This window comes from Tachyglossus aculeatus, chromosome 1 (genome assembly GCF_015852505.1).
Source record: "Tachyglossus aculeatus isolate mTacAcu1 chromosome 1, mTacAcu1.pri, whole genome shotgun sequence".
NCBI lineage: Eukaryota > Metazoa > Chordata > Mammalia > Monotremata > Tachyglossidae > Tachyglossus > Tachyglossus aculeatus.
Window position 1 is genome coordinate 121,110,240 of NC_052066.1, and position 65,900 is coordinate 121,176,139.

The window sequence follows — 65,900 nt, forward strand, 5'->3', positions numbered from 1 at the left end:
TGCACACTATAAACTGCTCAATAAATATCACTGATAATGAAATAGAGTAGAAGTGGGGGAAATCCCAGGTATGAAAATGGACAAATGTGAAGGAATTCTTTTCTGAAGGTGAAAGGGCTCAATCTGAAATAAGATGATAAAAAAGCACATCTCCTCCAAGTGGCCTTTCTCGAGGAAGCCTTCATTTCCTCTACTCCCACTTCCTCCTGAGATGCTCTCGCACTTTCACCGTTTATTCACCTCCTGAGTCCCATAGCACTTATGTACATATCCCTAATTTATTTTAATGTCTGTTTCACGCTCTAGATTGTGAGCTCCTTGTGGACAGGGAACATGTCTTGCCAAATCTGTTATACTGTACTTTCCCAAGGACTTAATTTAGTGCTCTGCACCAAGTAAGCTCTCAATAAATATGATCCATCAATTGATTGGATGACAAGATCCTAAAGGATTTTGAACTACAACCTGTTTATTTGGCAAAATCCTCCAAGATGACCGGATAAGTTGCCACAGTATCTTGGCACCTCATCTAATGTCTAAGTGGCTTAAATTTAGTTAATCTCCAGCCTAAAGACAAGGGAATGGAGCCAGGGAAGAGGAAAGCGGGATATTCCAGTGAGCCTAGCTCCCACCAACCCCCCCCCCCCGCAGTGACCTCTGTGTCCCTGAGACAGAGAGGAGACCTCTGCCTCCACTTCCCTCTCACTGTTCCTTTATCTTGTCTGTCTCACTGCCGACCTCTCGCCCACATCCTGCCTCTGACCTGGAATGTCCTCCCTCCTCCTATACAACAGATAATTGCCCCCCTTCAAAGCCTTTATGAAGGCACATCTCCTCCCTTCTTCTCCCACTCCCTTCTGCATCTCCCTGACTTGCTCTCTGTATTCATCCCCACAGGCTTCAGCCCCACATAACTTAAGTACATATCTGTAATTTACTTATGTATATGAATGTCTGTCTCCCACTCTAAATTGTAAGCCTGTGTGGGCAGGGAATGTGTCTGTTATATTGTACTCTCCCAAGTGCTTAGTATAGTGCTCTGCACACAGTCAGTGCTCAATAAATACAATTGACTGACTGAGTTACTGACAAAGGGATGATGATGCTTGTGCAGGAGTGGTGACAACAGCAGCAGTGGCTCTCTGAGTCCTGTCAGGAGATAACTATGTGCCAGGCACTGTACTAAGCGCTGGGGTGGATACAAGTAAATCATGTTGGACCTAGTCCCTTTCCCATATGGGGCTCGCAGTCTCAATCCCAATTTTACAGATGTGGTAACTGAGGCACAGAGAAATAAAGTGATTTGCCCAAAGCCACACAGCAGGCAAACAGTGGAGCTGGGAGTAGAACCCATGACCTTCTGATTCCCAGGCCTGTGCCATGCTGCTTCTCAACTTTCACAACTTCCCACCTGTTGTGTGAGGAGTCCTTTGGTGTGTTTGTTCCTTGAGAGCAGGAAACATGCTTTTTAACTCTATTATACTCTTCCAGAACTTAGTACAGTACTCTGTCCACTGCAGGTGGCAATAAGTACTAATTTTTTAATAGTATTTGTTCAGTGCTATGTGCCACACACTGTAATAAGTGCTGGGGTAGATACAAAAAGCATATCAGGTTAGACACAGTCCATATCCCACATGGGCTCACCATCTTAATCCCCATTTTACAGATAAGGTAACTAAGAAGTTAAGTGACTTGCCCAAGGTCACACAGCAGACAAGTGATGGGGACAGGAGTAGAACACAGGTCCCCTCACTCCCAGGCCTGTGCTCTTTCCACTAGGCCATACTGCTACTATTGATAAGTGTTTCCCTTTCTTTGGATACTACCACCATCAAATCAATCAATAGTATTTAATGAGTGCTTACAGTGCGTCAACCACTGTACTAGCCTCTTGGGAGAGAACAATACAGTAGAGTTAGTTGTTAGACAGGTTCATGGCTTAGTGGAAAGAGCCCAGGCTCGGGAGTCAGAGGTCATGGGTTCTAATTCTGGCTCCACCACTTGTCTGCTGTGTGACTTTGGGCTAGTCACTTCACTTCTCTGTGCCTCAGTTACCTCATTTATAAAATGGGGATTAAGACTGTGAGCCCCGCGTGGGACAACCTGATTACCCTGTATCTATCCCAGTGCTTAGAATAGTGCTTGGCACATAGTAAGCGCTTAACAAATACCATATTATTATTCCCTGCCCAAATATCAATAGATAGCTCCCTTGTCCAGTTACTGTGAAATCTGAGGAACAGTAATTCCAGGTGTGCCCACTTAGAACAGTGCTCAGCACTTAGAACAGTGCTTTGCACATAGTAAGTGCTTAACAAATGGCATCATTAGTATATATTCTTCATGATTTTGTAAACTTCAGTCATGTCTCATCAGGTCTGGGTTTTAAGATCCTTTTTTTCATGGTATTTGTTAAGTACCTACTATGTACTAGGCATTATGCTAAGCACTGGGTAGATACAAGCTAATCAAGTTGTACACGGTCCCATGAACCACATGAAGCTCTCCATTTTACAGATGAGTCACTGAAGCACAGAGAAGTTAAGTGACTTGCCCAAGGTCACACAGCAGACAAGTGGTGGAGGCAGAATTAGAACCAAGGTCTTCTGTCTCCCATCTACCTTCTATCTTCTCTTATATTTGATGGCTTCACTTTCTAATTTGCATAATGTTTTGTCTAGGGATTTCATTTGGTGGTGCACACTAGGGACTTTAATTAGCAGGTAGAGTTTGGCAGTTAGAAGTGCACTTTTTGGATCACTCTGAAATTCAACCTACTGCTAACCATGTTCTGAAAAGAAAGAATCGTTTGGCAAATGATATAAAATATGTGCTTATAAAATATGTCAACTTACGTTTACCTGGAGTCAGAACTCTGACTATATGATCATTTTTGTAACTGCTTCCTAGGTCCTATGTGCTTACTTAATCAATGACGTTTTTATTGGTGTGGTGTTAGCCCTGCAGAATAAATAAGAACAAAAAAAGTTGAACTTGTTTCTGTTCTTTCACATTTAACAGGTGATTAATCTGCTACATTCTGATTGGAAAACATATAGAAATATTGCTGATGGGGTGGGCAAATGAATCCTGAAGGATTTTCAGATTATTGGTGGTTTGTGACATCAGTCACTGGTTTAGTAAACCACTTTTGGTCAGAGTCAGCATTCTCCAATCTCTGTTGATCTGGAGTATACATGGCACCACCATTACTACCACTCTATCACCTTCTACTTCTCTCCATCTCTTAATTGTGGGTTCCCACTAGAGCTATTCTGAGTCCCCTATTTTTTTCACCCTACCCCTACTTTCTCAATCAGTAGCATTTATTGAGACCTACTATTGTTAAAGTTGTTGTTGTTGTCAATGGTACTTGTTAAAGCACTCACTATCTACCCGGCACTGTTCTAAGGGCTGGGTTAGATAAGGGTAATCAGGTTGGACACAATCCCTGTACCTCATAGGATTTACAGTCTTATTCCCCCTTTTACAGCTGAGGTAACTGAGTCCCAAAGAAGTTAAGTGACTTGCCCAAGGTCACACAGCAGACAAGTGGCGGAGCTGGTATTCTAACTTATATCCTTCTGACTCCCAGGGCTGTGCTCTATCCACTAGGCCACACTGCTTCTCCTACTCCTACTGTGTGCAGAACTTCATACTAGGTGCTTAGAAGAGTGCAAAATCCCAGCCCTAAAGGATCTTACAGACTTATTTAAAACAGACACTTAAATTACAGATAAGGGGAGTATATGTAGTTTTTGAGATATCCATATCTCTGTGAGTCATTTCCCTCATCTGCAAAGTGGAGACTCAATACCTGTTCTCTTCTACTTAGACAAATGAGTCCCATATGGGACTTGATGATCTTTTATCTACCTCAGAGCTTAGTACTGTCTTTAACATGTAGTGAGCGCTTAACACATATAACAATCATTAGCCTAGTGTTATGGGTAAAAGTAGAAAGAGATGGTTCTTCATCTGGAAGAGGTAGTAAAATGAATCAGACAACTACAAATTGTTTAGGCCAAACGTAACTTTTGTGGGTATTATCAATTTTTGAAAATAGTTTGGAAAGCTGTTCTAACAATGAGTGTATATAGCCTTGAAACTCACCCAAAAAGATCATAGGCTACATTTTTGTGCGAACTAGCCTATTAAGCTTCCTGGCTACCAGTATGCATAAATAGTTGAAGAGTTCTGTTGTAAATTATTATTGGATTGTTACCAGTGGCTGCTGGCAAATGACTATTTACAAAGTTGAATCAGTACTTTCTGTTGTTCATGTGGCTGCCATGTCAAAGCTCAATATTCCAGGTAAAAATTCCAAAAAGTACTAAGTTTTTTTAGAACTAGAATTGTTTTTTTACCAATCAATCAATTTATCATATTTACTGAGACCACTGTACTAAGCACTTGGGAAAGTACAGTATAACAATATAACAGACACATTCCCTTCCTACAGTGAGCTTACAGTATATAAGAGGAGACAGACATTAATATAAATAAACTTCAGATACGTATATAAGTGCTGTGGGGCTGAGATGGGGTGAATAAAGGGAGCAAACGAGTGTGACGCAGAAAGGAGCAGGAGAAAAGGAATTGAGGCCCTAGTGGAGAAAGCCTCTTTGAGGAAATATGCCTTCAGGAAGGCTTTTGAAGTGGGGAGAGTAATTGTCTGTAGGATATGAAGTGGGAGGGTGTTTCTGGTCAGAGGCAGAACATGGGTGATAGGTGGCAAGAAAGATGAGATCGAGGTACAGTGAGTAAGTTGGCATTAGAAGAACAAAGAGTGCAGTCTGGGTTGTAGTAAGAATCAGGGAGGAAAGGTAGGAGGGGGCAAGGTGATTGAGTGCTTCAAAGCGTATGGTAAGGACTTTGTGTTTAATGGAGAGGTGGATGGACAATCACTACAGGTTCTTGAGAAGCAGGGAAACATGGACTGAACATTTATAGAAAAATGATCCAAGCAGCAGAGAGATGTATGGAGACTAGAGTTGGGAGAGACAGGAGGCAGGGAGCTCAGCAAGGAGGCTGACACAGTAATTAAGGTGGGATAGGCTAAGTGATTGAATTAATGTAGTAGCAGTTAGAATGGAGAGGAAAGGGCAGATTTTAGGGATGTTGTGAAGGTCGAACATACAAGATTGAGTGACAGATTGAATATGTGGGTTGCATTAGAGAGATGAGGCAAGGATAACACCATGGTTACGGGCTTGTGAAACAGGAACGATGGTGGTGCTGTCTACAGTGATGGGAAGTCAGGGAAAGGACAGGGACAGGGACAGGGACAGGGAAGATAAGGAATCCTGTTTTGGTCATGTTAAGTTTGAGGTGACAGCAGGACATCCAAGTAGAGGTGACTTGAAGACAGGAGAAAATGAGAGACTGCAGAGAGGGAGAGAGATCAGGCTTGGAGATGTAGATTTGGGAATCACCTGCATAGAGGTGGTAGTTAAAGCCATGGGAGCAAATGAATTCTTCAAGGGAGTGGGTGTAGATTGGAGAATAGAAGGGTACCTAGAACTGAACCTTGAGGGATACCCACAGTTTGGGGGTGGGAGGCAGAGGAGGGGCTCACGAACAGACTGAGAATGAGATGCCAGAGAGATAGGAGGAGAAGCAAGAGAGGATCATGCCAGTGAAGCCAAGGTTGGATAATGTTTCCAGGAGAAGTGGGTGGTCAAGAGGCAACTGAGAGGTTGAGGAGGATTAGGATAGAGTAGAAGCCAGTCATTATATTTGGTAAGATTATATGTGACCTTTGAAAAAACAGTTTCTGTGAAGTTGGAGGAGAGGAACTTGAGACAGTGGGTGTAGACAACTTGCTCAAAAAGTTTGGACTGGAATGGTAGGAGGGAGATAACTTCAGGGAGCAGTGGGGTCAAGAGAGGGATTTTTTAGGCTAGGGAAGCCATAGGAATGTCTGAAAGCAGTGGGGAAGGAGCCATTGGAGAGAGAACAGCTGAAGATAGGTCAAGGAGGGAATATAGTCATTTTATTATTTTTACTATTGTCGTAGTTATTCCTACTTAATAATACTTATAAAATTCCTTTCAAGTTCATTGTATTATCATGCTAATTAGAAAGAGCGCATATAATTAAGAGATTTTCCTGAAATAGAGTCCTCAACTGCAAAGCCAGGGCTTCTGAATGATCTAATCTAGTTGTTTATTCATTAAAGAAAAGAAGTTAATATTAACCACCCAGGTTTTTCAGTTACTTATTGCTAATTTTAGAACCACAGTAAGGGTTTTTTCATCCATCACACTCTTTGGACTGAGAATCCCAGACTAGAAGGATTCAGATGAAAAGTTGACATTTAAATTTTTGAAGTTTCACTTTTAAAGGGATATGGAAAACAAGAACAAAATGGATACTTTCCCTAGTATTCTGCTGTTTCTGTTATAAAAGTCTAGTGCTAAATCATTTTTTCTCTAGGAATTTGTCCTGAATGAGGTTTCCACACAGTTATTAAGTGTACTTAGAGGTTTGAAAGATTCAACAAACATAAAAAATTATGCTTTTTCCATCAACATGAGTTTCCATCATGCCACTAATATTATTTTTGAAATACTTTCTCCTGAGTGTGGTTTAACTTAAAAAAAATGATATGCATAAAACAAGCTATTCAATGAAAAAATTATATTTTGGCTATACAACTAGACATCTTGATATTTTTTATATTTTAAATAGAAATCAGATGGAGGGAAAAAATTCTATCTGTTTCCTAACATAAAATGGCGTGGACTCATTTTATCCTTCAGGGAATACAATTTTACATTAGTCTGTCTGTCAAGTATGAGCTAGTTTGTACAGAAGAAAACAACCGTGCCTTCATTCAGGCAAGAGAACGATTTGAGGAGACTTTAAAAATAGCAGATTTGTGTCTGCCAAGTGGAAAGACAAAGCACTTGCTTTGGGGATGGGTGAGGGACATGATTGCTAACCTTCAGTGATCAAGTTTGTTCCCCAAAATCATGATAAAATAATGCATGAAAAAACTTCCTTAAAGTTAAAAACAGCTTTTCCAGATTGCTAAACCGTCTCCAGGGTTTAGAATGCATAGATGTGGGAGAAGGAGGGAGAGAGGAGAAAAATGTAGAGGCAGCTGACAGTTTATGAAATTCAATTAAAAAATTGAGAAACATTTTTTATTGGACTTTCATGTCTCAGAATTTGGCTTGTAAAATCGAAAACCCTAAACTGCCTTTGTACTTCGACCTGTTTCAGTCTTCAGGACTGTAAATGTGGGGATGGGAGAGAGGGAGATGGCAATGGTTTGGCAGGAGTCCAGAAAGGATCAGAAAAGTTCACCCAACTGTGTCTAGTTCCGGTCGTCACAGCTTTGGAGGAACATTAATAGAGCTGGAAAGGGTTTCATAAATGGGGCAACCAAGATCATCAAGGCATGGAGAGTCTTCTGCATGATTTAAAGGCACTTGTATTTGAATGATTTTCTTACACCTGTTTCTCTGCATTGTCTGGGAATGAGGGCAAGGCAAACCATCAATCAATCATATTTACTGAGCACCTACTGTGCAGACCACTGAACTAAGCGCTCTGGAGAGTATCATATAGCAAAGTTGGAAGACACATTCTCTGCCCACAACGAGCTTACAGCCTAAAGGGGTAGACAGACATGAATATAACTTAAATAAATGAGGGCTAGGTACACAAGTGCAGTCAGGAGGTGATCTGAGTTAAATGCAAAAGTTAAAACAAGCATAAGATTAAAGAATATATTAGTGATTTGCGGTTTTTTAAAGGTGCAGCCGGTACAAAAATGTAGAACTGCTTGGACCATGTCACCAACCCCCAGGAGTAAGTTTGGTTTGCCCCTGTTTGAGGATTTTAACAAGATTTACTAAGTAAAGGCCAAAGGAGAGAAATCCTGCAGTACCTTATGAGACCCTAGAGTGGTCATATACTCCAATTTACATCGAACCATTATCCTAAAATAAATGCATACATTGTCTATAACCCTGATTTGTTTGTCACAACCACACTGTGCTTCCCTAAAAGTTCCTATGAGGCACAGAATTAATCCTTACAGATCCCGGTGCTTAGGAAGTGTGTCTAGGGAAAAGCCAATTTTTGAAAGGTTTCAGTTAATGACCAAGGAACGGCTTGACATTGGCAAAACAAACAATGTGATCTAGTGGGTAGAGAATGGGCCCGGGAGTGAGAAGGACCTGGGTTCTATCCCGGTTCTGCCAGCTGTTAGCTGTGTGACCTTGGGCAAGTCACTTTACTTCTCTGTGCCTCAGTTCCCCCATCTGTAAAATAAGGATTAAGACTGAGAACCCTGTATAAGACAGGGACTGTGTCCACCCTGATTACCTTGTATCTATCCCAGCACTTAGAACAGTGTCTGACACATAGTAAGCACTTAACAAATATTATTATTATTATTGTTATTATTGTTGTCTCAGCCCTTGATGGATAAGACATCTCTAGGAGCTGAGAATTTATGGGAAATTTGCAGAGTTTTGGGCCCATTCATATTAGTGGAAAGAGCATGGGCTTGGTAGTCAGAGATCACGGGTTCTAATCACGGCTCCGCCACTTGTCAGCTGTGTGACTTTGGGCAAGTCATTTAACTTCTCTTTACCTCAGTTACCTCATCTGTAAAATGGGCATTAAGACTGTGAGCCCCACGTGGGACAATCTGATGACCTTGTATCCCTCCCAGTGCTTAGAACAGTGCTTTGCACATAGTAAGCGCTTAACAAATACCATTATTATTATTCATTCATTCATTCATATTTATTGAGCACTTACTGTGTACAGAGCACTGTACTAAGCACTTGGGAAGTAAAGTCGGTAAAATATATAGAGATGGTCCCTACCCAACAACGGGCTCACAATCTATTGTCTGCTGCATGAGCTTGACTGCTCTGTGCCTCAGTTACCTGATCTGTAAAATGGGAATTAAATCCTTCTCATGCCTACTTAGATTGTGAGCCCTAAGTGTTACAGGGACGGTGTCCAACCTGATTATCTCATATCTACCTCAATGCTTAGTACAGTTTTGGGCACATAGTAAGCACCTAAGAAGCACCATTATTATTATTATTTTTTTTTTAATATTGGAAGCTCTTATTGAGCTCCTTGAGGGCAGGGTTTGCATCTACTCCGTCTCCCAAAGGCTTAGTACATATTCTGCACAGGATAAACACTTAATAAATACTATTGATAAATTAGAGCAATAAATAACTGTTGTTTTGAACTTCTAATGTTTTACTAAATATTAGGAAAGATAAGGAGTATTATTTTACTTGATTAACCAAATGTTAATGAAGAAGCTGGTTTTAAATTGAATCAAAGAAAGTACTCTTCCCTGTGTTCCAAAAGTGTAAGGACATCAGGGGGGTATTAAGAAGATACTTTTAAAATTTATAGCCAAGCATTTACTGTCAGCATTCTTTTATGCAGATCTCATCCACAAATTAAATACATTTGATGCCCCAGAGCTCAAAAAGAATCAAATTGCTGAGCATTACACTCTGAATTGCACTCTAGACTGTAAGCTCATTGTGGGCAGGGAGTGTGTCTACCGATTCTGTTGCGGTGTACTTTCCAAAGTGCTTAGTACAGTGCTCTGTACACAGTAATCAATCAATCATCTTTTTTGAGCAGTTACTATGTACAGAGCACTGTACTAAGTACTTGGGATAGTACAGTCTAACAGGCTTGATAAACACGTTCCCTCTCCACAATATTAATTGCCAATAAATACCATTGATTGATTGATTGATGCTCGAGCTGCCGAACGCTGCTGGCGAAAGTCTAAACACCATGCCAACCTCGTTCACTTCAAGTTTGTCCTTTTCTGCCTTAACTCAGCCCTCTCTTCTGCCAGACAAAACTATTTCTCCTCCCTTATTGACACCCATGCCCATCACCCCCGCCAGCTCTTCCGTACATTCAACTCCCTTCTCAGGCCCCCGGTTCCTCCCCCTCCTCCTTCCCTCACCCCCAACGATCTGGCCTCCTACTTCATTAACAAAATTAAATCCATCAGGTCCGACCTCCCCAAAGTCACTCCCCCAACTTCTCCAACCCCCCGGCTCTCAACACTCTCTGCTACTCTCCCATCCTTCCCAGCAGTATCCTCAGAGGAGCTCTCCTCCCTCCTCTCAAGTGGTACTCCGGCCACCTGTGCTTCTGACCCCATTCCCTCTCATCTCATGAAATCTCTCGCTCCATCCCTTTTCCCCTCCTTAACTTCCAACTTAATCAATCAATCAATCGTATTTATTGAGCGCTTACTGTGTGCAGAGCACTATACTAAGCACTTGGGAAGTACAAGTTGGCAACATATAGAGATAGTCCCTACCCAACAGCGGGCTCACACTCTAGAAGGGGGAGACAGAGAGCAAAACCAAACATATTAACAAAATAAAATAAATAGAATAGATATATGTACAAGTAAAATAAATAAATAGAGTAATAAATATGTACAAACACATATGCATATATACAGGTGCTGTGGGGAAGGGAAGGAGGTAAGACGGGGGATGGAGAGGGCGACGACGGGGAGAGGAAGGAGGGGGCTCAGACTGGGAAGGCCTCCTGGAGGAGGTGAGCTCTCAGTAGGGCCTTGAAGGGAGGAAGAGAGCTAGCTTGGTGGATGGGCAGAGGGAGGGCATTCCAGGCCCGGGGAATGACATGGGCTGGGGGTCGACGGCGGGACAGGTGAGAACGAGGCACGGTGAGGAGATTAGCGGCAGAGGAGCGGAGGGTGCGGGCTGGGCTGGAGAAGGAGAGAAGGGAGGTGAGGTAGGAGGGGACGAGGTGATGGAGAGCCTTGAAGCCCAGGGTGAGGAGTTTCTGCCTGATGCGCAGATTGATTGGTAGCCACTGGAGATTTTTGAGGAGGGGAGTAACATGCCCCGAGCCTTTCTGGACAAAGACAATCCGGGCAGTAGCATGAAGTATGGATTGAAGTGGGGAGAGACACGAGGATGGGAGATCAGAGAGAAGGCTGATGCAGTAGTCCAGACGGGACAGGATGAGAGCTTGAACGAGCAGGGTAGCGGTATGGATGGAGAGGAAAGGGCGGATCTTAGCAATGTTGCGGAGCTAAGACTGGCAGGTTTTGGTGACGGCTTGGATGTGAGGGGTGAATGAGAGAGCGGAGTTCAGGATGACACCAAGGTTGCAGGCTTGTGAGACGGGAAGGATGGTAGTGCCATCAACAGTGATGGGAAAGTCAGGGAGAGGGCAGGGTTTGGGAGGGAAGACAAGGAGTTCAGTCTTGGAAATGTTGAGTTTTAGGTGGCGGGCAGACATCCAGATGGAGATGTCCTGAAGGCAGGAGGAGATGCGAGCCTGGAGGGATGGGGGGAGAGCAGGGGCAGAGATGTAGATCTGGGTGTCATCAGCATAGAGATGATAGTTGAAGCCGTGGGAGTGAATGAGGTCGCCAAGGAAGAGAGTGTAGATCGAGAACAGAAGGGGACCAAGAACTGAACCTTGGGGAACCGCTCAACTGCTCACTCTCCACTGGTTCCTTCCCCTCTGCCTTCAAACCTGCCCATGTCTCTCCCATCCTAAAAAAAACCTCTCTTGACCCCACCTCACCTTCTAGTTATCGCCCCATATTCCTCCTACCATTCCTTTCCAAACTCCTTGAACGAATTGTCTACACGCGTTGCCTCGAATTCCTCAACACCAACTCTCTCCTCGATCCCCTCCAGTCTGGCTTCCGTCCCCTCCATTCCACGGAAACTGCCCTCTCAAAGGTCACCAATGACCTCCTGCTTGCCAAATCCCACGGCTCCTACTCTATCCTAATCCTCCTCAACCTCTCAGCTGCCTTCGACATTGTGGACCACCCCCTTCTTCTCAACACGCTATCCGACCTTGGCTTCACAGACTCTGTCCTCTCCTGGTTCTCCTCTTATCTCTCCAGTCGTTCCTTCTCAGTCTCTTTGCAGGCTCCTCCTCCCCCTCCCATCCTCTTACTGTGGGGGTTCCCCAAGGTTCAGTGCTTGGTCCCCTTCTGTTCTCGATCTACACTTACTTCCTTGGTGACCTCATTCGCTCCCACAGCTTCAACTATCATCTCTACGCTGATGACACCCAGATCTACATCTCTGCCCCTGCTCTCTCCCCGTCTCTCCAGGCTCGCATCTCCTCCTGGCTTCAGGACATCTCCATCTGGATGCCTGCCCGCCACCTAAAACTCAACATGTCCAAGACTGAACTCCTTGTCTTCCCTCCCAAACCCTGCTCTCTCCCTGACTTTCCCATCTCTGTTGACGGCACTACCATCCTTCCCGTCTCACAAGCCCACAACCTTGGTGTCATCCTCGACTCCGCTCTCTCATTCACCCCTCACATCCAAGCCGTCACCAAAACCTGCCTGTCTCAGCTCCGCAATATTGCCAAGATCCACCCATTCCTCTCCATCTAAACCGCTACCCTGCTCGTTCAAGCTCTCATCCTATCCCGTCTGGACTACTGCACCAGCCTTCTCTCTGATCTCCTATCCTCGTGTCTCTCCCCACTTCAATCCATACTTCATGCTTCTGCCCGGATTGTCTTTGTCCAGAAACGCTCTGGGCATGTTACTCCCCTCCTCAAAAACCTCCAGTGGCTACCAATCAATCTGCGCATCAGGCAGAAACTCCTCACCCTGGGCTTCAAGGCTCTCCATCACCTTGCCCCCTCCTACCTCACCTCCCTTCTCCCTTCTCCAGCCCAGCCCGCACCCTCCGCTCCTCCGCCACTAATCTCCTCACTGTACCTCGTTCTCGTCTGTTCCGCCATCGACCCCCATCCCACGTCCTCCCCCGGGCCTGGAATGCCCTCCCTCTGCCCATCCGCCAAGCTAGCTCTCTTCCTCGCTTCAAGGCCCTACTGAGAGCTCACCTCCTCCAGGAGGCCTTCCCAGACTGAGCCCCTTCCTTCCTCTCCCCCTCGTCCCCCTCTCCATCCCCCTCATTTTACCTCCTTCCCTTCCCCACAGCACCTGTATATATGTATATATGTTTGTACATATTTATTACTCTATTTATTTATTTATTTTACTTGTACATATCTATTCTATTTATTTTATTTTTTTAGTATGTTTGGTTTTGTTCTCTGTCTCCCCCTTTTAGACTGTGAGCCCACTGTTGGGTAGGGACTGTCTCTATATGTTGCCAACTTGTACTTCCCAAGAGCTTAGTACAGTGCTCTGCACACAGTAAGCGCTCAATAAATATGATTGATTGATTGATTGATTGATTGATCTCCCAAGGGTTTAATATAGTGCATTGCATTCAGTGGATGTTCAATAAGTGCCATAACTACCGAGATAACTACTACATCCATCTTCCCTCCCGACATCCCTGCCAGATGTGTCGATCTGTCAGTCAATCATTCAATTAATAGCATTTATTGAGCACCTACTGTCTGCAGAGCACTGCATTCTACTGGACAAGCCAAACCAATGAGTCAGATGTGGATAGAGGAAGGGGTAGAAGAGATTAGATGGGAGAATTTTGTGATTTTTGTGTTTGCTTCTTTCTAACCTCTAAGTAAAATGTCCAGATTCTGATGGTAGATTTTGGAGTTTAATAAGAAAAATCCTTTGTTTTAAATTATTCGAGTTCAAAGCTAATTTCCCTTTTTTTTGACACAAGCCTTTCTGCTTCCGTTTCATGCATCCTAAAACAATATTTTTTTCTAGGAGAACCTACAGCAATAGCCTCCAGGCTAGACATATGTGCAGATTAGTACTTTTAAATGAAGCCAAAGTATGAATTTCTTTGGCAGCATCCCTTGCCCCTGGCTGGTTAAATACAGCACATAATATAAAAGGCAATTAAGCAACATACTGCTCCCTTGATCATCAAAACACAAATGTATTTTAATCCTTAATTCTAGTATTTTTCTATTTGGGAATGACTTTATTTTCTGAGCCACTGCGTGACATGATCAACACTGAATTCACTACTCAGGAAGGGTGTGTCCCAAAATCTCTGAACATGATTCTTCTGCAATTTCCCCTGGAATACGTTCAATTTCAGAAGTCAAAATATATCAGTGAAACTCTTGGCGTTAGCACTACCCTGTCTTGAAAAGTCTGAAATTGGAAAAGAAGGGGAGAAGAGAAAAAGAAAAAAAGTAAACTATCGGGAAACAAGGGTGATGTGGCTGCAGTTTGAATCTAAGTCAAAGTTACTGATTTGACTTCTCTTGGTTCACTTTTGGGGGGGAAATGTGTGTATTCTTTTGAGGGGGAAATGTGTGTATTCTTTTGAGTGATAGATATAGAGATCTGTTTATTTTCGTTCATATCCAATGACCAGACCTGTGAACACATTTATGACCATTCCCTAATGGAATTTCCTTCTCCCTCTCCCTTTCCTTGTTTTTTTTTTTTTAATTATCCCAGACTATTTCCGAACTGGCTGCTTTATCCCAGATGGATTGGAGTGGCGGGAGGAGGGACGATTCCAGAGGTCCCCGAAAAAGGGGGATGGTTCCATTCATTCATTCAGTCGTAATTATTGAGCGCTTACTGTGTGCAGAGCACTGTACTAAGTGCTTGGAAAGCACAATTAGGCAACAAATAGAGACAAATCCCTACCCAACAACGGTCTCACAGTCTAGAAGGGGGAAGACAGACAACAAAACAAGTACACAGGCATCAATAGCGTGATATAAATAAATAGAATTATATATATATACATCAATAATAAAATAAGTAGCGTAATAAATATGTACATATATACACACACACATGCTGTGGGGCAGGGTGGAATCTCCACCCAAACCCCTCCTGGAGTCTGGGGCGGCTGTGGGGGTCTCAAGGAAGGGATAAAGGAGAGGAAAAAAGAAAGGGAAAGGAGAAGGGCGGGGAGGGGGAGAGAAGGAAGGGGTCAGATGGGGATAGCTCGTTGTGGGCAGGGATTGTCTATCACAGCGTGACTCAGTGGAAAGAGCATGGGCTTTGGAGTCAGAGGTCATGGGTTTGAATCCTGGTTCTGCCACATGTCTGCTGTGTGACCTTGGGCAAGTCACCTAACTTCTCTGAGCCTCAGTTACCTTATCCGTAAAATGGGGATTAAGACTCTGAGCCCCACCTGGGACAATCTGATCACCTTGTATCCCCCCCACAGCGCTTAGAACAGTGCTTTGCACATAGTAAGCACTTAACAAATGCCATCATTATTATTATTATTATTATTATTATTATTGCTGTATTGTAATGATGGTATTTAAGTACTTGCTCTGTGCCAAGCACTGTTCTAAGCACCGGGGAGGGGGGATACAAGGTAATCAGGTTGTCCCACGTGGGGCTCACAGTCTTCATCCCCATTTTACAGATAAGGGAACTGAGGCCCAAAGAAGTTAAGTCAATTGACCCAAGTCACACAGCTGACAAGCGGTGGAGCCGGAATTATTCATTCAATCGTATTTATTGAGCGCTTACTGGGTGCAGAGCACTGTACTAAGAGCTTGGGAAGTACAAGTCGGCAACAGACTATAACCCGCCTGTGTTAACAGAACTAAGTATATGAATATAGTGTGTACATTCTGTGTATATATTCTTGCATCCAGAACAATAAAAGCATCCTCATTGGTTTTGAATTTGAACTAATAAAAGTAGCCGGGAAATGCTAATTCAGCTAAGGCGTCTCTGTATCTGCCTCTGGCATGCTGCAGGTGTCTAACAGGTATTTTGTATTGTTGAACTATAAACCCACTGTGTAAAGGCACTGAAAGATCAGGTGGATGTAATACATACTCTGAGTCAAGACCTGTATCCTCAGTGAGCTCTTAATAATGGGGATCACACCTGGCTGAGTGCCAGGAATTGATATTGGAAGAATAAATAACATAAAACATGTGAAGCGTTTTGACCAGCCTGGGAGAAGGTAATTTTCAGCTATTCGCCCACCAATAAACCAAGGTTTTCTGCCCAAACAGATGACGTGCTTGGGCTACAGGTTTCAGCCTCTGCTGACAGTCAGGGGGTTCGGCGGAATTTGGTTTTGGAATCAGATGGGCCACTGCGTGAACTGCCTTAGCAGCGAAATGCGAGCCAAGATTTTGCCAACCTCCATGGAAAAAGTCAGAAATTTGGGGGGGGGAGGGGGGTCAGTCCATCACACTTGCTATCCGGTCCATCGCTGGGAAAACTGGAAGTTCTCGGCTTGGGTTCACTGCTTGAACGTACCGTCCGAGCTGATAAACCTCCAATTTCAGCCACGGAAAAGCATCCTTTTAGCTTTTCTAATGAAGGTGTATATTACCATATCTGAAAAGCGTCATCTCTAGTTGCCGAATAGCAGTCGACTTGGGAAAAGAGAATTGCAAATCTGAATATTTCCATTTTCAGAAGAAGTCGCCTTTCTTGTTTAGCTTAAGTGATCGCAGAGTTGGTGAGCTGTCATTATTGAAAATGCAGCATGTATATATATATATATATATATATATATATATATATATATATATATATATATATTATTCCATCTAGTTTATTAATGATATGTATAGATCAATAATTCTGTTTATTTACATTGATGCAATTGATGCCTGTTCACTTTGTTTTGCTTTGTTGTCTGTCTCCCCCTTCTAGACTGTGAGCCCATTGTTGGGTAGGGATCGTCTCTATATGTTGCCAACTAGTACTTCCCAAGTGCTTAGTACAGTACTCTGCACACAGTAAGCGCTCAATAAATACAACTGAATGAATGAATGAATGTTGCCGATTTGTACTGTTCAAGCGCTTAGTCCAGTGCTCCGCACACAGTAAGCGCTCAATAAATACAATTGAATAAATGAATGACCTCTGATTCCCATGCCCGGGCTCTTCATTCATTCATTCAATCGTATCTATTGAGCGCTTACTGTGTGCAGAGCACTGGACTAAGCGCTTGGGAAGTACAAGTTGGCAACATATAGAGACAGTCCCTACCCACCAGCGGGCTCTTGCCACTGAACCACGCCTTTTCTCCTTCCCGGGCGCTTAGTGCGGCCCTTTGCATGCGGGAGGTGCTCAATAAATAGGATTGAATGAATGAATGAATAGGGGGCGGTTGAGGGGAGAGGGTCAAAGGAATGGGGGAGAATAATTATAATAATAATAATAATGATGGCATTTGTTCAGTCATTCATTTAATCGTACTTATTGAGCGCTTACTGTGTGCAGAGCACTGTACTAAGCAGTTGGGAAGTCCAAGTCGGCAACATAGAGAGACGGTCCCTACCCAACAACGGGCTCCCAATCTAGCGGTTACTATGTGCAAAGCACTAAGGGGAGGGGAGGGGGAAGGAGAGGAGGGGCGAGCCGAAGGAGGACAGGCCAGAGGAGCAGGAGGCAGGGAGGCAGGGAGGAGAAAGAGGGAGGGAGAAAGAGGGAGGGAGGGAGGAAGGGAGAAAGGGGGAGGGAGAAAGAAGGAGGGAGAAGAAGAGAGGAAGGGAGAAAGGGGGAGGGAGGGAGGGAGAAAGGGGGAGGGAGAAAGAGGGAGAAGGAGAGAGGAAGGGAGAAAGGGGAAGGGAGAAAGAAGGAAGGAGGAGGGAGGAAGGGAGAAAGGGGAAGGGAGAAAGAAGGAAGGAGGAGGGAGGAAGGGAGAAAGGGGGAGGGAGAAAGAGGGAGAAGGAGGGAGAAGGAGAGAGGAAGGGAGAAAGGGGGAGGGAGAAAGAAGGAAGGAGAAGGAGGGAGGAAGGGAGAAAGGGGGAGGGGGAAAGAGGGAGAAAGAAGGAGGGAGAAGGGGAGAGGAAGGGAGAAAGGGGGAGGGGGAAAGAGGGAGAAAGAAGGAGGGAGAAGGGGAGAGGAAGGGAGAAAGGGGGAGGGAGAAAGAAGGAGGGAGAAGGAGGGAGGAAGGGAGAAAGGAGGAAGGGAGAAAGGAGGAGGGAGAAAGAAGGAGGGAGAAGGAGGGAGGAAGGGAGAAAGGGGGAGGGAGAAAGAAGGAGGGAGAAGGAGAGAGGAAGGGAGAAAGGGGGAGGGAGAAAGAAGGAGGGAGGAAGGAGGGAGAAGGAGGGAGGAAGGGAGAAAGGGGGAGGGAGAAGGAGAAAGGAAGGGAGGAAAGGGGGAGGGAGAAAGAGGGAGAAAGAAGGAGGGAGAAGGAGAAAGGAAGGGAGAAAGGGGGAGGGAGAAGGAGAAAGGAAGGGAGGAAAGGGGGAGGGAGAAAGAAGGAGGGAGAAGGAGGGAGGAAGGGAGAAAGAAGGAGGGAGAAGGAGAAAGGAAGGGAGAAAGAAGGAGGGAGAAGGAGAAAGGAAGGGAGAAAGGGGGAGGGAGAGGGAGAAAGAAGGGAGAAAGGGGGAGGGAGAGGGAGAAAGGAAGGGAGAAAGGGGGAGGGAGAGGAAGAAAGGAAGGGAGGAAAGGGGGAGGGAGAAAGAAGGAGGGAGAAGGAGGGAGGAAGGGAGAAAGGGGGAGGGAGAAGGAGGGAGGAAGGGAAAAAGGGGGAGGGAGAAAGAGGGAGGGAGCAAGTGGGAGGGAGCTCCTCCTCCCGGCCCCGTTGGTGGGGATGCCGAGGCCCGGGGCGGGCGGGCCGTGGCGGGCCGTGCCCAGCAGGGGGCGCGTCGGGCGGGCGGGGCGGGTATGGGCAGCGGCGGCAGCAAAAGCGGGCGCGGCCGTCGGGGTGCGGGGCAGCGCGGGAACCCGCCCGCGGCGGGGGAGGGGGAGGGCGCCCCCTGGCGGCGGGGCCGGCAGCAGGAGGAGGAGGAGGAGGGCGCCCCCTGGCGGCGGGGTGAGGGAGCGCCCGGCGGGTCGGGGTCCGGGGACAGCGAGGGGGACGAGGAGCTGCTGGACAAGGTGCTGGCCGAGGCGGAGGCGGCGGCGTTGTTAGGCTGGGGGGGGCCCGACCCCCCGAAGCCCGACCCCCGACCTCGGGGGACCCCACGGCCACGGAGGAGGCCGAGCCAAGCCGCCCAGGAGCCGGGGGTGAGTCAGCTCGGCCCGACCCCCGCCCTCCTCTGGCCCTCCTCCTCCCCTCCCCTCCAGCCATCGTCCCTCCCGGGCCTCTCTCACCATCCTCAATCGTATTTATTGAGCGCTTACTGTGCGCAGAGCACTGTACTAAGCGCTTGGGAAGTCCAAGTTGGCAACATAGAGACAGTCCCTACCCAACAGTGGGCTCACAGTCTAGAAGGGGGTGGCAGAGAACAAAACCAAACGTACTAACAAAATGAAATAAATAAAATAGAAAGGTACAAGTAAAATAAATCAATAAATAGAGTAATAAATATCATCATCAATCGTATTTATTGAGTGCTTACTGTGTGCACAGCACTGTACTAAGTGCTGGGGAAGTCCAAGTTGGCAACAGAGAGAGACAGTCCCTACCCAACGGTGGGCTCACAGTCTAAAAGGGGGAGACAGAGAACAAAACCAAACGTACCAACAAAATAAAATCAATAGAATAGATAGGTACAAGTAAAATAAATCAATAAATAGAGTAATAAATATCATCATCAATCGTATTTATTGAGCGCTTACTATGTGCAGAGCACTGTACTGAGCGCTTGGGAAGTACAAGTTGGCAACATATAGAGACAGTCCCTAAATATGTACAAACATATATACATCTAGACAGGCGCTGTGGGGAAGGGAAGGAGGTAAGATGGGGGGATGGAGAGGGGGGCGAGGGGGAGAGGAAGGAAGGGGCTCAGTCTGGGAAGGCCTCCTGGAGGAGGGGAGCTCTCAGTAGGGCCTTGAAGGGAGGAAGAGAGCGAGCTTGGCGGGTGGGCAGAGGGAGGGCATTCCAGGCCCGGGGGATGACGTGGGTCGGGGGTCGTTAGACTGTGAGCCCACTGTTGGGTAGGGACCTTCTCTATATGTTGCCAAATTGTACTTCCCAAGCGCTTAGTACAGTGCTCTGCACACAGTAAGCGCTCAATAAATACGATTGATTGATTGATTGATTGCAGAGCATCCCCCCTCTCCCCTCCGTCCTGCCCCCCTTCTTGGTTCAGCGGAAAGAGCCCGGGCTTGGGAGTCAGAGGTCGTGGGTTCTGATCCCGACTCCGCCGCTTGTCATTCATTCAGTCGTATTCATTCAGGCCCTACTGAGAGCTCACCTCCCCCAGGAGGCCTTCCCAGACTGAGCCCCTTCCTTCCTCTCCCCCTCGTCCCCCTCTCCATCCCATCTTACCCCCTTCCCTTCCCCACAGCACCTGTATATATGTATATATGTTTGTACAGATTTATTACTCTATTTATTTTACTTGTACATATCTATTCTATTTATTTTATTTTGTTAATATGTTTGGTTTCGTTGTCTGTCTCCCCCTTCTAGACTGTGAGCCCACTCTTGGGTAGGGACCATCTCTCTATGTTGCCAACTTGTCCTTCCCAAGCACTCGGCACAGTGCTCTGCACACAGTAAGTGCTAAATAAATACGATTGATTGATTGATTGAGCGCTTACTGGGTGCAGAGCACTGGGCTAAGCACTTGGGAAGGACAAGTTGGCAACATATAGAGACGGTCCCTACCCAACAGCGGGCTCACAGTCTAGAAGGGGCAGACAGGGAACAAAATCAAACATATTAACAAAATAAAATAAATGGAATAAATATGTACAAGTAAAATAAATAGAGTAATAAATATGTACAAACATATATACGTATATACAAGTGCTGTGGGGAGGGGAAGGAGGTAAGGCGAGGGGAGGGGGAGAGGAAGGAGGGGGCTCAGCTGGATGACTTTGGGCAGGTCACTTCACTTCTCTGGGCCTCAGTTACCTTATCTGGAAAATGGGGATTAAGACTGTGAGCCCCACGTGGGACAACCTGAGTAGCTTGTGTCCACCCCAGCGCTTAGAACAATGCTTATAGTAATAATAATGGCATTTGTTAAGCGCTTCCTATGTGCAAAGCACTGTTCTAAGCACTGGGGAGGATAGAAGGTGATCAGGTTGTCCCACGGGGGGCTCACAGTCTTCATCCCCATTTCCAAATGAGGTAACTGAGGCCCAGAGAAGTTAAGTGACTTGTCCAAAGTCACACAGCTGACAATTGGTGGAGTCGGGATTTGAACCTATGACCTCTGACTACCAAGCCCGTGCTCTTTCCACTGAGCCACGCTGCTTCTTGGCACATAGTAACTGCTTAACAAATACCATTATTATTATTATTATTATTATTATTATTATTATTATTATTATTATTATTATTATCTCTGGCTAGTAAGTGATTAACAAATACCATTATTATTAGTAGTAGTAGTAGTATTACCTCTGGCCTGCACGCCTTTCCCCTCTGTCCTTCCCCCTCTATCCTTCCCCCTTCTTCACTCCGCCCTGCCCCCCCTCCACTCCATCCCGTTCGTTTCCACCTTCCTTTTATTCTTTAGTCTTCCTCTTCCTGATCACATCCAAAGACAAACTAGTCCCCTCATTCCTTTAGTCCAGTTGAGGGTAAGGATTGTCTCTCTTTATTGCTGAATTGTACTCCCCGAGCACTTAGTACAGTGCTCTGCACACAGTAAGCGCTCAATAAATACGATTGAATGAATGAATGAATAAACAGGAAAAAAGGGAGGGGGGAATTCAGTGACTAAGAAACATCAGTTTGGCCCTTCTCCAGACATTCGTGCTCTAAAAAAAGCCAGAGCACTCACCTGTCAGTGGCCCCCAGTTTGGACACTGAAAACCCTTTTTTTCTTCTAGAACTAGTTCCAAGTGACTTTCCACCTTTCCTGGGCTTGGAGAGCTAAGCCTGGGTGTGACTATATTTGGGAAGTTATTTTCCTTCCTGCTCGTCTCACATAGATACCATTATTTTTTCAATAGTCTTCTAGGCCTAAACTCTTGGGTTTTCAGTTGGTTACTGTCCCATCTCCTTTCTTCTCCCCGTAAAACACTGGGTGCAAAGTTAAGCTGTTCTGCACCCCTCAACAGCTCTTCTAACCTTTAGCATTTTGGGAGAGGGGTGCTTTTTCTTTGAAATCCTTCTAATTTGCCCTTTCGCTTAAAGGAAATATTTTTCAGAAAGTGTGAAATGGTTGTTGAGAGCCAACTTAATATTTGGTGAACAGATCAGAAAATTGGCAGAGCGCTATAGAACCATAAAAAATAAATCAGTAACTTTTGCTTTATTTGTAAAGCAGTTACTTCTCAGTTTTTGGAAAGATCCTATGCAGTCCATGCGTTTGATTTTCTCATTGGCTTTTCCCAGCCCAGTGGACTTACAATACTGTTATCCTGAAAAGAGGGAATCCAAGATTTGGCAGTTTTGGGTTTTTTTTCCCTTTTTATGTGGAGTTGGAATAAGCAAAAAATGTTCTTATATAATAGCATCTGCCTCTATACTCTTCACATTGGAATATGAAGCCAGATGGACTGCAACCCAACTTAAAGTTGCTGGGGATGAGGGCATTTTCAAAATGGTGCTAAAGATTGGGAGAGTAACCCATGAGAAGAAAAACCTTAAATTCTGGACAGATCTAGAGATTCTGTCCCCCCCCGACCCCCATGTTATGTTTTTCTAACAAATATGAGAGGGATTAATTGGGATGAAAGAGTATAACAATGTGCCTTTAAGAAACATCAGTACTCCTGTTATATAACATTTTCCTAAACACAACATTTGGAGAAAGTTGGAAACTAAGTCTTCTGAAGGAAACACTGTCAATGTTAAGAATCGAGCTGTTAATGCCAATTTTTTAAGGACTTTGAATACTGCAATGAAACTTGGACATAAAAGGAGGGTGGGTTTTTTTGTTTTCCAGGTAAGACTTTTTTCGGTTACTTTAATATTTTAGGTTGAAAATTTGTGAATTTTTTTAGTGCTTGAAGTTACAGGTAGAAGAGTGATTGCTGGTAAGTGGGAAAAAAAAAAGAACAAACTGACTTGCAAACTGGCCCCGTGAAATTATGCTTTTTTGTATGCTTAGACTTTTTTAGCAAATACCTTTAAAATAAGTGTTCTTATTAATACAGCTCCACCATTGTCTGGCCAGAAGACAAGGGGAAGTCACTAATAAAGATGGAGGTTTAATACTTCAGGGCATACATTTAAGCAACACTTTTTAAAAGCACTTAGGTACAGATGTAAGGAGTCCTTAGGGGAAAAGGAGTTTAAGGACTCCAGGACTAAGATGTATTTGTTCAGGGAACAGATGAATCCAAACCCCTTCTCAGTGTCCTGTATATATGTATATATGTTTGTACATATTTATTACTCTATTTTACTTGTACATATCTATTCTATTTATTTTATTTTGTTAATACGTTTGGTTTTGTTCTCTGTCTCCCCCTTCTAGACTGTGAGCCCACTGTTGGGTAGGGACTGTCTCTATATGTTGCCAGCTTGTACTTCCCAAGCGCTTAGTACAGTGCTCTGCACACAGTAAGCGCTCAATAAATACGATTGATTGATTGATTGATTGATTGTCCTGCAGTTTGGAGAATCAGAATCCTTAAACTGGAGGGGACCTTGAAAGGCCATTTGGTCCCATCCCCCAAAACCAAGCAGGTGAACGAGTGCTTAGAACAGTGCTTGGCACATAGTAAGCGCTTAACAAATACCATCATTATTGTTCATTCATTCATTCATTCAATCGTATTTATTGAGCGCTTACTGTGTGCAGAGCACTGTACTAAGCACTTGGGAAGTACAAGTTGGCAACATATAGAGACGGTCCCTACCCAACATCATCATTCAACAGTGGGCTCACAGTCTAGAAGGGGGAGACAGAGAACAAAACAAAACATATTAACAAAATAAAATAAATAGAATAAATATGTACAAGTAAAATAGAGTAATAAATATGTACAAACATATATACATACATACAGGTGCTGTAGGGAGGGGAAGGAGGTAAGGTGGGGGGATGGGGAGGGGGAGATGAAGGAGGGGGCTCAGTCTGGGAAGGCCTCCTGGAGGAGGTGAGCTCTCAGTAGGGCCTTGAAGGGAGGAAGAGAGCTAACTTGGCGGATGTGCGGAGGGAGGGCATTCCAGGCCAGGGGGATGACGTGGGCCGGGGGTCGACGGCAGGACAGGCAAGAATGAGGCACGGGGAGGAGATTAGCGGCAGAGGAGTGGAGGGTGCAGGCTGAGCTGGAGAAGGAGAGAAGGGAGGTGAGGTAGGAGGGGGCCAGGTGATGGACAGCCTTGAAGCCGAGGGTGAGGAGTTTCTACCTGATGTGTAGATTGATTGGTAGCCACTGGAGATTTTTGAGGAGGGGAGTAACATGCCCAGAGCGTTTCTGGACAAAGACAATCTGGGCAGCGGCGTGAAGTATGGATTGAAGTGGGGAGAGACACGAGGATGGGAGATTGGAGAGGAGGCTGATGCAATAGTCCAGACGGGATAGGATGAGAGTTTGAACGAGCAGGGTAGCGGTTTGGATGGAGAGGAAAGGGCGGACCTTGGCAATGTTGCGGAGGTGAGACCGGCAGGTTTTGGTGACGTCTTGGATGTGAGGGGTGAACAAGAAAGCAGAGTCGAGGATGACACCAAGGTTGCGGGCTTGAGAGACGGGAAGGATGGTAGTGCCGTCAACAGTGATGGGAAAGTCAGGGAGAGGGCAGGGTTTGGGAGGGAAGACAAGGAGTTCAGTCTTGGACATGTGTTATTATTAAACTGTTGGAACAGTGTTGCCTATAAAGTTGTCCATTCATTCAATCGTATTTATTGAACGTTTACTGTGTGCAGAGCACTATACTAAGAGCTTGGAAAGTACAATTCGGCGACAAATAGAGACAATCCCTACCCAACAACGGGCTCACAGTCTAGAAGTGGGGAGGCAGACAACAAAATGAAACTAAAAAAGTAGGCAAGCATCAATAGCATCAATATGAATAAATAGAATTATATATATACATCTTAGTTGTCTATAAAGTCCCTTCAAAATTGGTCCCTTCTGTTGGGTTACAAGGAGTTTTCCCCACTATACCCCACCCTCTCTTTCCCACTGAATGACCGTCAACTCGGTTAATTCCTCATAGCAAGGCAATCTAGGGTCTAGCAGACGACGGTTGCTCAGAATGTAACCCTGGCAGTCAAACTCACCATCCTTCCCAGTGGGTGACTGGTTCCAGGCTCCCTGGATCTCACACTTCCCAATTAGTTCCCACCTCCACCTCCAGGCCCAGGACATTTGGAGCGCTGCAGAAAGTGGAGAGAATTGGTGGAGGAATGGTGTTGGGGGAGGAAATGCTAGCCCATCCAAACTTCCTTTTCTCAAAACTGTGGTCCGTCCTCCACTCACTACTCTATAGGAACTTTTCTTGAATAAACTCCCCTCTCTCTAGGCTCTCCAGGAGCCACTTAGCGCTTGTGTATAGCTAACAAATGAACAAATCAATCAATCAGTGGTATTTATTGAGCACTTCCTATGTGCAGAACACTGTCCTAAGCACTTGGGAGAGTACAGTACAACAGAATTAACAGACACGTCCATAACGAGTTTACAGCTAATCTAGATATAGGTGCTTAGGTAGATAATAATAATTACGGTAGTTGTTAAGTGCTTACTATGTACCAGGAGCTGCACTAAGCACTGGATAAATAGAAAGCTGTTCTTCATATCCAAAAGTGGCATTACTGTTAGTAAGATCCTATCTTTGTATGAAAGTATCTTTGAAAAGTGCATAACAGACTGGTTTTCTAATGATAAAGCATTTGGAAGTGTAACTTGTGAAACCTTAAGTGCCTAAACAGCTCTGTTTAGGAACACACTGCTAATAGTAATAATTAATAATAATGGTATTTCTTAAGCACTTAATATATCATCATCATCAATCGTATTTGAGTGCTTACTATGTGCAGAGCACTGTACTAAGCGCTTAATATATATCAAGCACTGTTTCAAGCACTGGGGTAGCTACAAGTTAATCTGGTCAGGCCCAGTCCCTGTCCCACATGGGACTCACAGTCTCAGTAGGAGGGTGAACAAGTATTGAATTCCCACTTTACAGCAGAGGAAACTGAGACAGAAAGAAGTTAATGGATTTGCCCAAGGTCACACAGCAGGCAAGTGGTGGAGCCAGTATTAGAACCCAGGTCCTCTGACTCCCACGCCTGTGTTCTTTCCACTAGGCCGTACTGCTTCCCTAAGAGTGCTGCTCACCTTAAGAGTTTAAAAAAGATGCCCTTCAAATGCACTGATTCACTTTCCCTGGTGAACCTCTCCGTGTAGTATGAACCTTTGTCTTTTTCACAAAGCCTAACCCTGGGAGCAGTGTGGTCTAGTGGGTAGAACACAGGCCTGGGAGCCAGAGGATGTGGGTTCTAATCCACCTCCACCACCTATCTTCTGTGTCATCCCGGGTAAGTCACTTATCTTCTCTGTGCCTCAGTTTTCTCAACTGCAAAATGGAGATTCAGTACCTGTTCTTCCTCCTGTTTAGATTGTGAGCTTCATGTGGGACAGAGACTGTATTCAGCCTGATTATCTTGTGTCTACCCCAGCACTTAGAACAGTGGTTGACACATACTACGTGCTTAACAAATACCATAAAAAAACTCAAAAAACCCTCCTTGAAGTTCTAGTCCTGCCATCCTCTCTCCAAGTAAATAAAATAATAATAATTATAGTACTTGTTAAGCACTTATTATGTGCCAAGCACTGTTCTAAGAAATGGGGCAGATATTTGTTTTGTTGTCTGTCTCCCCCTTCTAGACTGTGAGCCCGTTGTTGGGTAGAGACTGTCTCTGTGTGTTGCCAACTTGTACTTCCCAAGAGCTTTGTACAGTGCTCTGCACACAGTAAGCGCTCAATAAATACGATTGAATGAATGAATGAACTTAATCAGTTTGGACACAGTCCCTGTCCCACATGGGGCTCACAGTCTAAATCCCCAGTTTCCAGATGAGGTAACTGGGGCCCAGAGAAATGAAGCGAATTGTCCAAGGTCACACAGCAGACATGTGGCGGAGTAGGATTAGAACCCTGCAAATTAGACAAATACCCTATTAAGAAAAAACTCCTCACTATTGGCTTCAAAGCTTTTCATCAACTTGCCCCCACCTTCCCCCCGCCTTCTCTCCTTCTAAACCTCATCCCACACTCCACTCCTTTGCCGTTAACTTCCTCACAGGGCCTCGTTCTTGCCTGCCCCACTGTCGACCCCTGGCCCACGTCCTCCCCCTGGCCTGGAGTGCACTCTCTCCTCACATTCATTCATTCATTCAATCGCATTTATTGAGCGTTTACTGTGTGCAGAGCACTGTACTAAGCGCTTGGAAAATACAAGTTGGTAACATATAGAGATGGTTCCTACCCAACAGCGGGCTCACAGTCTAGAAGGGGGAGACAGACAACAAAACAAAACATATAAACCAAATAAAATAAATAGAATAAATATGTATAAGTAAAATAAATAAATAGAATAATAAATATGTACAAACATATATACAGGGTTGGCTCTACCCCAGTGCCTGGCACACAGTAAGCACGATATCGATTCCATCCACCAAACTAGCTCACTTCCCCCCTTCAAAGCCCTACTGGAAACTCACCTCCTCCAGGAGGCCTTCCCAGACTAAGCCCTCCTTTTCCTCTGTTCCTCCTTCCTTCCCCATCACCCTGACTCCCTCCCTCTGCTCTACTCCCCGCAGCACTTGTGTATATATGTACATATTTATTATTCTATTTCATTAATGTGTATATAGATCTATAGTTCTATTTATATTGATGCTATTGATGTCTGTTTACTAACTTTGTTTTGTTTTGTTGTCCATCTCCCCCCTTCTAGACTGTGAGCCCGTTGTTGGGTAGGGATTGTCTCTGTTGCCAAATTGCACTTTCCAAGCACTTAGTACAGTGCTCTGCACGCAGTAAGCGCTCAATAAATACGATTGAATGAATAAATGAGTGAACCCAGGTCCTTCTGGGTCCCAGGCCCGTGCTCTATCTACTGAGATACACTGCTTCTCTCCAAGTGTCTCACCACTTCTTTGTTACTCTAGAAATATTGCCTTGGGCTTTCAACTTCAGCGTGAAGGGCTAATGTACATGTTCGGGTAAAATACGTTGCCTTGCTGAACACCACTGCAGTAATGCAATTCACTGTTCGGAAAGCATTGCCTGCATAGGGATTGCTGCATGTCCCTGCTAAAATGAATTATGCATTTTGAGCTGTAGTTGGCTCCCTTTGTGTTGAATTCTTGTTATAGAAATGATTATTGGGAATTTCAGTTAGATAATTCCTTTTAACTTAAATCTAGAATTGTGTGTGATGGCATAATGATAAAGTAGCATACTCTCCCTTTTGTGTGTTTCAAATCTGGAGAATATTAAAATGGAAACTTGAAATGCGGTCATATTCCTGCCCAAGTTCAAAGTGGAGACCACCAAAGTATGTCTTTAAGCCTAAAAACATTCAAGTTGAGATGTGCAGTTATTTGTAAACAGCGGAAGGTATTTTCTCATTTTCCGGGTTCCATTTTCTTGCTTTTTAGCTCTTTCCATTTTTTTTTTAAAGTTACAGTAGCAAAACTAAAGCAATCAGAAGGGTGCCAAGAAAAGCATATGTTCTGGATTACATTTTAACTCCAAAGTCTTCAGAGGCTTTGCTGGTCATGGCCGAATTCCTGTACTGAATTCCATGGTACTAATTGGCTGGTCTTCAGATTTTATTCTGAGAAATGTAGCTGAACTGTATTTTGTTCAGGAATATTAAGTTTAAAGGCCGAGGGGTTCCACAGCATAGAAACAAATTGCGTATTCGGGAGTTGTTTTTGGTTTTAGTACACACAAACAGAAACACCCTATCTGTTGGGATGACCTCCCTTTGTCTCCCCAATATACACTGACCTTTGCTTCCATCCCTGCCCCCTAGGATTTTACTGCACCTCTCTCTTGACTTTTCTGCCTATGTCCTCTCACTCACTCTGTTCCCTTGGCTTGGAACTCCTTCCTTCTCCAGATCTGACAGACGATCGTCCTTCCTGCCTTCCTATACTCAAAGCCCTACTGAAAACCCACCTCCTCCACCATGCCTTCCATGATTAAGCCCCAGCATCAATCAATCAATAGCATTTATTGCGTGCTAACTGCTTGGGAGATGACAATGCCATAGACGCAGTCCCTGCCCACAAGGAACTTACAGTCCAGAGAGGGAGACAGACATAAAATAAATTACAGGTAGGCAATATGGGTTGTATAAATATAAACCCATCAGCCATCTCTAGCATATATGCACCTAACCCTATCCTCAGCATTCATGTATATGTTTATTCAATTCTATATTTACTTATTTATTTTGATGACTTTCCTTGTCAATAATTTTATGCCTGTCTCCCCAGTTAGTGAATAAGTGCCTGTGGACAGGGGATATGTCCTTTGTTTGTTTTGTACTTCTCAAGTACTTAATACCATACATTGCACCTCTGGACTCTAGACTGTAAGCCTGTTGTGGGCAGGAATTGTCTCTATTGCTGTATTGTACTTTCCAAGTGCTTAGTACAGTGCTCTGCACACAGTAAGCTCTCAATATATACAATTGAATGAATGAATGCACCTAGTGGGTTCTCATTAAATGCCAGTTTTCCTATTATTGCCAATATTCCTGCTCCCCCAGCACTCCCCTGTCCCATTCCTCCTTTCCCAGCACTCTGTTCTTCCCTGCTATTTTTCCAACTCCTTTTCCTCTTCTGCCATAGCCCTGCCTTCCCAGCCAATAGTCACTTGGGCCATCTCCAAGCCAGAGCATATGGAGGCAGTGACCCAAGAAGAGATGACTTTTCCTTTGTGTCTACACAGATGAGAATTTAAATGCTATCGAGAAATACTTACTACTGTTTGTGGTATTTGTTAAGCACTTACTATGTGCCAGGCACTGTAATAATAATAATAATAATATTGGCATTTGTTAATCAATCAATCAATCAATCGTATTTATTGAGTGCTTACTATGTGCAGAGCACTGTACTAAGCGCTTGGGAAGTACAAATTGGCAACACATAGAGACAGTCCCTACCCAACAGTGGGCTCACAGTCTAAAAGGGGGAGACAGAGAACAGAACCAAACATACCAACAAAATAAAATAAATAGGATAGAAATGTACAAGTAAAATAAATAAATAAAGAAATAAATAGAGTAATAAATATGTACAACCATATATACATATATACAGGTGCTGTGGGGAAGGGAAGGAGGTAAGATGGGGGGATGGAGAGGGGGACGAGGGGGAGAGGAGGGAAGGGGTTCAGTCTGGGAAGGCCTCCTGGAGGAGGTGAGCTCTCAGCAGGGCCTTGAAGGGAGGAAGAGAGCTAGCTTGGCGGAGGGGCAGAGGGAGGGCATTCCAGGCCCGGGGGATGACGTGGGCCGGGGTCGACGGCGGGACAGGCGAGAACGAGGTACGGTGAGGAGATTAGCGGTGGAGGAGCGGAGGTTGCGGGCTGGGCAGTAGAAGGAGAGAAGGGAGGTGAGGTAGGAGGGGGCGAGGTGATGGACAGCCTTGAAGCCCAGGGTGAGGAGTTTCTGCCTGATGCGCAGATTGATTGGTAGCCACTGGAGATTTTTGAGGAGGGGAGTGATATGCCCAGAGCGTTTCTGGACAAAGATAATCCGGGCAGCAGCATGAAGTGTGGATTGAAGTGGAGAGAGACACGAGGATGGGAGATCAGAGAGAAGGCTGGTGCAGTAGTCCAGACGGGATAGGATGAGAGCTTGAATGAGCAGGGTAGCAGTTTGGATGGAGAGGAAAGGGCGGATCTTGGCAATGTTGCGGAGCTGAGACCGGCAGGTTTTGGTGACGGCTTGGATGTGAGGGGTGAATGAGAGAGCGGAGTCAAGGATGACACCAAGGTTGCGGGCTTGTGAGACGGGAAGGATGGTAGTGCCGTCAACAGAGATGGGAAAGTCAGGGAGAGGACAAGGTTTGGGAGGGAAGACAAGGAGCTCAGTCTTCGACATGTTGAGCTTTAGGTGGCGGGCGGACATCCAGATGGAGATGTCCTGAAGGCAGGAGGAGATGCGAGCCCGGAGGGAGGGAGAGAGAGCAGGGGCAGAGATGTAGATCTGGGTGTCATCAGCGTAGAGATGATAGTTGAAGCCGTGGGAGCGAATGAGGTCACCAAGGGAGTGAGTGTAGATTGAGAACAGAAGGGGACCAAGCACTGAACCTTGGGGAACCCCCACAGTAAGAGGATGGGAGGGGGAGGAGGAGCCTGCAAAAGAGACTGAGAAAGAACGACTGGAGAGATAAGAGGAGAACCAGGAGAGGATGGAGTCTGTGAAGCCAAGGTCAGATAGCGTGTTGAGGATAAGGGGGTGGTCCACAGTGTCAAAGGCAGCTGAGAGGTCGAGGAGGATTAGGACAGAATATGAGCCGTTGGATTTGGCAAGCAGGAGGTCATTGGTGACCTTTGAGAGGGCAGTTTCCGTGGAATGAAGGGGACGGAAGCCAGACTGGAGGGGGTCGAGGAGAGAGTTGGTGTTGAGGAATTCGAGGCAGCGTGTGTAGACAACTAGTTCAAGGAGTTTGGAAAGGAATGGTAGGAGGGATATGGGACGATAACTAGAAGGTGAGGTGGGGTCAAGAGAGGGTTTTTTTAGGATGGGAGAGACCTGGGCATGTTTGAAGGCAGAGGGGAAGGAACCAGTGGAGAGTGAGCGGTTGAAGATGGTAGTTAAGGAGGGGAGACGGGATGGAGCGAGAGATTTCATAAGATGAGAGGGAATGGGGTCAGAAGCACAGGTGGCCGGAGTAGCACTTGAGAGGAGGGAGGAGAGTTCCTCTGAGGATACCGCTGGGAAGGATGGGAGAGTAGCAGAGAGTGTTGAGAGCCGGGGGGATGGAGAAAGGGGGGAAGAGACTTTGGGGAGGTCGGACCTGATGGATTTAATTTTGTTAATGAAGTAGGAGGCCAGATCGTTGGGGGTGAGGGAAGGAGGAGGGGGAGGAACCGGGGGCCTGAGAAGGGAGTTGAATGTACGGAAGAGCTGGCGGGGGTGATGGGCATGGGTGTCAATAAGGGAGGAGAAATAGTTTTGTCTGGCAGAAGAGAGGGCTGAGTTAAGGCAGGAAAGGATAAACTTGAAGTGAACGAGGTTGGCATGGTGTTTAGACTTTCGCCAGCAGCGTTCGGCAGCTCGAGTATAAGAGCGAAGGAGGCGGACAGTGGCAGTGATCCAGGGCTGTGGGTTAGTGGTGCGAGAGCGGCGAAGGGAAAGGGGAGCAAGTGAGTCTAGCTGAGTAGAGAGGGTAGAGTTGAGAGCAGTAATCTGATCATCAAGACTGGGTAGAGAGGAGAGGGCGGCGAGGTGGGGTGTGAGGCCCTCCGAAAGATGGGTGGGGTCCAGAGAGCGGAGATCTCTGTGAGGGAGTAATACGGATTTACAGGGGAAAGGAGTGTGAGTGAGGAGGCAGGTGAGAAGATTATGATCAGAGAGAGGGATTACAGAGTTGGTGAGGGTGGATACAGTGCAGCGGTAGGAGATGATGAGGTCGAGGGTATGACCAAGTTGGTGAGTGGGCGAGGTGGGGTGGAGGAAGAGGTTGGCAGCGTCAAGGAGAGATAGAAGGCGGGCGGCAGAGGAGTCGTTAGGGCTATCCATGTGGATATTGAAGTCTCCGAGGATCAGAGGATCCGAGGATCAGAGTGTTAAGCGCTTACTATGTGCAAAGCACTGTTCTAAGCACTGTACTTAGCACTGGAGTGGATGCAAGCAAATCGGGTCAGAAGCAGTCCCTGTCCCACATGGGGCTCACAGTCTTAATCCCCATTTTGCAGATAACTGAGGCAAAGAGAAGTGAAGTGATTTGCCCAAGGTCACACAGCAGATGAGCAGAGGAGCTGGGATTAGAACCCAGATCCTTCTGACTCTTGGGGCCATACTCTATCCACTAGGCCATGCTGCTTCTCTAAATGAGAGATCAGCATCAAGGAGTGAGCCTGTTGTCATTTTCTAGGCACATGTGCCTCAGCTCAGACGTAGAGGAGCCCTGACAAATATGACATGTTGTTGCATAAAACATCTCTTGGGACAGGATGGTTATTTCACCAGTAGTTTCGAAGAATCTCCCACTCTCTCTGTCTTAAAAGTTAGACCTATTCTTTAGCTGTGAATGCACTGTGCCAGTAGTCTGACTGTGGGTGTTTTTGATTGTAACAATGATAATAATAATTGCGGTATTTGTTAAACACTTACTATGTGCCGGGCCCTAAGCGCTGGGATGGATACAAGCAAATCGGGTTGGCCCCAGTCCCTGCCCGACATGGGGCTCACAGTCTTAATCCCCATTTTACAGATGAGATAACTGAAGCACAGAGAAGTGAAGTGACTTGCCCAAAGTCACACAGCAGACAAGGGGCAGAGCTGGGAGTAGAAGCCAGGTCCTTCTGACTCCCAGGACTGTGCTCTATCCATTAAGCCACTCTGCCTTTCTACTCTCCCAAGCGCTTAGTAAAGTGCTCTGCATGAAGTACATACCATTGACTGATATTGGGAACCAAAGTTTGCTTCTATAGTTGAATGCTCAATGTTTGCTGCTCCTGAGCTGTACCTTGTTTCCTTTTCATTAGTCAGAAATAAAACTCAGCTGTTTTGTCTATAGGGGGTGGAACTGTTTTTCTCTTAATCATTTCTTCATACCACTTTTGTTTCTCCAACTAAAAAAGGCTGATGCAGTAATACAGTCGGGATAGGATGAGAGATTGAACCAGCAAGGTAGCGGTTTGGATGGAGAGGAAAGGGCGATCGTGGTGATGTTAAGGAGGTGAGACTGTCAGGTTTTGGTGACAGATTGGATGTGAAGGGTGAACGAGAGGGCAGAGTCGAGGATGACACCAAGATTATGGGCTTGTAAAATGGGAAGGATGGTAGTGCCGTCTACAGTGACGGGAAAGTCAGGGAGAGGACAGGGTTTGGGAGGGAAGATAAGGAGTTCAGTCTTGGACATATTGAGTTTTAGATGGCGGGAGACATCCAGATGGAGATGTCCTGAAGGCAGGAGGAGACCCGAGCCTGAAGGGAGGAAGAGAGAGCAGGGGCAGAGACGTAGATTTGGGTGTTGTCAGCATAGAGATGATAGTTGAAGCCGTGGGAGCGAATGAGTTCACCAAGGAAGTAAGTGTAGATAGAGAACTGAAGGAGACCAAGAACTGACCCTTGAGGAACCCCTACAGTAAGGGGATGGAAGGGGGAGGAGGAGCCTGCAAAGGAGACTGAGAATGAATGGCCGGAGAGATAAGAGGAGAACCAGGAGAGGACGGAGTCTGTGAAGCCAAGGTTGGATAGCGTATTGAGGAGAAGGGGGTGGTCCACAGTGTCGAGAGAAGATTAGGATAGAGTAGGTGCCATTGGATTTGGCTAACAGGAGATCATTGGTGACCTTTGAGGGGGCAGTTTCGGTGGAATGTAGGGGACGGAAGCCAGATTGGAAGGGGTCAAGGAGAGAGTTGGCATTGAGGAATCTGTCCAAGGGGGCCCGAATCTGATCATCCTCCACCCAGCTGAAGGAGTTGATTAGAGAAGCAGTGTGGCTTAGTGGATAAAGCACAGGCCCAGGAGTCAGAAGGACCTGGGTTCAAATTCCAGCTCCACCACCTGTCTGCTGTGTGACCTTGGGCAAGTCACTTTACTTCTCTGTGCCTCCTTCACCTCATCTGTAAAATGGGGATTGAGACTGTGAGTCTCATGTGGGACAGGGACTGTGTCCAGCCTGATTTGCTTGTATCAACCTGAGCGCTAAGTACAGTGCCTGGCACATAGTAAGCACTTAATAAATACCACAATTATTATTATTATTAATAAACAGCACACTCATGACCCACATCCTCCAATTGGTTCCTGCAAAAAGGATATGATTTTTGGAAGATCTGCCAGTCTTCTGATGCAGTGAAATCATAGTGGGACCCAGAGATGGGGAGACAGAATGAATGTTTCTGCAGAATCAGTATCCTTCCCCATCCCCCGCCACACTCATCTTCACCCAGCCTCAGTACCACGTCCCGGCTCCTTGGGCGCAAGGGGAGGAAGCACCGTGGGCAGCTCTGTCCTGGCTGCCCAGGAGCGGCTGTGCCCATCCCGGACATTCCCCTCCATAACCCCAGACCCCCATGGCCACTGCCCCTCTAGGGACCAAGAAGGGATTCCGGGAAGGATCACGTCAGTGGAGAGGGACAGTGAGGCCGCTGCAGGATGGGCAGTAGTCGGGATCACCAGAATTTTTATTTTATGGTACTTGTTAAGTGCTTCGGTAGATACAAGTCAATCATATTCATTGAGCACTTACTGCTTGCAGAGCACTGTACTCAGCACTTGGAAGAGTACAATCTAACAATACAAGATAATCAGATTGGACACAGTCCCTGTCCCATATGGGACTCACAGTTTAAGTAGGAGGTAAATCGCTATTTTACCGATGAGGAAACTGAGGCACAGAGAAGTGAAGTGACTTGCCCAAGTTCACCGCAGCAGACAAGCTGTGGAGCCGGGACTAGTACCCAGGTCCCAGGCTTGTGCTCTTTCCATTAGGCCACCCTGCTTCCCACTCCCCTCTTTCCCAGCTCCACCTCCTTGGACTGCACTGAGTGCTTGGGAAAGAACAGTAGGATTAGTAGGCTTGATGCCTGCCCTCCAGCACTTACAATCTAGCTGGGGAGGCAGGCTTGAAAATGAATAACAGACAGGAGGAGGTAATAGTATAAAAGTACACACATATCTCAGTGCAAAGTGGGTGTGGAAGGCTGGAAGTGTGCAAATGTTTAGATGGGATGGAAGTGCTAATATGGCACTTAGAGGGTTATAAAGTGAGGAATTGAGAATTCCTGAGTGCAGGCGGTACTCGAAGAAACTGGGGGGCTTTTTCATATTTGTGTTTGTTTTATGAAGAAATGCATTCGCTTGGTTTTAATGTTGGCTATCCATTAACCAAAGTGTAATTTAACTCAGGTATTCAGTCACACAGTGAGGAATTTTGACAGGAGAATACGCCCTTCACCTTTGAGTGGCATTCCTCCAGTGGAAATAGCACTATATATTTTCAGCCCGTTTGGAATAGATTAATTCATTCAGTCGAATTTATTTGGCACTTACTGTGTGCAGAGCAATGTATTAAGCTCTTGAGCACTCAATAGATTTACCCTTCTCTTTTACCTAAATCAGTGTCTTTTATTAGCAACGTCACAACTCACACAGTAGTGTACCTGCATCTAATTTTTTTTAACTAAATGAATTGGCTGCATAGATTTGCTAAACACAGTCTACAGTGACCTGATTTGATTTCCCAAACTTCATCCTCCAGATTTTCATTGGTAGTAGTAATAATAATAGTAATTGTGATATTTGTTAAAGTACTTACTCTCTGCCAAGCACGATACACAGTGCTGGGGATAGATACAAGAAAATCAGGTAGGACACAGTCCCTAACCCACATGGAACTCACTATCTTAGTTGTGTGTCTGTGGACCATGGACTTACTTACTGCCTCTTGTCTGCTGTGTGACCTTGGGCATCACTTCACTTCTCTGTGCCTCAGTTACGTCATCTGTATAATGGAGATTGAAACTGTGAGCCCCAGGGACTGTGCCTAACCCCTATTTGCTTGTATTCATTCATTCATTCATTCATTCATTCATTCATTCAATCATATTTATTGAGCGCTTACTGTGTGCAGAGCACTGTACTAAGTGCTTGGAAAGTACAATTCAGCAACAAAGACAGACAGTCCCTGCCCACAACAGGCTCAGTATTCACACCAGCACTTAATACAGTGCCTGGCACATAGTAAGCACTTAACAAATACCATTATTCATTCATTCAGTCGTATTTATTGAGCACTTACTGTGTGTAGAGCACTGTACTAAGCGCTTGGGAAGTACAAGTTGGCAACATATAGAGACAGTCCCTACCCAACAACGGGCTACCAGATTTCTTTATTATGGAAGTTCAATTTATATTTTTACTTTAGTAGACTGTGCTTTTTCTGTAGGGGACTTTGTTAGAGCTGTCAGTGGTTTTTATTCACCATCAACAAACATTTATTTAGTGCCAACTTTGTGCATATCATTGTAATAGTCATTTTTATACAGAAGTAAAACAATGAAGACTTGTTCACTGCTGAGCAATCAATCAGTGGCAGAGCTTAAATTCACAACGTCCATTAGAAGACATTTAGGAATAGTAATAATAGTAATGAGTACTAATAATTATATTAATATATTAGAATAATATTAGATATTAGAATAATTTAGTACTAACAAGACTTTTGATAAAGTGCCCTATCCCTTTCACATATTTAATCAGCCATCAAAATTTAGCCCAGACACAAAGACTCAAAGTCTGCAAGAAATTAGGTCTAAAACAGAAGGTCCCAAACTGTGATCCAAGAGGAATTCCAAGCAGGGTTATCTTAAGACATTTTGGCATCACAGCAGGGAGTAATTTACCACCCTCTCCTGCTAGGGTTAGCATCATCAGGTTACCATGTTGCGTCCGCTGCAGACTTGTGGTGGTTAATAATTTCAGGAAAGGCACCAATTACCATTTTCGTGGGCGAGTTCATTCTACAGTACAATCCAGAGAGAGGAGGGATAAGCCAAGATTTGGGGAGCTCCTGCGGTGTCTTGGGTGTGGATGTGTCCGCTGGAAGTCTGGGAACAAAGGAGTGGAAAGAGCCTTGATCCTGTCTCCCCTCCTCTCTTCTGCAATTTGTCTGCTTTAATGAAGTCCTGCACAGCGGAGGCTGGCTCTGGCGTGGGGATTGGGGAGGGGGCATGTTGGGGGGCTTTTCTTCATGCCACCGATGTTGCAGCAGGAACAGAGTAGTACAGGAGAACCGCAGTAGTTGTAGCCTCTACACACAACACAACCAAGTATGACAGCTCATCACCAAATATGTCTTCCATTGGAACTGAATTCCCCTCTGGCAGTGTCTTGCAAAACTTTTATTTTTTACCTTTGTTTTAAACTTATATACATTTGTCCTCCTTCACCTAGATTGTGAGCCCAAAGAGGAACAGGGTCTAAACCGTTTATTTTGTATTCTCTCTTAGCATTTAGTGCAGTGCTGCGCACACAGTAAGTGCTTAATAAATACCATTACAACTAATGTGATTCTTAAATCTTCCCCAAGGTGTCATCAGCAGGAAGCACCCAGGACATAGAGAACAATAACATTTCTGAGTAAGTACAATGAAATGATCTTTGGTCAAAAGACATCTATCTCCCTTGGTGATCTTCTGCCATTTTTCTTTCTCTTCAGTCTAGTCTTACTTCCCAGGTACAGTCCCTGAAAAAGGACATTATCCATCACGGCCCTCTTGGAAGAACACTATGATGATAATAATAATGATGGCATTTGTTAAGCGCTTACTTTGTGCCGAGCACTGTTCTAAGCGCTGATCTTAGTGACCTTTCCAGCTGGGGCTTTGGCTCTTCTTGATAAAGCACTGTGGAAGGCACTGCCTCTCAGTAGGTTAGAAAGGCTCATACAGGCAGCCCGTCTATCTACCCCCTTTTCGAGAAAGCTTGGGATGAGAGAAAAGTAACAGCCAAGAAAGTGGTTTATCGTCCCTTATTGCAGTTAGCCATGGCTCTGCCCTCCCTCTTTAAATCCCACCTCTTCCTTGAAGCCTTTTGTGGTTTAATAGCTGGTGGCCCCACTCTATTTTCAGACCATGCAACTCCTAGATCTTACCTTTCCCTTCCCTCATTGTATAACGTCCTTAATAATAATTATGGTATTTGTTAAGCACTTACTATGTGCCAAGCACTGTTCCAAGCACTGAGGTAGATGCAGTGTAATCAGGTTGGACATAGTCCCTGTCCCACAAGGGGCTCATAGTCTTAATCCTCATTTTACAGATGAGGTAACTGAGGCACAGAGAAGTTAAGTGACTTGCCCAAGGTCACACAGCAGATAAGTGGCAAAGTGAGATTAGAACCCACGTCCTCTGATTCCAAAGCCCATGCACTTGCTGTTAGGCCCTTCTCTTCCGACTTTCACAAAACTCAGTTGCCTTTCATGCAACTACCCGTTCATTTTGGTCTAATTGTGCCTTTATAAGTTGTGCACAAAAATGAAGTCTCTTGGTTGGGTCATTCTTAGTAGTGGAGACCAAGTCCCTTTGGTCAACCTGGTCCCGTGCAGATATGAGCACCTAATCCTATTTGATGGTGATGATTCAGGAAAATGTGTATTCCTGAGGTCCATTTTAGCTCAAAGCGAGGAACAACCCAATCCTAACCTTGCCCATCTGCCCATGAGCTTTCCTTCCTTATATAAAACAAAATGGATCTCATTTTGGGGTATCTGGCCCATCGTATTTAAAAGGATCTTGGGAGAGAATTTCATGACTTTCTCCTTGTTATTTTGAATCTGTAATTGTTAATTATTTCAGTGGTGGTCTTCTCCCACAAATGTGCACTCCTTTTGGGCAGCAACCATCTCTGGCTATCCACAGGAAATTAATACAGGATTATGTGTATTGTATCAATCAATCAATCATTCAATCAAGGGTATTTATTAAGCACTTACTATGTGCTGAGCACAGTACTAAGCAGTTGGGAAAGTTCACCATGACAGAGTTGATCGATGACGATGTTTTCTCATATAATTTCTTCCAGGCCTAGAGCTCGGGGGCACTAAGTGATTTGTGGATGGGCAAAAATCAGATGTATGCTTTTAAGAATAGGTTCATCCATTCCAAGCACCTCCTAACCGCAATTGGCACTTGTTTTTTCCTATTGCAGGAACCCTTCTTTGGATAGCAAAAGGCCAGAGAGCCAGGCCCCAGTCTTGTACGATTACTCTGAGGAGGAACTGATGGCGAGCATTGAGAAGGAGTACTCCCGCTGAGGGCAAGGTAGAGGGCTGATGAAGGAGGAGGAAGAGGAGGAGGAGGAGGAGGAGCAGGACTTGGAAGACATTGAGGAAAAATCCAAAGGGAACAGCAAAATCCTCCAATCCAGAGGCACACCTCCACCCCCAGCACCCTTCTGGCACCAAGCACCATCCTCCAAGTGCCAGGAGCTTTAGAACACGTCAACCCACCGGGGTGCAAAAAAACTGCATAAAGAAGCAGCCTGGCATAATGGAAAGAGCACAAGCCTGGGAGGCAGAGGGCTCGGGTTCTAATTTTGATTCTGCCACTAGCTTTCTGTGTGACCTTGGACAAGTCACTTGGCTTCTCTGGTCCTCTGATTCCTCAGCTGTAAAATGGGGATTCAATATCTGTCCTCCCTTCTCCTTAAACTGTGGGCCCCTTGGGGGACAGGGACTGCGTCCTATCTGATTATTTTATTTCTACCAAAGTGCTTAGTTCAGTGCTTGGCACATAGTGAGCACTTAAATACCATTATCTCCATAATAATAATAATAATAATAATAATGGCATTTATTAAGCGCTTACTATGTGCAAAGGCACAAGCAAGGATCTTGCTGTGGAAGCAAGATGATTGATCTTGCTTGTTGATAGCTGATTTTTATATGTCGTATTAAAGTATCTCATGAGGAGTGAGTGTCTCATTGTACTGCCACTTGATAATTTACCTTGTCTTCATTTTTTCACAGTACACTTACTCTCCGCCTCTAGACTGTAAGCTTGTTATGGTCAGGAAATGTGTCTGGTAATTCTGTTGTATTGTACTCTTCCAAGCAGTTAGTACAGTGCTCTGCACATAGTAAGCACTAAGTAAATACCCTTGGTTGATTGATTGATTGCTATTGGCCGGCATTGAAGTTTGCCACAAATAACCGTGAAAAACAATTTTATTTACTTGGAAAAAAAATCAGCAATCTGAACAGGAAACTGGGAGTTAAATTCAAAGCCCACGAATCTAAAATTAGCCTATTTCCTTTCCCTTCTCCTAAGAAAATCAACAGTCAGATGTCTCCCAGAAAGCTTAAATGCAATCCATTCTCTCATAACACATGTTTTCACTATGCATTTTGGAAAGAAGTTTGATAGGGAATTAGGGAATGTTTTTCTAGGTAGAACACAATGAATGTTGGAAGAGACAGGCTTGCCAGCCTCTCAGTGCTTGGTTTAACCGAAGACATTTTTTGCCCCTTAAGGCACTGGTGTGTGAATTTTCCTCAGCCTATATGATCATTGTTTTACCGTGGTTTCCATCCCACAGTCCATATAACCAGCTTAATACCACTGATGGTTAATAAAGGCAGAAAGTTTGTCTTTGTTGAAAGGGTTCATATGATCCTCTCTCAGCTTGACTGGCAGTTTAGTGACTAGGTTACATTACCTCTTCTTTGTGGAGGAAAGTGACTGACTGCTAAAATGTCTGACAAGGTTTCTCTGTCACTTGGGGAGATACTGGTCTGTGAGGCAAGGAGGAATTAACTTAGTAGCCTCCCTGTCAAAGATTTACTGTCATTAGCCGGATTAACCTTGTTACCAATTATCAATGAATCAATGGTATTTATTGAGTGCTTACTTTATGCAGAGTACTCTACTATGCACTTGGGAGAATACAACATAACAGAATTGGTAGACACGTTCCCCGACCACATTGAGCCTACAGTCTAGAGGACTTTATTATTTGGGGGCATGCCACTCGTGGCCTAGTGGATAAAGCACGGACTTGGGTGCCAGAAAACCTAGGTTCTAATCCTGTATCCGCCGCTTCCCTAGTGTAGGATCTTGGTTGGGGAAAGAAGGTGAACCTCTAAGATTTTGGGCTTCCCCTGGAACATAACTGAGTGAAGTGGAGGAGCCTCTCTGTTTCTTCCTCAGAGTCCGGCAACTATGAGTTATATTTTTCCTCCTCTGGATAGCTTCCCCACCTGCCGCCTGTGAAAGTTTCTCATTGTGCCTCTTTACCACCTCACCCGCCTCTGACCCTTCCTCCTCTGTAAAATAGGGATTCATTGCCTGTTCTCCCTCCTATTTGGACTGAGAGCCCCATATGGGACAGAGAATGTGTCTGACCTGATTAACTTGCCTTGATTATCTACCCCAGTGCTTGGAACAGTGCTTGACACACAGTAAGCTCCTAACAAATACCATTAAAAAAAAGCCCTGTCTTCAGGATTAGGATGATATAGTGATCATGTTTCTAGCCCTGATGTGAGGAAGTCAAATAAGTTATTTTACAAGAGAAATGTTCTAATGAAAGGCAAGAAGGAAAATTCCCGGTACATAGCTCATGTTATCCTCCATTACCCAGGAGCCACCTTTAGGGAGAATTAGGGGTTAAATAGGAAATGAATTTTCATGAATTGGCAAAATAATAGCCCCCTGCCTCATCCTAACCCCAAGCCTCCATCCAGTGTGACTTCTGGGGTGGTTATGGTCAGGATAGAGCTGACTACAATTTTCACACTGCAGAATACGGACTGCAGTCTAACTCCGCCCACCTTCTGTGCCTGAGGAGTGATGGGCCCTGTGTCATATAATTTATGCCTCACCTCCCGACAGATGTTCTTGAGAAAATATGAACTAAGGCATATTCTGAAAATATATAATCCCAAGTCAACATGAAGGTTTTCAGTGGCATGTTGATGGAGGGGGCAAAGGGAAAAATCCAGGTGGTATGTATTGATTTAGGTACAGCCTGGCCTATGAAAACTGAAGTAGTGCTACCATGAAACTGCAGGATTTAATCTCAGAAACTACCACAAAAATGGAGCAAATGCTGATATGATAGTAGGGAGGTTCTGACTTGGAGAGAAGAAAAATGAATTGGGATAAGCCTCCTGGAGGAAGCGGGATTTCAGAAGGGCTTTGAAGATGGGGAAAGCTCCGGTCTGATGGATTAAAAGGGGAAGTAAGTTCTGTGAAGGAGGAACTGTGTTTGCCAAGGGTCGGAGTCAGCAGAGGTGGTAAAGAGGCACAATGAGAAACTTTCACAGGTGGCAGGTGGGGAAGCTACCCAGAGGAAGAAAAATATAACTCATAGTTGCCGGACTCTGAGGAACAGAGAAGCTCCTCCACCGCACTCAATTACATTCCAGGAAAAGCCCAAAATCTTAGAGGTCCTCCTTCTTTCCCCAACCATCCATGCCCCCTTTTGTATTCAGTAGAACTTCAATTGGGATTAAGACAGTAGGCAGGAAGATAAGCCAGGGAGAGAGTGGCTCAACCATTTGCTGTGGAGTGATCTTGGGCAAATCATATAACTTCTTTGTACCTCAGTTTCCTCATATATAAAATAGAGGATTCACTACCCGTTCTCCCTTCTCCTTAGACAGTAAACAGGGCAGAGACTGAGTATGTTGTATCTATCCTGGTGCTCAGTACAGTGTTTGACACATAGTACGTGCTTAACAGGTACGATAATACTTATTACTAGAAATATATTCCTGTAAATTGTATTAATAATCATTGCAGTCTCAAGAACAAAATGCTTACATCGTGCTAGTAAGATGTATGATAAGTATGGTCAGCAGCGGGGACAGAGTGCATAGCTGTCGGCATGTCCTACCTCCCCTCAAGGCAGGGCACCCCAAACCCCAGACGCTGCACCCTGACTCCAGCGCAGCTCCAGCTCCAACATGATGCGGAAGTGCTTAGTACAGAGCTCGGATCGGGGCTGAAACCTGCTCAGACTCTTCCAATGTCACCGAGAAAAGCACCGTGGTAGTCGCCACCTTCCTTCCCATCACTGAGGGTCTCTGTTCCTGACACAATCCGCATGTCCAGGCCGGAGATAAAGGCTGCTCTCACATGCTCTTGGATTCCTCCAATGCCACCGAGACTTTAAGCCTGTTTTGTTTATTTTGTCCTTTAATGTTTTATCACTCCTGATGCATCTATCTCCAATCCCTTCTCCCTACCTAAACTCTTAGATTCCGAGTCCTCTGAAGGCTAACAACATACTTCCCAGCTGTGTGCAGTTAGTACAATGCTCTGCACACAGTAAGCATTTACTGTGTACTATCACTACTGCTACTACTAAGGCAGTGAGGAATTGCTATTAACTTGCTATTAACAGACTGTTTTATTTCAGATCTGAGCTTCACATCACTTGTCAACTTGAGCTAAAGGCATGGGGAATGGAGTAAAGTGATTACTTCAACAAAAACCACTTAAAGGTTGGCTCGGAATATTTTTGAAGATCTATTTTTCATCATGTGTATGAGACATATGTTTCAAATTTGCGTAAAGATGGAAACCAACCTTGTGCCTTTGAGTGTTATTTGAAAAGACGAGCTATCAGTTTCACTTTCTAATTATATGGATGTTTCAGTGTAACACTTTCAGAAGAATGTTTGATATTTATTAAGCTCCTTTTATTAATTAAAATATTTAATTTGAGGGAAAAATCTATAATAGTTGAATAAAAGACCCATCAATACTTAAGAATACCCAATTTTAACTTGAAATTTCAACATTCATTTATGAATAAAATTGATTTAAAAGAAACAGGCATGTTTCTCTATTTTCATCTCCAGATGGTCAGGCGGATTTTATTTGTCAATTCCTTTTGCTTTTATTCTGTTGCTTGGTATGATATAGTTAAACAGAGTTGTGTAAAAAAGGTAATTCTTCGATTTTTCTGATTGAAGATTTTATGTACATATTGGAAAAATTTGATCTGAAAATATACAGAGAAGTCTGTGGAAGATGAGGTACCACAGTGATTTGCATTTTATCACATTGTAATTTGTATTTTCAATTTGTTTCCTTTAGATATGACATCAGCCCCATCACACATTCTTCAGCTCCCACATCCTTTCCTAAATTTCTTCTGGCATTCACGTCACAATCCTCTTTGGGTCAGGAATGGGGTTAGATAAGTTTCAGGGAAAATCTCTGCCCTTTTGATGAATGTTCTGGTAGAAGCAGAGGAGCAGCATGGCCTATGGTTAAAGCATGGGCCTGGAAGTAAGAAGGACCTGGGTTCTAATCCTGACTCCACCCCTTGTCTTCTGTGTGACCTTGGGCAAGTAACTTAACTTTTTTGTGCCTCATCTGCCAAATGGGAATTAAGGCCGTGAGCCCCATCTGGGACAAGGACTGTGTCCAATTTTGTATCTATCCCAGGGCTTTGTACAGTGCCTGACACATAGGAAGCACTTAACAAATACCAACCAACCCCCACAAAAAAAAGAGAAATGGCTGACTACTGGTGCCTCTGAAATATCAGCAGTGAGGAGCATTTAGCCAAAGAAGACTTCATAAGAAAGTATTTTCTGTGCTTAGCCTAGAGAGTCTAGCATAAGTTGCAAATCATTCAATCGTATTTATTGAGTGCTTACTGTGTGCAGTGCACTGTATTAAGCGCTTAACAGAAACAAGAGCTCTTCAAAAATGTTATTATTTATTAAAGAAGTTGCTCAAAAGTCACCAGTAGTCAGTGTCAAAGCCAAGACTAGAATCCAAGTCACCTGAGTACCAGCAAAATGTTCTTTCCACTCAGGCTACATTTAAATCTAACATTAATTGAGAAAGATATGTAGTGGAAGGGACGCTGTCTTGACAGGCACTTCCTCCCAAGCTCGTTGTGGGCAGGGAATGTGTCTAACAACTGTTATATTGTACTCTCCCAAGTGCTTTGTACAGTGCTCTGTGCACAGTAAGTACTCAATAAATACCAGTGATGATGATGATGAGATGGTGATGTTCTCAGCCATTCATTCAATTGTATTTATTGAGCGCTTACTGTATGCAGAGCATTTTAGTAAGCACTTGAGATAGTACAGTACAACAATAAACAAACACAGTCCCTGCCCACCACAAGCTTAGAGTCTTGTGGTGTTGGGGGGTTGGTGGGGGTGGAAGGACATTAATATAAACACAATTACAGGTATGTACATAAATGCTGGGGAGCTGGGAATAGGGAAGAGCAAAGGGAGCAAGTCAAGGTGACACATAGGGGAGTGGGAGAAGAGGAAAAGGAGGGCTTAGTCTAAGAAGGCCTCTTAGAGGAGATGTCCCTTCAATAGGCTTTGAAGCGGGGGAGAGTAATTGTCTGTCGGATTTGAAGAGGGAGTGTATTACAATGCCCTATCTCCCTCCTACCATTCCTTTCCAAACTCCTTGAACGGGTCGTCTACACGTGCTGCCTCGAATTTCTCAACGCCAACTCTCTCCTCGACCCCCTCCAATCTGGCTTCCATCCCCTACATTCCACGGAAACTGCCCTCTCAAAGGTCACCAATGACCTCCTGCTTGCCAAATCCAATGGCTCCTACTCTATCCTAATCCTCCTCGACCTCTCAGCTGCCTTCGACACTGGATCACCCCCTTCTCCTCAACAGGCTATCCAACCTTGGCTTCACAGACTCTGTCCTTTCCTGGTTCTCCTCTTATCTGTCTGGCCATTCATTCTCAGTCTCTTTTGCGAGCTCCTCCTCCCCCTCCCATCCCCTTACTGTACGGGTTCCTCAAGGGTCAGTTTTTGGTCCTCTTGTGTTCTCTATCTACACTCACTTCCTTGGTGAACTCATTTGCTCCCATGGCTTCAACTGTCATCTCTACACTGATGACACCCAAATCTACATCTCTGCCCCTGCTCTCTCTCCCTCCCTCCACGCTCGTATCTCCTCCTGCCTTCAGGACATCTCCATCTGGATGTCTGCCCGCCATCTAAAACTCACCGTGTCCAAGACTGAACTCCTTATCTTCCCTCCCAAACCCTGCCCTCTCCCTGACTTTCCCATCACTGTTGACGGCACTACCACCCTTCCCGTCTCACAAGCCCGCAACCTTGGTGTCATCCTTGACTCTGCTCTCTAGTTCACCCCTCACATCCAATCCGTCACATAAACCTGCTGGTCTCACCTCCACAACATTGCCAAGATCCACCCTTTCCTCTCCATCCAAACCGCTGCGCTGCTCGTTCAATCTTTCATCCTATCCCGACTGGATCAGCCTCCTCTCTGATCTCTGATCCTTCTGTCTCTCCCCACTTCAATCTATACTTCACACCGCTGCCCGGATCGTCTTTGTGCAGAAGCGCTCTGGGTATGTTACTCCCTTCCTCAAAAGTCTCCAGTAGCTACCAATCAACCTATGCATCAGGCAAAAACTCCTCACTCTCGGCTTCAAGGCTGTCCATCACCTCACCCCCTCCTACCTCACCTCCCTTCTCTCCTTCCCCAGCCCAGCCCACACCCTCCGCTCCTCCGCCGCTAACCTCCTCACTGTGCCTCATTCTCGCCTGTCCCACCATCGACCCCTGGCCCACGTCCTCCCCCTAGCCTGGAATGCCCTCCCTCCGCACATCCGCCAAGCTAGCTCTCTTCCTCCCTTCAAAGCCCCACTGAGAGCTCACCTCCTCCAGGAGGCCTTCCCAGGCTGAGTCCCCTCCTTCCTCTCCCCCTCCTCTTCCTCCCCATCCCCCCACCTTACCTCCTTCCCCTCCCCACAGCACCTGTATGTATGTATATATGTTTGTACATATTTATTACTCTATTTATTTTACTTGTACAGATTTATTCTATTTATTTTATTTTGTTAATATGTTTTGTTTTGTTGTCTGTCTCCCCCTTCTAGACTGTGAGCCCACTGTTGGGTAGGGGCCATCTCTATATGTCGCCAACTTGTACTTCCCAAGCGCTTAGTACAGTGCTCTGTACACAGTAAGCACTCAATATATGCGATTGAATGAATGAATGAATGAATACAGGCCAGAGGCAGGACGTTTGCAAGAGGTACATGGCAAGACAGGCAATAAGACACAGTGAGAAGGTTAGCACCAGAGGACTGAAGTGTGCTGGCTGGGTTGTAGGAGGAGAGAAGGGAGATGAGGTAGGAGGGAGCAAGTTGGTGGAACATTTTAAAGCCAACGGTGAGGAGTTTTTGTTTGATGCAGAGGTGGATGGGCAACCACTGGAGGTTTTTGAGGAACGGGGTTACATGTCCTGTACATTTTTGTAGAAAAATAATCCAGGCAGCAGAGTGAAGTATGGACTGGAGTAGGGAGAGACAGGAGGCTGGGGGTCAGCAAGGAGGCTGATGCAGTATCCAGACCAGATGGGACAAGTGATTGTATTAATAGGGTTGCAGTTTGGATGGAGAGAAAAGGGTGGAATTTATCGATGTTGTGAAGGTGAAACCTACAGGATTTAGTGATGGATTGAATATGTGATCACTCTCGGCTTCAAGGCTGTCCATCACCTCACCCCCTCCTACCTCACCTCCCTTCTCTCCCACAGCCCAGCCCACACCCTCTGCTCCTCTGCCACTAACCTCCTCACTGTGCCTTATTCTCGCCTGTCCCACCGTTGACCCCTGGCCCATGTCCTTCCCCTGGCCTGGAATGCCTTCCCTCCACACATCCGCCAAGCTAGCTCTCTCCCCCATTCAAAGCCCTACGAGAGCTCACCTCCTTCAGGAGGCCTTCCCAGACTGAACCCCCTTTTTCCTCTCCTCCTCCCCATCCCCCCGCCCTACCTCCTTCCCCTCCCCACAGCACCTGTATATATATTTGTCCAGCTTTATTACTCTATTTATTTTACTTGTTCATATTTACTATTTATTTTGTTAATGATGTGCATATAGCTTTAATTCTATTTGTTCTGACTATTTTGACACCTGTCTGCATGTTTTGTTTTGTTGTCTGTCTCCCCCTTCTAGACTTCGAGCCCATAGTTGGGTACGGACCGTCTCTATATGTTGCCAACTTGTACTTCCCAAGTGCTTAGTACAGTGCTCTGCACACAGTAAGTGCTCAATAAATACGATTGATTGAATGAATGAATGAGAGAGAGGAGTCAAGCATAACACCAAGGTTATGGACTTGTGAGACAGGAAGGATGGTGGTGCCGTTTACAGTGATGCGATGTGTCTTGAAGGTCTTAATTCTAATCAGATGAAGGAAGTATTTTCTATAATTTTCTTTATCAATTTGGGGGGATAATTGAAAGCTGTTTGAGTCTTGTAAATGACTCTGCTGTGTTTTCTGATTAGCTCAGGAGTTCAAGCAATTGGAAGTTGCTACTTACAATACCTAGCTGCCCCAAATAAGGACACCTACCACATATCCTGGATTGGGAGTCAAAGCTTTGCTACCTTTGGCTCCTTACTTTAAGGTCAGTTCACTTTCATGAACTAATTTATAGGAAGGCTTTGTTATTCCTTTGTATTGTCCTGTCACTAAAAAAAGCCTTTTGGGGTGTATTTATAGTCTCAACAGTATCTCTAAAAGTATAGTCTAGTCTACCTGGAAAACCCCAACAGAATGCTCTAATACTACTGTTATCTTTTAGTGATTCTTTTAGTTAAAAACAAACAAAAACAGAACCCAAAGCAGAGATTGTACTTTCCCTTCCCGTGCCCCTACATTTATATCAATCAATCCATGGTATTTATTGAGTGCTTTATGTGTGCAATGCACTCAAATAAAGTACAATACAATACAATACAGTAGACATGATCCCTTCCCACAAGGAGCTTACAGTCTAAGGAGAGACAGGCTTTAAAAGAAATTACAGTTGGCGAAAATGGTAGGACATGTATATAAGTGCTGTGGGGCTAGGGTGAGTAATCAATCAATCAATCAATCAATCGTATTTATTGAGCGCTTACTGTGTGCAGAGCACTGGACTAAGCGCTTGGGAAGTACAAGTTGGCAACATATAGAGACAGTCCCTACCCAACAGTGGGCTCACAGTCTAGAAGGGGGAGACAGAAGAGAAGCAGCGTGGCTCAGTGGAAAAGAGCATGGGCTTTGGAGTCAGAGGTCATGGGTTCAAATCCCGGCTCTGCCAGTTGTCAGCTGTGTGACTATGGGCAAGTCACTTCACTTCTCTGGGCCTCAGTTCCCTCATCTGTAAAATGGGGATTAAGACTGTGAGCCCCCCATGGGACAACCTGATCACCTTGTAACCTCCCCAGCCCTTAGAACAGTGCTTTGCACATAATAGGCACTTAGTAAATGCCATCATTATTATTATTAATATTATTAACAAAGTGCTTATAAAAGGTAATAATGATCATGGTGGCATTTGTTCAGCGCTTACTATGTATGAAGCGCTGGAAGCACTGTTCTAAGCGCTGGACACAGCCAAGTGCATAGGTAACACAGAGGGGAGAGCAGAAGGGGGAAATGAGAGCTTAGTCCAAGAAGGCGTCTTGGACATGTGATGTTTAAGAGGGTTTGGAAGGTGGGGAGAATGGTGAACTTTGAGAATGAAGGGAAGGGAGTTCCAGGCCAGAGGGAGGGTGTGGGCAAATCTGTGAAGTCCTAACTAGCCTTATGTTCTTTGTCCTTGTATTCTTTATGACAGAATTTAGCTTTGAGGAATATGTAATTAAGAGCCGTACCCAGGCAGCCGCAGAAGGACAAAACAAATTCACTGTTACTCCACAACCAGCTGCCTTAAAAGAGAGCTGTATTCGGAAATATGGAGCACCACCTTGTGGAACAAATATGAATCTGATGAGGACCCGCAACTCTATTTTTTTCCCCAAATTAAAGGCCCGAATATGGTAGAATCTGTTGTGTCACAGAAGCAACCAAGCCTGTGTATTTGCTAGCTGAAGGTGTGTTGCAGTTGTGCCAAAAACCTGTTCTGGATGAAAAATATAGTGCAGATGCACCAGCGTGCCTTAGATATCTATGTATGTATAGATAGATAGATATACAAATACACAGGCTTTTACAGTGCTTGGCACATTGTAAGCTCTTAATACCATAACTATTACATACACTTGGGTGCATGTGCACACACACATACACACACACAGACGTGTATATCTCTCTATATACTTAGAACAGTGCTTTGCACATAGTAAGCACTTAAATACAATCATTATATATTATATATATATATATTTATATGCATAGAAAGAGAGAGAGATGTATATATCTAAGGCAAGCTGGTGCATCTGTAGTATCTTTTTTATCTAGAACAGGTGTGTGTGTGTAATAGTTGTGGTATTTGTTAAGCGCTTACCATGTGTCAAGTACTGTACAAGCCTGTGTCTTTGCTAGCTGAGGGTGTATTGAATTTGTGCCAAAGACCTGTTCTGGATAAAAAATACAGTGTAGATGCACCAGCTGGCCTTATATATACACGTATGTGTATGTGTGTGTGTGTGTGTGTGTGTGTGTGTGTGTGTGTGTGTGCACCCAAATGTGTGTAATAGTTGTGGTATTTGTGAAATGCTTCAATGTACTAAGCACTGTACAAGCCTGTGTATTTGCTAGCTGAGGTTGAGTTAAAATTGTGCCAACAACCTGTTCTGGATGAAAAATACAGTGCAGATGCACCAGCCTTCCTTATATATTTTCAACACTCCAGTGGTCTACCCACCATGCATGGGAGAGTGGATTGGGTGCTAAAGGAATCATATAGCTGGTAGGAAGTCATTCAGTCAGTCAACAGTATTGAGTGCTTACTGTGTGCAGGGCACTATATTAAGCACTTGAGAAAGTACACTATAACAGTATAACAGGCCCATTCCTTGCCCACAACATTGCACAATGGATGACTTGTTAAATATGACGAGGCTAATAAAAGGACTCTCTTTCAGTCAATCAAACAATGGTATTTATTGAGTGCTTCCTATGTGCACAGGGCTGTACTAAATGCTTGAGAGAGTATTAGCGGACACGTCCCCTAGGCTGATGGAAGAAGCCCGGGCTTTGGAGTCAGAGGTCATGGGTTCAAATTCCGGCTCCACCAACTGTCAGCTGTGTGACTTGGGCAAGTCACTTCACTTCTCTGTGCCTCGGCTCTACCACGGACACACTAACCCCACAGAGGGGCTCAACCCAGGGGCTGTGCCATTCTGTTCCATCTCTAGGAGTTTGCTTGGCCAACCATTCCCCACAAAACAAGAAGCAGCATGGCCTAGTGGATAGAGTGCCTAGTGGCACTTGTACATATTTGTACATGCTTATTATTCTATTTATTTTATTAATGATGTGTATATATCTATAATTCTATTTATCTATTTTGATGCTATTGATGCCCTTCTACTTGTTTTGTTTTGCTGTCTGTCTCCCCGCTTCTAGACTGTGAGCCCATTGTTGGGTACGGATTGTCTCTCTCTATTGCTAAATTGTATTTTCCAAGAGCCTAGTACAGTGCTCTGCACACTGTAAGCGTTCAATAAATATGATTGAATGAATGAATAGAGCACAGGCTTGGGACTCAGGGGACCTGAGTTCTAATCCCACTCCACTGTTTGTCTGCTGTGTGATCTTGGCAAGACACTTAACTTCTCTGGGTCCCAGTTTCCTCATCTGTAAAATGAGAAACTGATTCTTGTTACCCCTGTTAGCTCCATGTGGGATGGAGAATGTGTCTGACCTGACCATCTTGTATCTACCCCATTGTTTAGTACAGTATTTAGCACATAGAAAGCACTTAACAAATGTCACTATTATCATTGTTAAATCCTTACTGGGGATTTCACCACCAAGCCAGTCAGTCAATCAATCTCCAAGCAGGGAGGGACCTGTTTTCTCAAGACCCTCATAAATTCAAAATTCAAAATTTAATGGCAGTTTCCTTCCAATTCTTTAAATAAATTTTTATGGGATTGTAACTTAATAATAATAATGATGGCATTTGTTAAGCGCTTTACTATGTGCAAAGCTCTGTTCTAAGCACTGGGGGGGATACAAGGTGATCAGGTTGTCCCAAGTGGTGCTCACAGTCTTCATCCCCATTTTACAGATGAGGTAACTGAGGCTCAGAGAAGTTAAGTGACTTGCCCAAGGTCACACAGCAGACATGTGGCGGAGCCGGGATTCAAACCCATGACCTCCGACTCCAAAGCCCGTGCTGTTTCTACTGAGCCACGCTGCTTCATGTTATGTTCATGTTATGTTCATTCACTAGTCTGGCAATCTTTTGGGGAAAACCTGCAGTTGATTGAATTTTCAACTGCAGTACCAGGTGGTTTTGATGTTTTAACATTAGGAGTAATTGGAACACTTATTAAGTGCTTACTATGTACCAAGGACTGTACTAAGCTCTGAGGCAGATTGGCTTTGCATTCTTTATTCATTCCTCCCTCAGCACCACAGCATGTATGTACATATCCATAATTTATTCATTTATATTAATGTCTGTCTCCCTTCTAGACTGTAAGCTCTGTTTATATTGTAATAATAATAGTAATAATGTTGGTATTTGTTCAGTGCTTACTATGTGCCAAGCACTGCTCTGAGCACTGGGGTGGATACAAGGTAATCAGGTTGTCCCAAGTGGGGTTCTCAGAAGTGGCATGGCTCAATGGAAAGAGCACGGGCTTTGGAGTCGGAGGTCAGGGGTTCAAATCCCGGCTCCACCACTGTCAGCTGTGTGACCTTGGGCAAGTCACTTAACTTCTCTGTGCCTCAGTTACCTCGTCTGTAAAATGGGGATTAAGACTGTGAGCCCCTTGGGGCAACCTGATCACCTTGTAACCTCCCCAGTGCTTAGAACAGTGCTTTGCACATAGTAAGCGCTTAATAAATGCCATTATTATTATTATTATCTGTATTTTCCAGATGAGGTCACTGAGGCCCAGAGAAGTGAAGTGACTTCCCCAAGGTCACCCAGCTGGCAAGTGGTGGAGCTGGGATTAGAACCCATGATTGAAGATAATCAGGTGGGACACACCATCCCTGTCCCACAAGGGACACACAGTGTAAGGGAGGGGAGAGCAGGCAAGGATACCAACATTCAAGTCATCTCATTTCTGATTATCTGCTGCAGTGCTCTAAATGAAACATTAGTTTGCTGTACTTTCTATTGACTTGAAAAGATCAATGCTACAGAATGAAGGCTGGCCAATCTCAAGATGATCAGCTATTGGTTCTCTGACTCACGCTCATCTCCGCTTCATCAAGAGCCCAGGAGAAAAGATGTGGCCCATCGTTGTCATTGTCTTAATCTTATAATCCGCCTGAGTCATTCCATTTTTATTTATTTAGACTCTACTCATTTCTGGAAAATCAGGGTGGTTAATGCTTCCTGTGTGATACTCTCAGCACGCTCAAATTCTTACCCACTAAAAGGTCAACAACATTTTCAGAATTTTGCCATCTTTGATTTTCTCCTCTACAGGGAATTTTCAACTAAAAGTAAGCCTGCTTAAAATTTTCAGTGTAGTATACCTTGAAATTTAAACTCAGCCAGTTCTTCTCTTAAGAGTCTTGGAGCGTGGCTCAGTGGAAAGAGCCCGGGCTTCGGAGTCCGAGGTCATGGGTTTGAATCGCGGCTCCGCCACTTGTCGGCTGGGTGACTTTGGGCCAGTCACTTCACTTCTCTGGGCCTCAGTTCCCTCATCTGGAAAATGGGGATTAAGTCTGTGAGCCCCATGTGGGACAACTTGATTACCTTGTATCTACCCCAGCGCTTAGAACAGTGCTTTGCACATAGTAAGCGCTTAATAAATGATATCATCATCATAAGAGATGAATCTCATTATAATATTCATCTTTGTGCATAATGCAGTGCATTCTCTGTAGCCCTACCCATTTTCAGAAATACATTCCCCAGTTCCCTTAATGGCACTGTAATGAAAACACGCTTTAGACTCTGCAGAGTGCTTGGCCCAGAGTAAATCATTAATGAACACTCATTATTATCATAGAATGACCCTGACTGTTCTAGTCAGCATTTCCTCCTTTAGGTATATACTGTAAAGTATCTGTTCTCTTCACTGTTCTCATTAAGTACAGCTGCAAGAAACCACAAAATGTGCCAAAGAAAAGGAAAACTAGAAACTGTCAAGCAAATTATCATTGATTATTGACTTACTGGTAACTGAGTACCACTCTGTAAGCTTATTGTGGGGAGGGGACATGCCTAACTCTGTGGTATTGTACTCTCTCAAGTGCTTAGTACAGTGCTCTGCACACAGTAAGCACTCAGTGACTACGATTGATTATAGGCCTGTTCTAGGTCCAGTGAACAAAGCACAATTCTTCAATAGATTAATGAGAGAAATTAAGATGGAAGAAAAGTAGGTGCAATTAACTTTTTGTTTTTTATGTGGTGTTCATTCTAACTGAAAATACGATTGTGTATATAGCTGTTCTTTGTTTTGTCTTTGTGTAAGCCAGTGGTAAAGTTTCCAAGTGTGTACACACAAAGGTTGTCTCTTGTCGTGCGGATGGGTTTCCTGTGCTTGGCTATTTTCGTTTCTATTCTTAGTTTCACGGTGCTCTTAAAGCTTCCACTCAAAATGAACCGCTGTCTTCTTGATTACAGGACACCGAGATTGTCTGTCAGCTGCAGTCATTTCCAAACATGCAATTGTGATTCTGAATTCCCTGAGGCTAAACATCACTTCATCCTTAAAGTATTTCTTCTGTCCTGTTTCATTTCAGTCAGTCACCCCGCAGAAGTCGTTTGTGTATCCTACCATATCTATTCTCCTCAAACGCATCCACCAACTCTGTTATATTGTACTCTCTCAAGCTTGTAGCATATCGTAAGCGCTCAATAAATGCCACTGATGATGATGACGCTAGGCCCCACGGAGTAAAACTGAGTTGGTGAAATCATGGCTTCAATGCTATTGAAATGACTTTATTCCAGGAATTCGTTGTCTGTGATACTGCAGTTTGTGATGCAAGGAGAAGCAGCGTGGCTCAGTGGAAAGAGCCCGGGCTTTGGAGTCAGAGGTCATGGGTTCAAGTCCCCTCTCCACCAATTGTCAGCTGTGTGACTTTGGGCAAGTCACTTCACTTCTCTGGGCCTCAGTTCCCTCATCTGTAAAATGGGGATGAAGACTGTGAGCCCCACGTGGGACAACCTGATCACCCTGTATCCCCCCAGCGCTTAGAACAGTGCTCTGCACATAATAAGTGCTTAACAAATACCATTATTATTATTATTAAATGCAAGTGATCCTGTAGGAAAATATTCCACTTGATACAATCATTTATAATGGAGCCACATTTTCCAGGAATATAACCTGGCTGCACTGTGGCCTTCTTGGCCACAACACAGATTTATTTTATTCTACTCCATACAGCAGACTACGTTTCTCCTCCCGTACTTATCACAATATTTTGGGACAGTGTGTTGCCTGGAGGAGAGAATTCCATTATTCTCCTTAGCTCCCTGTCACAGAAGTGTAAGCCAAGTTATGCCATAAGTGGTAAAATGTCCAGGCATGACTCTAGGGGTGGGCCAAGAGATGTTCCCAGAATGGGCACTGGCTACTGCTTTCAGTCATACCTGCTGTGTGACCTGGGGCAAGTCACTTCACTTCTCTGTGTCTCATCTGCAAAGTGGGGATTCAGTGCCTGTTCTCCCTCCTACTTAGACTATGAGCCCCATGTGGGACATGATTTTCTGGTATCTACCCCAGTGCTTAGTACAGTATTTGGCACATAGTAATCACTTAACCAATACCACAATTATTATTGTTATTAATCATGTAGAATCCTAGGTTCCGTGGCTGTTTTGGAGTACTTTGCTCTATGAAATGCCTGGAATGCCCTCCCTCTTCATATCTGACAGATAATTACCCTGCCCCTGTCAAAGCTTTACTGAAGGCAGATCTTCTTCCCTGACTAAGCCCTCCTTTCCTCTTCTCCCACTCCCTTCTGCATTGTCCTGACTTGTTCTCTTTATCCATCCCCCTTCCCAGCCCCACAACACTTATATACAAACCTGTAATTTATTTATTGACATATGTTAATGTCTGTCTCCCCTTCTAGACTGTAAGCTCATTGTGGGCAGGGAATGTGTCTATTGTTTTATTGCACGCTCCCAAATGCTTAGTACAGTGCTTTGCACACAGCAAGTATTCAATAAATACGATTGAATATGACTGAATGAATGAAAGGTGATGAAGCTTAATCCTTTGAGATGATCCCATTGAGTGGCGCTTTATAGAATCAGCCAACCGGGTCTCTGCAAATTTTAAATTTTGAAGTCGCTGGACTTTCCAACCAGGAAGGGGAGGCGCTGGAGAAGAGGGAGGCAGGATTTTGAGCTGAAAGTCCTGTGATGAAACCCAAATTGGCCCAAGTCCCAGGCCGAGGAAGGTCCTTCTCTCCACCTTCTTTCCCCCGCAGCAGTCCTGCGGTCCTTTCTAAAATCCAAGTGGGGCCACGAGGAGGCTGCTGGGTGTGACACAGAGAAGCAGCATAGCCTAGTAGATATAGCACAGGCCAAGAAGTCGGAAAGACGTGAGTTCTAATCCTGCCTCTGCCACTAGTCTGCTGTGTGACCTTGGGCAAATCACTTCACTTCCCTGGGCCTCAGTTACATCATCCGTAAAATGAGGGTTAAAACTATGAGCCCCGTGTGGGACTGTGTCCAACCTGATTTGCTTGTATGTACCCCAGTGCTTACAACAGTGCCTGACACATAATAAGCACTTAGCAAATACCACATATTGTTGTTATTATTATTATTATTATTGACCAGGACCCTACTGGAACAATTTCACTTCAGCTACAAGACGGAGGTGGAGAAATAGGATGGGGAGGGAATTCAGGGGACAGGCAGGTGGAGAATAGAATTTACAAATACTTAAATTATGCTCTTCTTCCATTTTCAAGTATTTGGGTGTTAATTAGTAGCAAATCACCTGCTTTTGACTCTGTTTTCCATCTCTCTTTGAAGTATGAGTCAGTCAAACATCAATTTGTGCTGAATACTGATGTAGACCCTGGAGAAGATGTCTGTAAATCATAACATAATAATAATAATAATGATAATTTTGTTAAATGCTTACTCTGTGCAAGCACTCTGCTACAGCTGGGGTAGATACAAGATCACTAGGTCGCACATGGGGCTCATAGTTTAAATAGGAGAGAGAACAGGTATTGAATCCCCATTTTGCAGATGAGGGAACTGAGGTACAGAGAATAATAATAATGGCATTTATTAAGCACTTACTATGTTCAAAGCACTGTTCTAAGCGCTGGAGCACTGTTCTAAGTGCTGGAGAAGGTAACTGACTTGCCCAGGGTCACAAAGCAGACAAATGGAGGAGCCAGAAATAGAACCTAGGGCCTCTGGCTCCAGTCCCAGGCTCTTTCCATTAGCTGCTTCTCTTAAACATCTTATTTAAGCAGGAGGAATTAAAGTATCTATTTTTTTCATCTGTTCATTTTTTCCAGGCAATTACCATCATGCCTGACCTTTATTTGTATCTTAAGCCAGCTCTGGCTTCTACAAATCGAGTTGTTCCTTCTAAACCTCTGTTAGGGACACCACCCTCAGCAATTATGTACACTTCTGTAATTTCTTTTGCTATCCATCTCCTGCTCTAGACAAACTGTTGGAGGTAGGGAAGCGTGGCTTAGTGGAAAGAGCCCGGGCTTGACTCAGAGGTCTTGGGTTCTAATCCTGGTTCTGCCACTTGTCCGCTGTGTGACCTTAAGCAAGTCACTTAACTTCTCTGTGCCTCAGTTGCCTCATCTGTAAAATGGGGATTGAGACTGTGAGCCCCACGTGGGACCATCTGATTATCTTGTATCTTCCCCAGCATTTAAAACAGTGCTTGGCAAATAGTAAGCCTTTAACAAATACCATAATTATTATTATCATTATTATCATTATTATTATTAACAAGTCTACCAAATCTATTGTATTATATTTTCCCAAGCACTTAGTACAGTGCTCTGCACACAGCAAGCACTGAATAAATACTACTGATGAATTGACATGAGCAGTGCTTGGCACATAGTAAGTGCTTAACAAAGGCCATCATCATCATTATTATTATTATTATGAAACTTAGTGACCGCTGTCTCAATTGTTTTGTTATCATGTAAAAGTTGGCTTAAAATACAAATCCCATTAATGAATTCCCAAGTATTTGAAAATTTTCAGGATAGACTAATGATCGCTGACTCACCTTTGCCCTTGGAGAGACCGAGACTGTAAATTCTCCAGGGTTCAGGGAGCTGCCCTGGAGGTAGGGATCGCATCATAAGACAAGGGAGGGGGAGATGGCGTCACTTAGGAGAGTAATTCAACCCCTTCGTCTCGAGGTTAATAGAATTGATAGGACACCCAGACAACCTCGATAGTCACCAACACAATTGTCATGCAAATCCCAGAATCCCAGAAGCAACAGAACTGAACTCTCTTCTCAGACCAGACCAAACCAATTTTCAGTTTGCCAGACTCCTAAGGGGTGGCTGCTAGGAGTGGAACATCAATAAATGTTAAATATATCAGCTTTGCAGAGTTTCTGAAAAGTCTACCAGCCCACCAAAACTTTCACTAGTCATCCATTATGTAGCCAACCCTACTTGCCACCTAGTAATAATAATTATTATGGTATTTGTTAAGTGCTTACTATGTGTGAGGCACTGTACTAAGCGCTGGGGTAGATACAAGCAAATCTGGTTGGACACCCTGTCCCACTTGGGGCTCACAGTTTCATTCCCTGTTTTACAGATGAGGTAACTGAGGCACAGAGAAGTAAAATGACTTGAGCAAGGTCACACAGCAGATAAGTGACGGAGTCAGGATTAGAACCCCTGACCTTCTGGTTCCCAGGCTCCTGCTCTATCCACTACACCATGCTGCGTCTCTAAATTAGGCCTCTTAGCACTAGGATTTAGCAAAGCACCTTCCTACACATACTCAATCTCCCCTAACCAATTGCATAACTCGAGAATTGAACTCTTATCTCAAACCAGACCAAACAAATTTTCAGTTTGCCAGACTCCTATGGGGTGGCTGCCAGGGGTGGAGCGTCAATAAATGTTAAAAATATCAACTTTGCAGAGTAAGCAGCATGGCTCAGTGGAAACGGCCTGGGCTTGGGCGTCAGAGGAGGTGGGTTCTAATCCCCTCTTTGCCATTTGTCTGTTGTGTGACCTTGGGCAAATCAATTCACTTCTCTGAGCCTCAGTTACCTCATCTGTAAAATGGGGATTAAGACTGTGAGCCCCATGTGGGACAACCTGATTACCTTGTAACTATCCCAATGCTTCGAACAGTGCTTGGCAAATAGTAAATGCCATTACTATTATTCTGAAAAAAGTACCAACCCACCAAAACTTTTACTAGACATCCATTTTGTAGCCAACCCCCACCTGCCACCTAAATTAGCCCTCTTAGGACCAGCCTTAGCAAAGCACCTTCCCTCACCAAATCAATCGCCCCTAACCAATTCTATAACTCCTTAGATAGCTCCAAGCCTATTAAATACATTCTTTGAGGGCAGTTACAATAGATGGGCTCTGACTGTCCTAGTTACCTAGTCCCATGTGTGGCTTGTCAAGCATGTAACTTGCATTCATCTTTGCACGTAGGCTGTCTTTACTTCAAATTTATGATACTGGAGAAACTAAACTAGGTGAAAAGACAAGGAGAAGCCTCCCTTTCCATGCTCTAACTCTTGGTGGTGGGGACTGGTTTCAGAAGGCTATTTCAAACTTGAATCTGTCTGAACCCTGCCCTTGATCAGAGATTGGAGTTTCTTCCTAGACAGGCAGTCCTGCCAACCTGATCCTCCCTCGCAGCAGGCCAGAGAGACAACTCTCAGTTAAGCACCAGGTGGCTGAAAACCATATGTTTTAAATTCTGAGGGAAGAACGTATTCCACCAGTGATAAAAGCCAGAGAACATCACATTCTGTCCCCATCAGGACCTTAAACTGCGTCTGCTAGATGAGTAAGCTTCTCTGTAGAGTTAGGGAGACAGTGAGAGAAAGACCTCTCTGCAGTCTGAGGACACCACAATGGGTAAGCCCAACTCTTTCAAATTTTCCACCTCTCTATTCCTCTTCCCAACTCTTCCTCCTTTTCTCTCCCAACTGCAGGCTTTCTCCTCCTCCTTCACCTAAGCTGGAGAAGCTTTCCCAGAGCTGGCCATTTCTCCTGCCTCAGGTTCCTCTGCCCTGCCGGACTCCATGGCTCTTCTACTTCTCGGTCAAACCGAGGGTGGCCAGTCACCTGGTTTTTGGTTGGTTTATTCCCTGCTTGTTCCTTTATTCAATCAGATGTGTTGAGCACTTACTGTGTGCAGAGCACTGTACTAATCACTTGGAGAGTACAATATAACAATAAACAGACACATTCCCTGCCCACAATGAGCCTACAGTCTAAAGGGGGAGACAGACATTAATATAAACACTGAAGAAATGTACATAAGTGCTTTGACGTTGAGAGGGAGGATGAATAAAGGGAGCAAGTCAGGGTGATGCAGAAGGGAGTGGGAGAAGAGGTGAGGAGGGCTTAGTCAGGGAAGAGAAGGCCTTTTGGAGGAGATGTGCCTTCACTAAGGCTTTGAAGAAGGGGGAGAGTTATTGCTTATCCAATATGAGGAGGGAGGGAGTTCCAGGCCAGAGGCAGGACGTGGGCAAGAGGTCAATGGCAAGATAGATGAGACTGAAGTACAGTGAGAAAGTTAGCATTTGATACAGATATGGCAACGGGAGCCCTTATGTCTGGGATTTTTATTTACACACCCAGCCTCTTTCCACTGTGGTTCCTGACACAAAATTATGTGGCCTTGAAGCAGTGCTCATGTTTAGGGGGATCTGAGATGGAAACACAGTGGCTCTGAAGCAACTGGGAGAAGCGCTCTAGGTTCAGGTGAGCTCGGCAGAATGGTAATAATAATAATGGTATTTGTTAAGTGCATACTATGTGCAAAACACTGTTCTAAGTGCTGGGGAGGTTACAAGGTGATTAGGTTGTCCCACTGGGGGCTCACAGTTTTAATCCCCATTTTCCAGATGAGGTAACTGAGGCCCAGAGAAGTGAAGTGACTTGCCCAAAGTCACACAGCTGACAGTTGGCAGAGCCGGGGTTTGAATCCATGACCTCTGACTTCAAAGCCCATGCTCTTTCCACTGAGCCACGCTGCTTCTCAATGTCAATCAATCAACCAAATGTATTTATTGAGTGCTTACTGTGTGTAGAGCACTGTACTAAGCACTTGGGAGAGTACAATAAAACAATATCAGACACATTTTACATCTCTGCCCTTGCTCTCTCTCCCTCCCTTCAGGCTCATGTCTCCTCCTGCCTTCAAGACATCGCCATCTGGATGTCTGCCCGCCATCTAAAACTCAATATGTCCAAGATTGAACTCCTTATTTTCCCTCCCAAACCCTGCCCTCTCCCTGACTTTCCCATCACTGTTGACGGCACTACCACCCTTCCCGTCTCACAAGCCCGCAACCTTGGTGTCATCCTCGACTCTGCTCTCTTGTTCACCCCTCACATCTAATCCGTCACCGCAAACTGCTGGTCTCACCTCTGCCACATCGCCAAGATCCACCCTTTCCTCTACATCCGAACTGCTACTCTGCTGGTTCCATCTCTCATCCTATCCCGACTGGATTACTGCATCAGCCTCCTCTCTGATCTCCCAGCCTCCTGTCTCTCCCCACTTCAATCTATACTTCACGCTGCTGCCCGGATCATCTTTGTGCAGAAACGCTCTGGGCATGTTACTTCCCTCTTCAAAAATCTCCAGTGGCTACCAATCAACCTATGCATCAGGCAAAAATTCCTCACCCTCGACTTCAAGGCTGTCCATCACCTCGCCCCTCCTACCTCACCTCCCTTCTTTCCTTCTCCAGCCCAGCCCGCACCCTCCGCTCCTCTGCCGCTAACCTCCTCACTGTGCCTCGTTCTCGCCTGTCCCTCCATCGACCCCCAGCCCACGTCCTCCCCCTGGCCTGGAATGCCCTCCCTCCGCACATCCGCCAAGCTAGCTCTCTTCCTCCCTTCAAGGCCCTACTGAGAGCTCACCTCCTCCAGGAGCCCTTCCCTGACTGAGCCCCCTCCTTTCTCTCCCCCTCCTCCCTCTCCTCATCCCCCCTGCCTTACCTCCTTCCCCGCCCCACAGCATCTGTATATATGTTTGTACATATTTGTTACTCTATTTATTTTACTTGTACATATTTACGATTGTATTTATTTTATTTTGTTAATATGTTTTGTTTTGTTGTCTGTCTCCCCCTTCTAGACTGTGAGCCCGCTGTTGGGTAGGGACCGTCTCTATATGTTGCCAACTTGTACTTCCCAAGCGCTTAGTACAGTGCTCTGCACACAGTAAGCGCTCAATAAATATGATTGAATGAATGAATGAATGAATTCCCTGTCCAAAACAAGCTTACAGTCTAGAGGGGAAAACAGACATTAATATAAATAAAAATAAATTATGGATATAAATCAATCAATCATTTATTGAGTGCTTATTATGTACTAAGTGCTTAGGAGAGTAAAATACAGCAGAATTAGCAGATACATTCCTTGTCAATAATAAGCTTTAGTCTAGAGGGGAGACAGACATTAATATAAATTATTAAATTAAATTGAGTTATTAAATTGTGGCCATGTACGTAAGTGCTGTGGGGCTGAGGGAAGGGTGAATGAAGGGAGCAAATTCCAGTGTAAAGGTGATGCAAAAGGAAGTGGGAGAAGAGGAAATGAGGGGTTAGTCAGGGAAGGCTTCTTGGAGGAGAAGTGCCTTCAATAAGGCTTTGAAGGTGGGGAGAGCAATGGTCTGTCAGATATGAAGAGGAGGGAGGACATTCCAAGCCAGAGGCAGGATGTGGACAAGAGGTCGGAAGTGAGATAGTGGATCGGGGTACAGTGAGTAGGTTGGCATTCGAACAGCAAAGTGTGTGGGCTGGATTGTTGTAGGAGAGCAGCAAGGTAAGGTAGGTGGGGGCAATGTCATTAAATTGTGCTGTATAACCAGCCTAATAATAATAATAATAATAATGGCATTTATTAAGTGCTTACTATGTGCAAAGCACTGTTCTAAGCGCTGGGGAGGTTACAAGGTGATCAGGTTGTCCCACGGGGGGGCTCACAGTCTTAATCCCCGTTTTACAGATGAGGTAACTGAGGCCCAGAGAAGTTAAGGTTTATTTATTTATTTTATTTGTACATATCTATTCTATTTGTTTTATTTTGTTAGTATGTTTGGTTTTGTTCTCTGTCTCCCCCTTTGAGACTGTGAGCCCACTGTTGGGTAGGGACTGTCTCTGTATGTTGCCAATTTGTACTTCCCAAGCGCTTAGTACAGTGCTCTGCACATAGTAAGCTCTCAATAAATACGATTGATTGATTGATTGTCCACAGTCACACAGCTGACAAGTGGCGGAGCCGGGATTTGAACCCATGACCTCTGACCCCAAAGCCCGGGCTCTTTCCACTGAGCCACGCTGCCAATGCATGTGAAGTCACACGCACCTCCTTGTCTAGCATTTGTGAGTGCCTTCAGTGGCTTCTCTAGTTAGACCCTGGGCTGCGGATGTTTCCCCTACGGTCCCTATGCAAAGGTTCATGGAGGCTTCTGGACTGTGACACCTCTGCTCTGGCAGGAGCTGGAGGGGGAGTTGGGCGGGCCACAGACAGAACCGCCCACTCTTCTAGACTGTGAGCCCACTGTTGGGTAGGGACCGTCTCTATATGTTGCCAACTTGTACTTCCCAAGCGCTTAGTCCAGTGCTCTGCACACAGTAAGCGCTCAATAAATACGATTGAATGAATGAATAATAATTGTTATTATGGCACTGTACTAAGCACGGAGTAGATACCAGCTACTGTACCACTCACAGTCTCAATCTCCATTTTCCAGATGAGGTAAATGAGGCCCAGAGAAGTGAAGTGACTTGCCCAAGGTCTCGACAAATGGCAGAGCTGGGATTAGAACCATGACCTTCTGACACTCAGGCCTGTGCTCCCAGGCTCATCATTCTGCCTAAGTAAAGATTAGGTGCTGGGCATAGTGCTCTAGGACATAGTCGTTGGTGATTCTGCTTGCCATCTATTGCTAAAGAAGGTGTATAGTGAGGCCCGTGAAACTGCTAAGAAAGTCATATTGTTATTAATAACCATCATAATAATCATCAATAATAATAATAATCAACATAATAATCATCATATTTATTGAGCACTTACTTCATGAGAAGCATAGTACTAAGCCCTTGGGACAGTACAATATAACATCAGACACATTCCCTGCCCACAACAAGCTCTCTCACGGTCTAGAGGGGGTCTGACGCCTGTGGTCTCATAGCCATGTAGAAGCAGCGTGGCTTAGTGGAAAGAGCACGGGCTTGGGAGTCAGAGGACCTGGGTTCTAATCCTGCCTCCGCCACTTGTCTGCTCTGTGACCTTGGGCAAGCCCCTTAGCTTCTCTGTGCCTCAGTTACCTCATCTGTAAAATGGGGATTAAGACTGTGACCCCTACGTGCGGTAGGGACTGTCTCTAGATGTTGCCAACTTGTACTTCCCAAGTGCTTAGTACAGTGCTCTGCACACAGTAAGCACTCAATAAATACAATTATTGATTGATTGATTGACAACCTGATTACCTTGTATCTATCCCAGTGCTTAGAACAGTGCTTGGCACATAGTAAGAGCTTAACAAATACCATAATTATTATGATATTATCATTATTGAAATGGTTGGGCACAACCGACACTCAGTAAATATGCTGAACAGACTGAGCAACCTGTTTTATGTTCTTTGCATATCCTTTTGGATGTGTGTTTTCATAGCATAGCCTAAGGAATGCAGTAATTCCTGAATAATGATCTCCAGAATGTTTAACGTTGCTCACAGACTTTTGAGTAGGAAATTTACCCAAAGATTCATAGTAAATTCTAACACCAGCTTCCAGGTCCCTTTGTCTGATCCCCAGACATGAAGAATGGGTTGAATAAAGCTGGAGGAGGGGAGTGACATGCCCCCCTTTTCTGTACAAAGATAATCCGGGCACTGGGGAGGATATCAGCTTGGCTTAGAGATGCAGCGAGGCAAGAGCATGAGCTTGGGAGTCAGGGGATGTGGGTTCTAATCCCTCCTCCACCACGTGTCTGCTGTGTGACCTTGGGCAAGCCACTTCACTTCTCTGTGCCTCAGTTACCTCATCTGGAAAATGGGGATAAAGACTGTGAGCCCCATGCGGGATAACCTAATTACCTTGTAACTACCCCAGTGCTTAGAACAGTGCTTGGCACATAGTAAGCACTTAATAAATACCAGGGACAGGGACTGTGTCCAACCCAGTGATTTTGTATCTACCCCAGCATTTAGTACAGTGCCTAACACATAAGCGCTTGACAAATACCATATTTACTATTTCTAGACTGTAAACCCGGTGTGGGTGGGATTCTAGACTGTGAGCCCGTTGTTGGGTAGGGACCGTCTCTATATGTTGCTGACTTGTACTTCCCAAGCCCTTAGTACAG

General features: G+C 44.9%; 1 protein-coding gene across 1 annotated transcript; it reads left to right on the forward strand.

The window, feature by feature from the left end:
- Positions 1 to 18,473: 18,473 nt before the first annotated feature.
- Positions 18,474 to 40,055, forward strand: CYS1 (cystin 1). The gene is made up of 4 exons (XM_038745789.1): positions 18,474 to 18,616; positions 18,733 to 18,889; positions 37,981 to 38,030; positions 39,600 to 40,055. Exons 1-4 carry the CDS (start codon positions 18,474 to 18,476, stop codon positions 39,703 to 39,705), a joined length of 456 nt encoding a protein of 151 aa, XP_038601717.1. The 3' UTR covers positions 39,706 to 40,055.
- The last annotated feature ends 25,845 nt before the right edge of the window (positions 40,056 to 65,900 follow it).

Bases quoted from the DNA above. Each gene is read 5' to 3' on its own strand.
- CYS1 (XM_038745789.1), top strand. From the start codon at position 18,474: ATGCCGAGGCCCGGGGCGGGCGGGCCGTGGCGGGCCGTGCCCAGCAGG. The intron at 18,617-18,732 runs GCGGGGGAGGGG...GTCCGGGGACAG, and splicing joins AGCGCGGGAACCCGCCCGCG to CGAGGGGGACGAGGAGCTGC. The intron at 38,031-39,599 runs GTAAGTACAATG...TTCCTATTGCAG, and splicing joins GAGAACAATAACATTTCTGA to GAACCCTTCTTTGGATAGCA.